The sequence below is a fragment of the Salvia splendens genome, chromosome 6 (assembly GCF_004379255.2).
Source record: "Salvia splendens isolate huo1 chromosome 6, SspV2, whole genome shotgun sequence".
NCBI lineage: Eukaryota > Viridiplantae > Streptophyta > Magnoliopsida > Lamiales > Lamiaceae > Salvia > Salvia splendens.
The window spans coordinates 7966831-8037963 of record NC_056037.1 but is presented as its reverse complement, the minus strand read 5'-3'; the positions used below and the strand labels follow the sequence as shown (position 1 = coordinate 8037963).

General features: G+C 38.0%; 5 protein-coding genes, 1 long non-coding RNA gene, 1 other non-coding gene and 3 pseudogenes across 10 annotated transcripts in view; 3 read left to right on the top strand and 7 right to left on the bottom strand.

Annotated features, from left to right (window-relative positions):
- Positions 1-636, bottom strand: part of LOC121808205 — a 3750-nt gene extending 3114 nt beyond the window's left edge. The window contains exon 1 of the mRNA XM_042208597.1: positions 252-636. The gene's annotated coding sequence lies outside the window, so the exon portion shown is untranslated. The remainder of the gene's footprint in view (positions 1-251) is intronic.
- A 6324-nt stretch (positions 637-6960) lies between these two features.
- LOC121808178 (tobamovirus multiplication protein 1-like) lies at positions 6961-14876 on the bottom strand. Of its 4 annotated transcripts, none has more exons than XM_042208560.1 (14): positions 14600-14876; positions 14326-14458; positions 11871-11921; positions 11624-11657; positions 11127-11213; positions 10980-11031; positions 9911-10079; positions 9722-9817; positions 9426-9486; positions 8616-8680; positions 8366-8440; positions 8201-8276; positions 7926-8089; positions 6961-7293 (listed from the first exon to the last, which is right to left on the bottom strand). In XM_042208560.1, the coding sequence occupies exons 2-14, from the start codon at positions 14428-14430 to the stop codon at positions 7285-7287; spliced, it is 1044 nt and encodes a 347-aa protein (XP_042064494.1). In that variant the 5' UTR covers positions 14431-14458; positions 14600-14876; the 3' UTR covers positions 6961-7284. The 4 variants fall into 4 exon arrangements, with proteins under 4 accessions (XP_042064494.1, XP_042064493.1, XP_042064497.1 ...); XM_042208559.1 differs by having other exon boundaries at positions 6961-7268; positions 14600-14872; XM_042208563.1 differs by lacking the exon at positions 14600-14876 and having other exon boundaries at positions 6961-7268; positions 11533-11657; positions 11871-12023; positions 14326-14441.
- A 5952-nt stretch (positions 14877-20828) lies between these two features.
- LOC121808720 lies at positions 20829-24304 on the bottom strand (annotated as a pseudogene).
- Positions 24305-25608: 1304 nt separating this feature from the next.
- Positions 25609-30338, top strand: LOC121808155 (3-oxoacyl-[acyl-carrier-protein] synthase I, chloroplastic-like). The gene is made up of 7 exons (XM_042208533.1): positions 25609-26158; positions 28356-28787; positions 28879-29052; positions 29384-29497; positions 29602-29703; positions 29809-29875; positions 29983-30338. Exons 1-7 carry the CDS (start codon positions 25721-25723, stop codon positions 30048-30050), a joined length of 1395 nt encoding a protein of 464 aa, XP_042064467.1. The 5' UTR covers positions 25609-25720; the 3' UTR covers positions 30051-30338.
- A 1428-nt stretch (positions 30339-31766) lies between these two features.
- On the top strand, positions 31767-37148 carry LOC121808137 (DNA replication licensing factor MCM3 homolog 2-like). The gene is made up of 16 exons (XM_042208505.1): positions 31767-31956; positions 32064-32182; positions 32271-32479; positions 32959-33089; positions 33170-33408; positions 33501-33737; positions 33855-34009; positions 34080-34288; positions 34371-34536; positions 34616-34815; positions 34946-35005; positions 35097-35186; positions 36130-36338; positions 36444-36506; positions 36634-36775; positions 36865-37148. Exons 1-16 carry the CDS (start codon positions 31891-31893, stop codon positions 36925-36927), a joined length of 2358 nt encoding a protein of 785 aa, XP_042064439.1. The 5' UTR covers positions 31767-31890; the 3' UTR covers positions 36928-37148.
- Positions 37149-37338: 190 nt separating this feature from the next.
- LOC121808190 (urease accessory protein G) lies at positions 37339-40855 on the bottom strand. The gene is made up of 7 exons (XM_042208577.1): positions 40663-40855; positions 40381-40557; positions 40172-40232; positions 38917-39118; positions 38167-38288; positions 37993-38097; positions 37339-37590 (listed from the first exon to the last, which is right to left on the bottom strand). The coding sequence occupies exons 1-7, from the start codon at positions 40719-40721 to the stop codon at positions 37507-37509; spliced, it is 810 nt and encodes a 269-aa protein (XP_042064511.1). The 5' UTR covers positions 40722-40855; the 3' UTR covers positions 37339-37506.
- A 3334-nt stretch (positions 40856-44189) lies between these two features.
- Positions 44190-45949, bottom strand: LOC121808719 (annotated as a pseudogene).
- A 9873-nt stretch (positions 45950-55822) lies between these two features.
- LOC121808212 lies at positions 55823-63304 on the bottom strand (annotated as a pseudogene).
- Positions 58586-58671, top strand: LOC121810096. Its single transcript, XR_006052361.1, has one exon. It is a non-coding gene; the product is annotated as a small nucleolar RNA R21 (small nucleolar RNA).
- Positions 58903-60718, bottom strand: LOC121808227. Its single transcript, XR_006052142.1, has 3 exons — positions 60567-60718; positions 59615-59791; positions 58903-59328 (listed from the first exon to the last, which is right to left on the bottom strand). It is a non-coding gene; the product is annotated as an uncharacterized LOC121808227 (long non-coding RNA).
- Positions 63305-71133: the final 7829 nt, after the last annotated feature.

Here is a 71133-nt window from a genome sequence, read left to right as displayed (position 1 = left end):
ATCTTTTCATGGTTTTGATATACAATCATGCTCAAAAGAGTCCTTAAACACATATTTTCATGAAATCGCACATCAATCACCGAGGATTCAATAAATCAACAAGCAATTGCAATCAAAACGCACTCACACATATGATTTCACATTCCCACCGATTAAACCCTTAGATCTTCATTCCCTACACTCTCTACATGCATGAGGGAGTCAAAGAAAGTCTAGATGGAGAGGATTGAAGAATATGGGTTTGAATTTACCTTTTCTTGGACGAAATAATCGGTAGGAAGCAATTAAAACCTTGGTTCTTCAACAATCTCTTGGAAAATTGATAGGATCTTGAGTGAAATGGATAACAAGTGGGAGAAGAGATGAAAAAGGGGGTGGGGCGTGTGGTTTGAAGAAGTGGGCGTGTGATTTGTGTGTTAGGTTTAGGGGTTGATCCTTTGTTTATAGGATTAAGAAATATCCCACAATTAATTGAAGATTTGGGAGAATAATTGAAATAAATGATTGAGATATTTGGGAAGATTTTGGGGGAGGAAATGGCGTGTCATTGATGGAGAAATAAGGAGGATATTTTGTAAATCATGGCTATTTAATTAGCCATTGATTTAATTTAGTATTTTCACGGAGCAGAATAAAATAATACGGAGCAAGAAAATCAATAAAAACCCTCCCAAATAATATGAAAATAGGCGTGTTATTCAATTCCTCCCACAAGGAATAATTTCCAAATATTGATAAATAAAGTAGGGAAAGATTTGCTAGGATATTCCAATTAAAACATGGAAGGAAATAATTAGGGATCAAAATAATTAGTGAATAATTTCTTCTTCCACAAGCTAGGAGATTTCGAAATCTCCCTAATCAAAACAATAGGGGCCGATTTTATCAAGAAATAAATAAGATAATTAGGCTTTAGGATTTAATTTGGATAATTATCCCAAAACAAATAATTAAATCCAAGAAAAATAAATTCCTCTCCAAATAATAATAGTGGTCGAAAATTCCCTTCATAAAAGGGCAAGGTAATTATTTATGATCCTAATTAAATCTCACTCCCCGAAATAATATAATTCACCATGATATATTTCATTCCACATTAATTAATTTAAGCCACTTCATAAAATCAACGAATTTGACTCGATCAAATCAAAATTAGGTCACCATTTCAATCACATAATAAATCCGTCATTTAATTCGGCAATCAAAGCAATAAGTACAACATCTTAGGGTTCGAAAAATTAGGGTTCGAAAAGTGGGGCGTTACAGTGTAATGCCATCTTCAGAGCCAACGAAGAAATCCAAAAGTTCCAGGGGTATTACCTCTAGGAAGAGCGGTCGGCGGGGAGCGGCAGGAGCGAGCTTATGGTGAAGCAAACTATATCCCACATCGGAGAATGAACAAGAGTTGCAAGCATATAAATGGGCTACTTGTAAGCATATAAATGAGCTACTCCAACTCCATTAGTATGAGGCCTTTTGGGGAATACCCCAAGAGCAAAACCGTGAGGGCTTGTCCCAAAGCGGACAATATCATACTAATGTGGAGTTCGGGTGTACACCACCGGGATCCCAACAGTGGTATCAGAGCCCTGGTTCAGGGGCTGGGCCTGTGTGGCTCGGGGTTCGGTGGATTGTGCTAGCAAGTTCTCCGATGTCTTTGTGTAAGCTCGACCAAGACCTGTGGTGACCTGGTGACCTGTAACATGGGGGCACAGACATATGGTCTTGGTCTGGTGGTCTTGGTTTGAGGGGAGGATTGTGGTGAAGCAAACCATATCCCACATCGAAGAATGAACAAGAGTTGCAAGCATATAAATGGGCTACTCCAACTCCATTAGTATGAGGCCTTTTGGGGAATACCCCAAGAGCAAAACCGTGAGGGCTTGTCCCAAAGCGGACAATATCATACTAATGTGGAGTTCGGGTGTGCACCACCGGGATCCCAACAGTGGTATCAGAGCCCTGGTTCAGGGGCTGGGCCTGTGTGGCTCGCGGTTCGGTGGGTTGTGCTTGCAAGTTCTCCGATGTCTTTGTGTAAGCTCGACCAAGACCTGTGGTGACCTGGTGACCTGTAACATGGGGGCACAGACATGTGGTCTTGGTCTGGTGGTCTTGGTTTGAGGGGAGGATTGTGGTGAAGCAAACCATATCCCACATCGGAGAATGAACAAGAGTTGCAAGCATATAAATGGGCTACTTGTAAGCATATAAACGGGCTACTCCAACTCCATTAGTATGAAGCCTTTTGGGGAATACCCCAAGAGCAAAACCGTGAGGGCTTGTCCCAAAGTGGACAATATCATACTAATGTGGAGTTCGGGTGTGCACCACCGGGACCCAACAGAGCTCGACATCATCAGTGCCGCGTTGGCGACCTACCAATCCCAACATTACAAACCGTTCAAGTACCTCGGCACTTGGCAAGAGGTGCGTGTGCATCCGAAGTATAAGGGAGGCGTATCATCCTCCTCCAGCTCCTCCAGCAAAAGGTCGAGGTCGGTATCCCTATCCGATGCCGGCGAGGATGAGGTGGCTAGCCAGCTTGCCGGAGCTAACTTGGGTAGCCCCGACGCCGGCCCGAGCAGTTCCCAACGCCGGCCGCAAGGAAGGAAGAAGGCGGCAACGACCAACCGCCATCGCGCCACGACTCCATCCGCTCCGCTCCCTTTGTGCCACCTCTACCCCCACCAACTCGTTGTACAGCCTTTTGGCTCAACTCAATTTGGCCGATAGGTCTCGGATGACTCCCGAGCAACTTGATTCACATTTGACAATGATACGGGGTCTCCGAAAAATATTGGGGACAAGGCCAGAGGACTAGTCTTCCACGGGGGCATTTTTTAGCCTTTAATTATGTAGTTTTTAATTTATAGGATTTTAATTATGTAATTTTTATTTTTTAGGATTTTAATTATATAATTTTTAATTTTTTTGTAATTTGTAATAGTATTCCGGGTATTTTTAATGCATTTTAATATTGTGAAAATGTTTTTATATAATTGAATAATAGAATGGTGAGATCCTTGAGCATGTCCTTGCAGAAGAACATGTACCTGGATGTTGTACTCTTGGTGAAGAACAGATAGTAAAAAAATAATAAAAGTGGATCCGGGACCACGTTCGTGCTTTCTTGAGGTGGATGCTGTGAAAAGTAGAGAAAAGCATGCTTTGATAGAATTGTAAATGATTTCGGTGAGTGGTGAATTGTTGAAAATTGTAAAACCAAAATATCACGCGGCTTCAACATTCAACCAATTCATTATTTATGGCTAGCTATAAAAGTCAATCAACAATCAAACTCGTCACTGTCAAATCCAGTTAAAATAGCCCAAATATTTAAAAAATAAATATTTAATCTAGTTTTTCCAACATAGTAATACCAGTATATAACTACGCATCTCTCTTTATTTTATGACTCCTATATGACGAGGAGACTGCATCGCTCTCTTATCTGTCTCTTATCTCGTCTCGGAGAGATGAAATGGCGTTGCAGCGTTCCGTCTCATCTCGTCAAGACGCTTGTCCCGGAGGGACGGCTCGCGGGACGTCTCGCCACGCGCGTTGGCAACGTGGCGAGCTCCGGTTCGTCCGTGACGCCCACTCGCCGGCCCGCGAGTGGGCGTCGTTTTTATCCGAAAAAATATTTTTTTTGCTTTTTTTAAATTCAGGAAAAATTCAAAAATTAAAAAAAATCCAAAAAATATACTAGCAGTTTATAACTGTTTATAGCCGTTTTTTGCAAATATTTTATTTTTTTTAAGCCTCCAATCACTTCTATAAATATCAAATCATTCCTACAAATTAATCCACCATAAAAAATTTGTATTTTTTATTTAAATTATGTATTTTTTTTTAGGATTTTGTTAATGAGATTTTTAATTTTTTTAGAATTTTAAGTTAGTAATTTTATTTTATTTAATGAAGTGTGTTTTTATTAATTGAATTTGTTGGAAATAAAAATAAAAAATGAAATTGAATGAATAGTTAAGGGATTAGATGGTTAAGAGACGGTTAAGAGATGGAGGGTTGCGGGTATTGTCTCGTAGTTAAGAGATGAGATGAAAAGTACAGTATGGCAAATGAATAGTTAAGAGATGAGACGGTTAAGAGACGGATGAGAGACATCGTTGCTGATGGCCTCACAATCACTAGAGAGGTGCTTAAGATCTCAACTTAAAAAGAAGTGGTGAAATTCATATTGTCACGAGGCTTCTATAATATTATGCCCATTACACCATTTATATATGTCGAGATAAAATAGGACTAAATTAAACTAGGGTCATAGTTTTTGTAAATAATTTTTTTGAATTATACTAGCACTCAACAATTTTAAATAATATTTGTCGAAAATGGTAAAATAAATCAAATTATCAATTTAAGTATTAACAAAAAGGGGCCAAATTGATATTATTGTCTAAGAAATTATATGCTACATACTTTATGTGGGCTTCTTGTGTGAGCATCACTCCCGTTTGACACACGTTTAGCGTTGTTCGTTGCGATTTATATATTTAGTTTGATTCTAATACGTTAAAAAGTGTTATTGAAATTTTTAATTTCACAAAAATTATAAAAATCAAAGCTCGATTTGCTCATTTTCTCTATAATTTCAAATAAATTAATTAGCAAATTAACCTTTGCTTTTTATGAATATTGTGAAATTAAAAATATCAATAACAGTTTTTAATGTATTAGAATCAAACTAAATATATAAATCGAAACAAACAATACTAAACGTGCGTCAAACGTGATCGATACTCACATAAGGAGCTCATATAAGATATATAGCATAGCATTCCTCATTATTGTCCATAGTTATAGTTTTCCGATTCATTAACTAATAATATTAGATCAATATAGACTATTTTGTGGAGATAATAACGATAATCCATGCACAGAATAAAAGAAATTTATTTCACATTTTTCTAGATTTTTGAGACATCACTGTCTAACGACCATTTATGTTATCTGATTGAAAAAAAAAAGAATATATATTGTGCTAATCTAATTAGTGAACCTAAATAGTAGTAGTAGTAGTATATAATTTGAAAATTAGGGAAATTTGGAGTGATATGAGTCGACGCGCATGCTAAGTGCACGCTTCTGTGGTGACAGCCCCAACCCAGTGTGATATGAACTTCTCCTCTTTCAAGGATCATTTTATTTTATCAAATACTATTATCTTACTTTTCTTTTTCTTGTTTTTATTCTTTCACGTGTGACAAGATTATACTAGCTAGTATATTAATTTCACTTTTTGCAGAAATACTTACTCATCCTAACTTTAGTCTGATGGTTGCTTTTGGCTTGATAACATTTTGTCAATTCTCATATTGATATATAGATGTGTGATGGCTTGATGGTCTTATGTTTTGCATCATATTTTTTTATTTAGGTTAATATCCGATGTATTATGAATTTTAGGAAAAAAATTCTTTTTAGTGTAGAAAAAGTTACAATAGCGGACAACAAAACCATAACTCTGCGTATGTAAATCTAAAAAAATTATAACAGCGTTAAATTTATATATTTATTCACAATGTTCAAAATTCAATTACAAGATTAAAATTCACCCAAATCTGATATTTTTTTCAGATTTTTAAAGTGGTCCAAAAAATCATTCTTTACATCATGTGTCAATTTCATACAGCGGGTTATTTAGGCAATTGCTAAAATAAACGTGACACATTTAATTTACGTGGCACAAGTAATTATATTTGACATTATATGGTGTCAAAATTTTATGTCATAAAAAGATATATTAGTTGGAAAATCATGAGCTTATGACCAAATTGGTATTCCACATGACATTACAAGTGATCAAAAACCCATTGAATTCAATTCATGTAGCGTGCCAAAAATATTTATAATAGCGGGTTATTCCGATAATCATTAAAACTTAAAACTGACGTGGTACGTTTAATTCTATACTGCAAAATTAATCATATCTAGATTGTGTGGTGACGTGTCTTGACAAGATAATATTAAAACATGAAACAAGGTCATCCCTCCCTCATCTATTATACTACTACTAGCATTTTCTGAAGTTAAGTTTTCCTAACTATGATAGTGCCTCCCAAAAAAGGATTATGTTCAATTCAAGACCAATATCCTATTTCAATAAAAGTCTAATGTTTACACGTAGATAAGATAATTGCCACATCTCATTCGATATGGCTGTAAAATAGTTGAGCTATAGGTCACTTTGGAAAATTCGCATAATCCTTCACACTAGGAGTATTTTTTCATTTAAAAAGTTTTAATGCACAATATTTAACTTTAGTTTTCCTTCCAATATCCTTTTTTCGTAATTTAAACTTACTAGATAGTTATAGACCAACATAATTTCTCTTTCTAAGCCTGGAGCCCTGATATTATTGATAAAATAAAATACTACTAGTACTGTCCAAATAAACCAAGTACAAAAAGAACAAGAAAAAAAAGGCACGTAGATACCAAAATATCATTATTTTATAAATAATTCTATCGGACTATAATACGACATACCAAAATATCATTATTTTGTAAATAATTCTAAATACAAACACAAATGAAAATAAAATTTCAAAATACTTAGAAAACATGAAATTTAATCAAACTTAAACATATTCAATAAAAAAAACTACAACAATTAAATTTCACACAATCACATAACGTTCAACGATATTTGTTTGGAACTAATTTAACTAAAATCTTATATATACCGTATTTTCAGTATACCCCGGTATACCTCGGTATATGAAAATTCATACCGTTACCGTACCAAAATAAATCGGTAAGGTATGATACCTTACCGAAAATTGCGGTATACCGAAAATCCGGTATTTTCGATATTTTTTCGATACGGTAAGGGCGGTATTTCGGTATTTCGATATTTTTACCCAACCCTACCTATTCCATCAAAACAGGCAGAAATTATAAACTGAACAAAATATAGTACAGAAAATTTAGAGAAGAAAATAACACCTAAAATGGTCTTCATTATGTAAGGAACTTTCTTTCATCAACATCTTCCATGTGTAGCTGCTATGTACAACACCCAAAGCTGTTTCAAACTTGAAGGCACAAAAGAGAGGTGAGTGTCATAACCCCGGTTGCCTTCTAGAGCTTGTGATGGAGCTGCATCATGCCCTGTCCCATTCGATTTCTTCCTCCCCTTAATTTACAACACTGTCTTCCCACAGTTCCGCAGCTGAGGGCTATTCAGGCATGACATGGAGGGTGATGGTGCACAATGCAGTCTTTCATACCGGGCTCGCTCGAGAAATCTGCAATCGCGAAACCTTAAACCAGCTGGTGGCAGAGGTGGGGCTAGAAATTTAGTAAATTTGGGAGGTTGAAATGAATTAAACAAGCGAACACAGCAAACAAAAATAGTATCGAAACTAAATCTACGGGGCTAAATACCCTTTTAGCCCAAAAATTGACATAGGTCAATTTCAGCTCGAACTTCAACTAATACATTATTCAATCATCATAAATTCTTTCAGAGATAATATTAGCTCGTTAATAATTCTTGGCATCAGAAAGTTCAGTTGAAAGGCCAGATTTTACGGGTGATATTTTGACCTGAATAAATTTAATGATATACTACTAGAAATTTAAGATTTTTCACGTCATATATGTGTCTTTTAAATATTATATAAAATAAAAATAAATGCATAAAACATCATTTTGGTGATTCGGAACATTTCAACTTTTCATTATTAAATTTTATACAGGAGGAAACGTCAATTGGATTTTCCGACGTTGGATATCACTTCGAGCTAAAACTGTCACCAGTTCAATTTATGAAAGCTTGAATAATGTTAACTGAAGTTCAAGTTAAAACTGTCAGCAAATCAAAATATAACAGGGGCAAAAACTATCATATAAAGTATCCGAATTTCTAAGGAAAAAAAAATTTTGAGGGAGGAGAGCCGAACCTGACTCCGTGCATTGGTTTCATTTGTCCGGCGCTGTGGATGGACAGCCACAGATCGGTCACTAATGAAGGCTATTGTGGTCGATTCTCGTCGTGAATTGATCAGGGCCAGAGGCGGTAACTCTCTCATGACAAATAGGACAAAGGCCGAAGGGACTGACGAACCTGGACATCAGACAAATAGGCATCAAGAAAATCCAACAGGATTTTCAAATGGAGCAGTTTCCATATTCCATATACAGGACTGTAACGGAATGGGGAAGTTGGAAACAGTACCTATGAAATAATATAAAACCAGTAGAAGAGATGTATAAATGTCGCCTATCTGTTGCTCGTGCCAGTGATAAACAAGCTGCAGCAAGAATAAATTTGCTTTGATGTGATTTCTCTGCTGAAATCAGAATCGGAGAAAATGTGTGACGAAGATCAGTGAAAACTTACAGGTATATTTGTTGCCATAGCAACAGCAGCACTTGATGTGAAACATATAACAGACACAATGGCCAAGCCAGCAACCTGTACATGATGCAGGGCACGATAGAGATATTTTAGACAACAAAAATATTATTTGGCCAAACTTTGATATTTCGGGCTAGATTGAAAACGGGTGATAATTTGGGAAATAATATTTGAGCATTTTGGCTAAGATTAAATGACAAGATATGACACAAAATAGTACGAAGTAGTTAACCTTCCACATTTCTGTTGAAGCTCGGTCAGATCTAACTTTTCTCATTTTTAGGAATAATATAAGTCCTGAAACCAAAGAGATTGGTAAAAGAAAGCATGGGTAAAGAAACATCAAGATATACTACACTGAGGAATTCACAGTAGTAACGGTAAGTTGAACTTCCGTGGACTAAATACAATGCATGCTCATGGTATTATTTTATTGGGCTAATAGTAATTTATGACCTCAATGTTAGCATGTGTTTTGTTTATTACCTCAATTTTATTTTATTTTTAAATATACCTAACTTTGCAAATTTCACCACACTCACCCGTAATTTTGTCCTGCTCCATATCCGATGCTGGAATATTAATGCGAGATAAATTAAAAACATTGCAAGGTTCAAGAGATTTTCAATGCAGATCATAGTTGAGGTCATTAATAAAAACGCCAAAACAGAGGTCATAAAATCCTATCAGGGAATGCTTACGGAACAAACTAGAGGTCATAAGCTACCATGAGGGATTGCTTATGGAACACCAAACAAATTGGAGGCCTATTAATTAATATGAAGGAATGCTTATGGAACAAAAGATCTTCAAGCCTACGAGACTAGACGCACATCTTAGAGCTCCCTTGTTGAAGTCGTGTGACTCCAAGGCTCAAGGAACTAGACGCATGAGCATCATAACCATTGCTTTAATATTTAGGACACTAATAAGGTAACCCGTACGAGTAGCGCACCGCATGAAATTCAACAATTTTGTCATGGCACTTAAAAGTTGCTGAAGGAAAAACTGAAAATTTACTAAGAGGGAAACAGGTATTCACCGTAGCAAGCCAAGGCTCCTCCGAGCAAAAGAACTGCTATGGCCATCAGATCTACATATACCTGCAAAAATGGTAACGAGCAGGCATAAAATTTTTGCTTGCTAGGCATAGGCATTACCGTATTAGCATTGTCTAAAGTTGATGCATCTTTTAACTCATAACAGTGATGGGTACCCATTTGTGAACAAAATAACTAGATGAGACTCGAGAAGTAAGTAGTTAGATCTAATTTGAGAATAATTCTTTCGATTCAAACACGCTAGAACCGAGGATAACAAAGACGCAAGTATTCGTGCCTGAGCAACGACTGCTGAGTCGATAGGATTCTTCCCCATTCCAATCCATATAAGCACAGAAGCAACAACCATTATTGCAAAGATTAAGATAGAAACCTGGTCAAACAGTTGTTATTAGATAAGAGACATGTATGATAATATTTTTAAGATAAAGACTGTTGCAGAAGGATTAAGAAGTTGATATTATACCAGAATCACAACTTTTTGACGGCTTCCTATACGAATTGACATGAAGGAGAAACATCTACACCGATTACTGGTGTTCGAGTCTGTTGTGTTTGTTTTCTCCAGCAAGGTATCTTGGGGGTTCCATCCATCATCTTCATCGTCATCATTTGAGTGATGGCAAAGGTCAACCCTGCAAGCCATCATATCAGCCCTTTAGCCTTGAACCATGATATTATTATTTTGAGTCAGCATTAAACACAAATGGGAATCTGAAAATCATTTGCCCGTGAATTACAGACATAACTAAGATAGTAGGGTACACAAACTAAAAAAAAAGTATACTGTCCTAATGTCTGATAGGAGTTTTATATTTAGGATAGTAGCCTGGCGCACAGCAAAAAGATTCTGTACCTTACTTCCTTTTTAATGGTTCTGATGTTGCAACTGAGATCTGTTTACCCCCAAATTAATGCTGACATGTCTGGAAACCATCTAAATACTTTGCCATAATATAGTAATCACTGAAAAATTATGTGTCTTGCTTGCATGAAATTTTGGGATTAAACTAATCTCAGTAAGTTCATAATCAATTTATAAATATAGTGTAGGTAGAACTTTTGTAGTGAGCAAAACTAGAATTTGGCTAGAAGTTCAGTAACTTACAAGCTACTACTATTTCTAGTGCATATAATCATCTAATCTTAGTTCGAAATGGTATATTCAGAAGTATTGCATATTCAGCCTAGCAACACTCTACTAGTGTACAAAGGATGGCATAAAGGACCTTCATCTATGAAGACTTTCTCCCTAGACATTTCAAATCGACTTTAAATATAAATATGGGTGCCTAACATATCAACAGATCATGATTGCTAGCATGTCTACAAGAAACCGTTTCATTATTCCTAATTTACAGAAAATAGAGATAAACACCATGGGTATTTATAGATAAAAATCTACAGTTATTTTGCACACCAGAAACCAAATATGTGGTGAGAAGTACAATATTGCAAAAGTGGGACGAATACTAAGGTCTGCATACAATGGAAAAATAAATTTTGATAGCTAATTTGATAAAAAGAAAACTTACCAAAATGACAATAGTAGAAGGAATGCTGCAACAAACAGAATTTTTGGGAAAGCTGTGGAAAAATCATATCGCTGAGGTGAGCAACTGTTGTAATATGATTATCAACATTGAATTTCTAAAATCGTAACATGCTTGTGATCAGCATACCCATGACAATGAACCCGCAGGACTGTGACCAACAAGTCCAACTCTTACAAGCAGCAACGAGAGTCAACACAAAATATAGGAAATTACCTGCCAGACAGCCAGAGAAATTTTATATTTTAAGAATCGTTCATAGGATGAAAGGGGAGCTTCCCAGTTATTAGATTTGAGAATCTAAAAGCCATTGTCAGGATCAGGAAGCACAAAAACAAGTTACAAAAGGGTTAATAGCAGTTTATGACCTTATATTTGGCTTTTATGATCTCATAGGAAACATGTCTAATAGGAGAGCCTAACTGGAATTTTTATGCATGACAAAATTAAACGAATTTGAAAAGTTTGGGATATTTTTATGAAAATAAAGTTTATAAGATAAGGAATTTGATTAAGAAAATAAAACAATACAAGCCTGTGTGCATGCTGTCGTGTGTGTAGCACAACTTTCATCAACTCAGGGGTTCTGTGTGATGACAGTACTCAAAAGCCATAATTTTTCTCACCCAGATTAGAAGACCCGATCAGAAGATGAAAGACCTGGAACAAGAGCAAAACTACATCAAATAAAAATTTAAATAAAAATGAATGCACGCTGAAGAGCCAGTTTGGAAAATCAACAACAAAACAACATAGTCTTGAGCACTTATTATTGATCATTAGGGCCAAAGGGTCGAAAAGAAATTATTCCAGAAGGTGGTTAAGAACTGGAACTACCATGGTATTAGTCTGAACAAGTAATCATAAAATTACCTTTTGACGGTTCCAGCCAAGCAGAGGATTCCTTGAGTGAATCCTTATTAACTGAAAAAATGCGGAGAGATCAAATGAGATATAAAAAGCTACACGTAGACTGCTACAAGGTTTTTATATTCTACTAATGTTGATTTCAGTGAGAGCTGTAGCCTGTAGATCATAAAAAAAATCAATGGCCACATTGGTTTCGGTTCACAGTTAACTCAGGGGAAAAGTATTTATTTGAACATAATATCCAAAATTCATGTCGATCCATTTGTTTCTCACATTACATATTTTTTTTAACTTAGCATTCGGCAATAAATCTACTCAACTGGTACAAACATTGATGAATTAACAATTTTACAAGAATTGACGAAAATCTGAAAACTAGAAAATGTTCATTTTCTTTTTTCTTTAGGTCTTTATCTATTAGGGTGTGTTATCTTTGATGGGAAAATGATTAAATGCCTATATTTCACTCTTTTTCACATGTTTTGTACAATGGAAAACTTTCCAGGACAACCCATTTTCTCTCATTTATACTCCAGTTCATGGTAACATTATCATGGGGTATTAATGTTGATTTATTTTCCCATATTTTCCACTCTAGAGAATATGTGATAGAAAAAATGGTGTTAGAAAATTTTCCAATCTTTTCTTATCCCTCATTTCTCATAATAAATTTACAACCAAAGAGAATGCTCCCGTGTAATTCTTCACCCTAGAGCCAAGATTAAGATAAGGTAATATGATGTCATCTAAAACAAACAAGTACCACTGTATCAGCCCATGCTTGAAAGGCTGCATTCCTAAGTCAATCTCAATGAGGCATATAAAATCTGAACTTAAGACTAGTGTTGATTAATAGAAACTCCATAGATATGTTCAAAGTTGCATTTAACATGATTCACTTTCTGCAGCTGCCAATAACCCTGACACTGTCTACTTATGCCTAACAATGTTATCAATCTCGTATGGCGGCTTATGGCGGTTCGCCTAAAAACCGCCACAGGGATATGGCGTATTACTGTATTAGTATGGCAGATATGGCGGTCAATAATTAAATTAATAAAATAATACTTATATATTTATATATAATTCAAAAATTAGAAAATAATAAAAAATATCATCTAAAACTCTTAAAACAATTAATAAAGCATAAAATACAACTCTAACATCCATGTTTCTTGCATAATGCTCCATTCCTAAATGCAGTACACACGCAATGTTGTCAAATGGCGGATATGGCGGTGCTATGGCAGTGCCATGGTCCTATGGCGTTTCCACCACCGAACGCCATGCCATAGCGCCATAGCGCCGCCATATCCGCTATTTGATAACATTGATGCCTAAATCACTCTCCAATTGCTTATCTCACCATGCAATTCTCATTTGTTAATGCCAAACTAAATCTCACTAAAGAGCAGAGCAATGATCCACAATTAAACACAGCAAAACGTCAATCCTCTACCAGAATAGTCCAAAACAAATAAAGAGAACTTCAAGAGGAAACCTCAAGAATGTCACATGCAGGCCCGTCCCTTGGCCAGTGCGGCCTGTGCGACCGCACAGGGCCCCCAATTTCAGGGGCCTCTGAAATATTTCAGCCCATATACATGTATTCCTATTTTTTCAGCCCAACAAAGCTATTTCTCTTGTATAGCAACGCCCAGGCCTTTTTCTAGCACCGTGACTCCAATTCTGATCGGTTTCTTTTCCCGATCGTAGACCTGGGAGCCGCCTGTTCGTGTTCGGTGTTCCTCATCGACAAACGCCGCAACAGGGACCAGCTAACCAGAGCCATCGTTGATCGCTTCTGCAGCGCCTGCCATCGTCGGTCATTGCGATTGGGAGCAGCGCAAACGCATCAATTTGTCTTTTTTTCTATAGTATATTCCTTTAAAATGCATTGTCTTTTTTTCTTTAATTATCATATAGCTTTAAAATGCATTGTCTTTTTTTCTATAGTGGTAGGCCTCATTTTAGATTTTTGCACAGGGCCTCTGATTTTGTCGGGACGGCCATGGTCACATGGCATTCACTCTAATAACCTACCTCCAATTGAACCAAATCTACACCTAAAACAACCAAAACCTAGCTAATCCAAACCAATTCCCTTCGAGAATACAATGTCACCTCGATACATCCATCAAATACTACACAGAACAACCAAAAGAAGGCCAAGAATCACCTAATACAAAGCAATAAATGCCTCAATCAATCCCCATTTGCTTAACCATTGTTGCAAATCCCCATCTAAAACCTGTTAATCTGAAGCAATCGAAAAACAGGACTAAGGAAAATCTAAAATTGCTGCTTAAATAACCTTTTTTCCAACTGAATCAAATTTCCCAACAAAAAATTGCCAAAAACCAACCCTCACCAAAAAATACAATGTCGCCTAATGCATAAATCATCAACTTCACAAAATTAAGTATACAAAAATTTAAAAAAAAAACAATAAAATTACCTGATAAAAAGCAATGAATGCAATAACGCCATCAACACAGGCAAGTCCCACATTCACTCCCACCACCGCCTCCGGATAGCAACTCCCATGTCTCACTTCCAACATTTTAATTTCCCCCCGTCTCTCTCACAATCTGCGCAAACACTCACTCACCTCAAGTGTGCGGTACAATCACTTAATTATAGATAATTCACACTGCAAAAGACAGCGTATGCATAGAAATAGTATATATAATATATATATATATATATATGTAGATATATAATGAACATACTCCACAAAACAGCGGCGATTATCAAGGAGTGTATCTTTTGATTCACAACTTTTTGGATGGTATCTTTGAATTCCTCTGCTCTACAGATCTGATTCGGAATCCCTTACCTCGGTCTCTATTTAATCAAGGGGTTTATAAAATAAATCTGAATTTAAATTAATCGCGTACGAATATATACTAATTAAATTGATAAATTTATGCTCCGAAAAGTATTGGCAATATATTAGTAGAATAGAGATTGACTTCAGATAATAAAGTAATCGTTGTAAGCTGAAAGTTATCGTTGTAGTACTAAGGTGTCTGATACGTGTCGTGATTATGTTTTTCAAATTAATTTATACCCCCTTCCTCCTCCCAACTAAATTGGGGAGTACTACAAAATTTCGGGTAAATACAAAATATATTACGTTACGAATTCGAGTTGATATAAATCATAAAATAAATTTCTTTCATGTTTTCAATTTAGTATATTCTATTATATATGTCTTTAAACGGTGTTAACTTTTTACTTATACGACGTATAAACCATGAAACAATGATAAAAAAAATTGTATCAATATGAAACAATCAAAAAAAATTTTGTACCAATGATGAAACATTTTGTACTTTATATAGACAGAGAGTTAACGTTGTTTAAGCACATATAACGGAATGTACTAAATTGAAACACAAAAGAAACTTTTTGTATGATTTACCCCACAAAACTTTTTGTTAATATTAAGAAATTCCCAACTAAATTGGGGAGTACTACAAACTTTTTGTTAATATTAAGAAACTAGGTTGAATAGATTAAATGAAAATAGAGATTTATTTTGTTTCAATTAAGTTGAGTAACAAATTTTGGATACGAAAATTAAAAATTTGTGTTGAAAAATTGGAGAAAAGACTAAAAGAGGAAAGGAAAAGAGAGAGTAAAGTATGTGATGGAATAAAGTAAGAGTGATTGGGTGTTTTATATTTTGTAAAAAAAAATGACTCAACTTAGTTGGAATATCTTAAAAAGAAATATGACTCAGCTTAATTGGGACGGAGGGAATATAAAATAAGAGTGAGAAAAAAAGTATGAGAGATAAGAGAAAGCAAAGTAGATGATGAAATAAAATAAAAATGATTGGATGTTATATCAAAAAAAATTACTCAACTTTATCGTGACATTCTAAAAAGGAATATCAATCAGATCAACAGACTTTTTTTAATTGTGAGTAATTTTTTCACCCGGATGGCGGGAACAAACGAGTAAAAGCATAATAAAAATTAAGTAAATAGTATTAAATATAAAATATACTGGAGAAGAGAAATATAAGATAAATATAAAGCTCCACATAAGAGGAGAAAAATGAATTTCAAACTATTTATCTCTCTCGCAGCTCCGTAATGTCTCTGAATTATTTTTAAATCGTCGACACTAAAAATATGCAATTATTATTAGTGCATAAAAATTCCTGCATTTAATTAAATTAGCAATATTCAATCTATTTAAAATACCTTAGATTATCGTTTCAAAAACTTGCCTTCAACTAAGATACGAAAGATGTATTGTTTTGAAATAAATTATTCCCTCATTCCGTGAAAGTTTGTCAAATTTTTCTATTTCCGTCCCTCCCATAAAGTTTATCACATTTCACTTTTTACCATTTTTTATAGTGGACCTCATATTCCACTAACTCATTCATACTCACATTTTATTATGAAGAGTGAAATACAAAAATGATCCCTGGACTATGGGTTTATTCCGCTCATAGTTCATGGACTTTAAAAATATTGTCAGACATCCCTGGACTAAGGGTTTATCTCGAAACTGGTCCTTTTGCCATTTTTTTATACGAAAATATCATTTTCAGGGTTTGGGCAATTTGATCTTTTTACAGTTTTAACATTTTAAATCTGATATTATTTTAGTGATGTATTAAATTTGATACTATTTCAAAATTATCATTCTTCTTCCCTTTGTCATCCTTCACTTTGTTTCTTTATTTCAATATTATATTTAATTTTATAAAATTAAATTTTAAATTTAGATTTTTAAATATCAATAAATTTTTATTAATTAAAATTATTAAATAACAGAAATTAATAGTTTTAATCAATATTTGATAGTGTCTAATATTTAATCAATAATGTATGTCGATGTCAACTTAGTTTTAATCAATATTTAATAATTTTAATAATAAATAGATCATGTAAAACGATTATTCTGAAATTTAATTTTGCATAGATTGAAACCATGCCAGCTGAGTTATTCTAAAAATCAAATTTATTATGTATATAATACGTTTCGATGATACCATTTAAATTAACTACTATAATTATGAATTTGTTGTGAAAAATTATAGAATTAATAAAATGTAATCTTTCCATATCCATGCTATACAAGCTTTGGATCAACAATTTATTTAGCTAAATTCATCATAAATATTTCAGTATCGATATGCTGAAAATTAAACGTATCTGAACTTATTTGAGCAGCTCACTATATAATATAGGAAAATGATAATTATATAAAGATCCAAATTAATAATCGATCTTCAATAGTTTTACACTATTTACTGATTCATCATTATCCAACAATGATAAAGTTGTATTGATTCATTAAAAACTACTAACATATTCAAGTTCCACGTCATCTAATGTCCACCAATTTCGATATATTCTGCAAATCTCAAGTAATAATAATAATATTAAAAAAGCTAACTTTAAGAAGAGTGCGTTGACTAAGAAAAACGCGGTAGCCTGCGCTCAAATCTTCCTAAACTACCCCTATCCAGCCTCTTCATTCCTAAAATTCAAACCCCAAACACCATAAAAACCCAATCACTCAACAGCAAATACAGCAAACACAAAATTCCACCAAACCCGAATCACGATGTTTTCAATGAGAGAAAGAGAGGAAAAGTTCGCCACGGAGAAGAAGAAGTCGCCGTCCGCTTTTTCGTCACTATTCTTCAAGAGGCTGAAAGCGACGGACAGCAACGGCGGTGGCCGCTCGTTGCGGCGGAAGTCCAAGAGCTCCACCGGATTCCGGTGGAAGAGGAAAATCAACTTCAATTTTCGCGTTTGGTTCGTGGACAATGTCCTCTTCAAAATCGTATCGATTTTCGAAGCCGCGGTGCTCGTCGCCAAGCTCTGTTTCTTCTACCTCTGCTGCGGCTGCCACTTCTGATTATTGTGAAATCGATCGCTGTGGATTCCGATTGATTGGTGAAGAATGAATTGAAGACGGAATTTGGGGGAAATTTTGGATTCGTTTTATGATATTGAGTTCTGGATTATTCCCATGGCCATAGGCATGGCTGATTTGGCGCTGGAAAAAAATTGCTTTTTTTGTGAATGAAAGTATTTCTTTAATTTGAATTGTTAATACTACTAATTAGTTGGTTTGCTCAAGATATTGATTTGGTTAATTGTGAAAGACTAATTCGATACCAACATTAACACAAAATATTTCTACTATATACGGATATGGATACTATGAAATTAAAGTAACATATGGTAATGTTTACAAGAACTTTAAGAACATCTAATTTGTAAAATGCATTACATAAATAATCATTGTTTATAATACGATCATATTTATACTTTCACTGTGTTTGTAAGTCTATGATGCTGATATAATGAAATTATAATATAAAAGACTCGTAATTAAAACTATCGTCATGAAACATTCAATTGTACTTAAAATGTATAGTAAGTATGAACTATTTGACAATGTCATTTTGCGCAAGTAGAGTACAAATAGTAAAATAGGAGTATGATCGATGTTGATCATTTTTTTGTATGAAAATATGGTTAATTAGACTTTATGTTAAAATAAGTATAATAGAAGAATGTAAACTTTTTTTTTTAAGTTACAATTGGGAAACAAAATTTTCAGCATCCAACAGATTATAAAATGTTGCAAATAGTAGTTTGGGTAGGGATTATCCAATGCTCCAACTCGACTGCTTGAAATAATTGATCCGGTCACATTTTTTAATTTATACTACTCCAGTAAAGATTAGTTGTTCTTTTCTCATGCTTTACTGTGGTGTTCGGTTTTCAAGATAAAATAATACCAAGATATAGTCTATGATTGAATTGTGAGATTATTTTAGTCATAGGGGGTTAGCTATGACTAATTATCCCATGACTATCTATCTAGGATTGAATATCATAAATCAAACACACTACAAATTTAATCCCGGATACAATCTTGCAAATCAAACACCTTCTACTTAAACATACAATAAATGAAACTAGACAGAGATACAAATCGTTTTCTCAATAAATATTCAAAGTAGCTAGAAAGTCCACGTCAAAACAAATGTTGCTCAAATTGACTCAGAAAAATAATGAAATCTCGAAGAAAATTTGAATAGTAGTAATGAAGCGTGTGTATCAAATTGTGACGCAGTCATAATGGAAAATGTCTACTCAATTTCCACGTCCCATTGAAAGTTAGTTGAATGACTGCAAACTAGAATATCATAAGAATTTCCAAGAAACAACCCATGAATGTATAAAAGTAGTGACAACTATGGGTTGGAATCTAAGCCCGATCAAAGTATTTTGATCTGGTCATAGAGGTAGACTGAATTAAATGATACAGAATCAATCTATATTCCACGTATATTTATTTTTCAAAAACGATTATTGATAAATGAGAAATAATGTATTAAAATTGGCCACAATAATGAAGCTATGAGATATATTAACATGCGTGTTGTTAATTAATCTCAAATTAATTTTAAAGCCTTCATTATACTTGTATTTAAAAGACAAGTTTTTAAAAATTAATAATTAATGTGCACAAAAATGAGTTATAAAGCCCACATTCGCGCGCCGCCCGTCTCGCTGCAGCTGAGGCCGCGAGACAAGGCCTTGGACCTGACAATCGGGGTTTTTATCCGAGCACGACTTAATTTTTAGAGCAATAAATGGACCAAATTAATCAGCTCAAGTCTGCCGATTGTCATGTCAAAGGCAGACTTAATGTCTATTAAGACTCCATCAGCCTCCAATGCAGTGGACTATGCCAATAAATAGGGCTATCACTCCATGCATTTCGGACATCAGCAGATTCTCTACATTGTTCTTTTGTTAAAACTCCGCCCTTGCTATAATCCAGTTCCCTTAAGCTTTTTTTGTTAGAAGTGTTACTAAACCAGTTTTGTTTTGTGAGTTGGGTAGAGATAAAGATATTTCTATTTGAAAAAAATGTTTCAAGAGTGAGACATTTGAAAAAAAAATGTCACTTAAAATAGGACAAAGGAAATAAAATTTAGATTTATTAATAAATCAACACAAATAAAGTTTGTTTTTAGGTATAATATACTCCCTCCGTCCCCTAATAGGAGTCGTTGTTTGACCGGGCACGAGTTTTAAGAAATGTTGAGAAAAGTTAGTTGAAAAAAATTAGTGGAATGTGGGACCCACTTTTTTATATTGGTTTTATAATAAAATGTGAGTGGAGTGAGTTAGTGGAATATGAGGCCTACTACCATTTATGGTAAAAATGAAGAGTGACTCTTAATGGGGGACGGCCAAAAATGAAAATTAACGACTCTTATTCGGGGACGGAGGGAGTACTTCTTCAGTGTCTTGTGAGGCGTGTCCTTCAACAATTGAAATGTTATGTTGATGTTGGGTTGTGTACACCATGTTGTGGGTTTAGTGTTTCATAGATAGTCTTGTTGAGTTTAATAAAATTTCATTCACATATATTATTATAATTGATTTTGGGGATCCACTAATACACAATCTAACACATCTGACATGAAAAATAAACACTAGTGAAATTTTATAAAATTGATCATCTTAATCATAAAATATTTGATAGCGAAAGTAAATGAAAAAACACTCTGGTGGACTTCACATTGCCTATGTTCACCAAAAGCATACACCTACATAATTTGATACTCCATCCATTATAAAATTGATCATCTTAATCATAAAATATTTGATAATGAAAGTAAATGAAAAAAACACTCTGGTGGACTTCACATTGCCTATGTTCACCAAAAGCATACACCTACATAATTTGATACTCCATCCGTCTCATAAAAGATGTCTCACTTTCCTTTTTAGTTTATCCCACTAAAGATGTCACATTTCCATTTATAGAAAAAGTTATCCCTCACTATAATAAATATTATAATTTCTCTTTCCACCTAACACACAACAAAACTTAATAAAATCTCGTGTCGTCCCACAAGTGTGACATCTTTTTGTGGGACGGAGTGAGTAGTAATTATCATGGAAATACTTGGATTACAGACCTCAATGGCTCAATCCTAATCCTAAGATATGAGTGATTCTATAATTTTGGAAGCCAGCCGAAGAAAAGAGGCGAGCCCACTCTTTCTCAGTTCTCTCTTTTCCAACCAACACAGTCATCATCAGCACATCAAAAAACAACTGAGTTTGAAAGGCATTATGCTCTTGTTTCTCACAATCCACAACCATATCCACAATTATCACCCCCCCACCATTCCCTATTGCTTCTTTGCATTTTTTTCAATATTCTAACACAATCTTCTTTGCCCCAGTTCTGTAGTATCTGTTAAAACTCTTAATTCTTGTTCTTATCCCACACCGACTTGATGATGATCCTAGCTCATCTATATAAGTGTGGATAACTCTCCCCCTTACGGGGCCTTTTAAGGGGTGAGTGACTCATTTCTAATATGGTATCAGAGCGGGCCCAAGTCAATGATGTATTTTATTTCTTTATCTCTTCTCTTGCCTACCCACGTGATGGAAGTCCGATGTGTCATTCCGGCCCACACGTGAGGGGCGTGTTAGATGATGGATTTTATTTCTTTATCTCTTCTATTGCCTACCCACGTGATGGAAGTCTGATGTGTCATTCCGGCCCACACGTGAGGGGGCGTGTTAAAACTCTTAATTCTTGTTCCACATCGACCCGATGTGTCATTCCGGCCCACACGTGAGAGGGCGTGTTAAAACTCTTAATTCTTGTCCCACATCGACTTGATGATGATCCTAGCTCCTCTATATAAGTGTGGATAATCCTCCCCCTTATGAGGCCTTTTAAGGGGTGAGTGACTCATTTCTAATAGTATCGACTACAAAAAAACAATGCACCACTTCAAAATTCACACACAATAAAACCAACACCAATATTCCATACATACCTTGAGTATAACAACATCACCAGGAGGAATGAACTCAAACATATCGCCACCCACAAATGTCATATTCTCAGATCCCTCAAGCCCATCAACCACTTGTGGAAGGTCGAGCACGACACATTTCAAGCCCAGAAACGCGCCAACCACCGCCTTCGCCACCACCCCTGTGCCCCCACCAACATCCACCACACTCTCCAAACTCTCAAAAACATGCTTGCATTCTTTCACAAGTATGCAGCGAATCACTAGCCATTCCCTCATTATACACTTTATTCCAGCCCTCACCTCTCCCTCCAAACTCCCATTGATTTACACTGTTTCTAGTGAAGAATGGAGTTGGGGATTCGTCGCTAAACCACTCGGCCATATGATGGAACGGATCCACCGTGATCGCGAGAGGGGCAAAGCTCAAGGGCTCGTCTCTCAGCAAGAGGCGCGAAGCCCTTGTTAGCGAGTAGGCCTCTTCCTCTTCGTCGTCATCGATCTTAACCTTGTTGAAATGGACTAGAGGGCGTGGGATTTGGCTTTGATGGAGAGGGCGTTGGCCAGCTCACAAAGTGTGATAGGCTTGTTGTGTTTGTGGATGGCTAATTGAATCGCGGATTTAAGGGACATTGAGCTTATGTAGTTGTATACGAGATTCCAAACATGGGATTGAGCATCCGGAAGCTCTTGCCTGGAATCTACTACTGCCCTACTTATATTTGTAGTGTAGATGAATCGAGTCGAGATGTAATGCCCGCCTTTTTCCTTTCTTTTTGGGCTATTTTTTTATCGTCCTTGTTTTGTTTCGACAATCTATGGGTATGTTTTATCGAAGGATCGACGAATATTTTAGATCGTGTTGTTGGGATCTCGATGAATGTTATGGGTTATGTCGTAGAGAAATTATAAGTTACTTTCGCGAGTACTTGGAATAACACCAAAGTACTAAAAACAAAATAATACGAATTAATTAATTTCCATCTTCGACAAGGTAAAAGAAAAAGAAACTCAATGTTTGGGCCTATCACTTTTACTTTTTGTCTATCTTGTTATATCCATTTTATTTCTTTTAGTTGGGACCAATTTTGAGAACCCAAAAAATCAATTATTTGTTCCAAATTTGCAGTCACTACTTAGTCAAATATATTTCTCCAAACCTTATCACCAAACGATTTCCCCATATCTCCACTCCCTAAAATATCTCCAACAAACCAAATTTCGAAGAATTTATTATATATCTTTTCCCACAATCTCAGCCAATTTTTCAACGGCATTCCATTGCAGCATTTCTTCTCTTCCAATCAAAGTTGAAACCGAGAAAGAGAGGTGATCTCAAATTCCCCTATTTGCTAGTAAGCTTCTTCTTTCCAAATGTATACCCTCTAAATCTCTGAAATCCACCACATTGTAGTTGCATAATTTTTTCAGTAATTCACAGCCTTGAAATTCTTGAAAACTTGTTGAATGATCCATTCTTGTTCAAAGACTCAACCTTTAAGTTTAGCCTTTTTACCAATTACAAAATGTAATACTCTGAATAACAATTAGAAGAAAACTTAATTAAAGGGGAAAGGGGAAAACATAATCGGACATTGTGACTTCGGTTGTGAATGGAGCTCGGCGACGACGGAGACGCTGATGCCGACGGACGCCGGTGAATTGCAGAAGTGGCGGTGAGCGAGAACTTGGATAAGGAAGAGAGGAATAAGAGATGGAAGTTGGGATTTTTCTGTTTTGTGAATTGTAGAAGATGACAGAGAGTGGTGAAGTTTGATAACTAGATAGTGAGAGAGTTGTTTTGGGTTGATGAAGAAGACGTGTGGCGATGGCTGGGAGTATATAGGAGTATTATTTACTCCTTTTCCTTGATATACATATACATGTGTTGGGTAAGGGAGTATAGACGTGTAGAGTGCGGGAGTTGGATACTCTGTTCACGTCTTTGGATGAAAAATTGAGGGAGAGAGAGACGTGAGCTGTAGAGAGAGAGAAATGTTTTGGAGATGAGTAAAAAAAATTGAGAGAGACGTTAGGGAGTATATACGTGTAGTGATGTGAGAATATCAAAGTATTTGTTGATTTGACTTTTCTTTTGGACTTAATCTAGCTAGTTAATTAGTACTACTAATAATGTTTGGTCCATGGGTTGACATAGTTTATTAAGTAATTGGACTGATTTGTTTGGAAATTTACATACTGCCTTTTTTCAGTGACGACCGAGAGATTAACTACGTCGGGAACTTTGGTGTTTAATTGATGAATCTGTTTTATTATATGAGAACGAAGAATAATTTGAGCACGCACGTAGGATGCATGCATCGTTTTAAATTAAGTTATTTTGCAAAGTCTAATTTTAGCATATCATATTATTTTAAAAAGGGTGAACTTTGGACGTCGTTTGTGGTTGAAGCAGAAAGTGATTGAGGAGTTAAGCATTTAAGGTGGACTTTTCTATCCTACATTATTTGTGAGCTTTCTTTTTAAATAAGGGCTATGCCCTAAGTATATTTTTATGTGAAAATGATATGAATATTTGTCATGCCGTTTTTTGTTTTATTCTATGGAACCTATATGATGTGGCTTTCGCCATCTATGGATAATCGAATTCGGGTCTGACTAGGGAGTGAGTCCCTACTCATACTAGTGTACACCAATGGGGATCGTGAGCCGTCTTTTGGGTACCCCAGTTTAGTGACTTGGAATGTGGCCACATTCCTTGTCATCAATGGATCAGATATGATAGACAGCTATGGGAAAATGGTTGATCAACCGAATTTTTACAATGGAAATTATTTTAGTGTCTCGGGAATTTCTAAAGTTTAAACCCCGAGGTCACTCAATGGTGGCATGATAAATACTTTTTATAAAATGTTTTCGGCATGAGTCCACTGAGTGCATCAAGTACTCAGCCCTGCATTTCTTTTTAAAAATGTACAGGTTGAGTGTGATGGGTGTTGAGCAAGACCGTTGAAGAAATTTAAGTGTTTAGAATGTGTCATGTCTTAACACGTGGCATATTCCTTCTCTCAAATGCTTCCGCTGAGTAGTTGTCATTCTTTTGAGTTCTTGTATCGCTGAGATAATATTCATTTTTGAGTTGTTGATTGTTGAGATACTCTGATTTTATTCGAGTTATGATCAAGTTGGGTTGTTTTCCCCTTTCTTCCCCGCTTCTTTAATCCTCCCCTAGTCGCGATTAATTATGTTTTCTATCCTTAGAAAATGCGGGCGTGACAAACTTATTCCGGCTGGATTAATCTTGACTCATTTAGTAGTGAATCGAATTTAAGATTTTGTTGAATATTCTAAAAATTGACATTTTGATAGTACAAAACAGTCTAAAAGTGCTTTTACTATTATTACATGTTCATAAATCATAAGATATGTAGTGGTACTAATATTTTTAAGGAATAAAAAATTTAAATGATAGTGTTATAGTAAAATTAATGGATTATTCACTCTTTCCCTAAAGTTGAACCGAGCTAACTTATAATTTTGTCAAAAAAAGTTATTCTAATCTAATCGAATTAACAATTTTAGCATCAAAAGTCAAAACAATTATCTAAAACTGCTCAAAATTTCTGTTATTATCTTTTAAAATAGAATTAAACGTTTTAAATAAAACCAAATATTATAAACACAACTCTATTCCAATTTTATTTGATTTTATAAATGCCAAAGCATACGAATTGAATAGTTCGGAAAAATGAAATTTGTTGAATATTGTTTTAAAAAAGGAAGTAAATTCAATACGATTAATCTAAAATATTAAATCTCAATACTCCTATTTTTCTGATCGATAAAATAGAAATTACAATGTGAGACTACACAAAGGAAAAGGAGTCATAGAAAAACCAACTAAAAAAGTGAGACAAAAAAACGTAAACCCCTCAAAAACGCACACCAACCTTAACCCCCCTTATTCATTTTTACACCTCATCTCACTTCACTCCACTCACATCGTTCGCATCGAATTGAATCCAAAATTTCCGCCGTTGCTGCCGCCATGCAATCCCTCAACTCCACCGCGCTCCGCCCCTCCCCTATCGAGCCTCTCCGCTCCGCCTCCCTCACCGGAGGTGCCAGGTTCCCCGCCAAAAAGAAGCTCCAATTCAAAGTTTCCGCCTCCGCGGCGCCGAAGCGGGAGACGGACCCGAAGAAGCGTGTTGTGATCACTGGAATGGGGCTGGTGTCGGTGTTCGGGAACGAGGTTGACGCCTATTATGAGAAGCTGCTGAGCGGCGAGAGCGGAATTTCGCTGATTGACAGATTCGATGCGTCAAAGTTCCCCACGCGCTTCGGCGGCCAGATTCGGGGCTTCAATTCGGAGGGATACATTGACGGGAAGAATGACCGGAGATTGGACGATTGCTTGAGGTACTGCATTGTCGCTGGGAAGAAGGCGCTCGAGGGTGCAGATCTCGGCGGGGAGAAGATCAATAAGGTACTGTGTTGTGCCTTTTTCGAGCTGGATTCTTTTATTGAGCTGATCTTTAGGTTTTAGGATTTCGGTAAAATCGATGTGTTTCTATTGAATTAGGTTTGGTTAATGTTATGCTGATGTTGTTTTTATTAGTGAGCAGCAATGCTGAGTGTTTCGGACTTTCCGATGTTTAGTGTGTGTGGAACTGTGAATCACCATTGGCTATTTGCATTTGAGCTAGGATTCGTATTGTTCAGAAGCAACTAATCAATTAATTTGTATATTTTTTTATATGAAATTGAATTATCTATGTTGGTTATTTTAGTGTAATTGGATTAACTTGATTGATCAATATTGTCATAATGAGACATCATATAAGTTGGAAGTGCGGAGTGCACGCTTGTTTGAATTCATTATGATTAGACGGGGGTTCGGGGGCAGCGCTCCCGAGTAGCGGGGTCCAAGGGGCGGTAGCCCCTGGCCGGGGTCGAGCTGTACAGAAAATTCATCCGGAAATATAATTTCCGATAATTGAAGGACTAATTTGCAATTTTTGAAACCTGCCAAAAACTGTTAAAAACAGTTGTGAAAACGAAGAGACACGACGTTTCATTTTCAGCCTCTTCTTATTGATCATTTTCTGGTTCAAAGGATGATCGAAAAATCAACATACGAATCTTCTGAAAACCTGAATTGTATCCGATCAAATATTGGTAGAACCACCAAATTGATTTGATCTGAAAGTGTTTCACGCCTTTCAAGACATCCGATTTGTTCACGTTTCAGTAAATTCCCTAAAAATCTATGTGTTTAACTTAAACCGATAAGTTTTTATTCAGGTGACTTTGAGCTGATTTATTAGTTATAGGATTTCGGAAAAATCTATATATGTTTATGTTGAATTTGGTTTGAAAATGGGATGATGATTTTGTATTTAGTAGCGATGAGTATTGCTGAGTGTTTCGGGGTTTCTCATGTTTAGTATGTGTGTCGATGTATCTGTATTTTTATTTGAGCTTTGATTCGTGCTGTCAAGAAGCAACTAATTGTTTAGTTTGTATGATTTTTATTTGAAATTTATTTTAAAATTTTGCCTTTTTCGAGCTTGGTTTCTTGCTGATTTTTGGAGGTTTTAAGATTTCTATAAAATTGATATGTTTTTAATTGAATTTGGTTTGACAATGTGATGATGGTGATGTTTTTATTAGTGATTTGTAATGCTGAGTGTTTTGGAATTCCCAATGTGGCGATATTATAGGTGTGTGTGGATTCATTAGCTATTTGCATTTGAGCATTGATTAGCTTTGTTAACTATCAAATAGTTTGTATGTTATTTTAAAACAAAATTGGATAATTAGTGTGTTAAACTTAAAATTCAGGTTTCACAGTTCATTTTTTTTCATTTATATTGATTTAATACTTGATTGCTGTCTTTGTTTGTGATGTTTGTTCTTTTTCTGAATTTGGTTTGATAATGTGATGATGATGATGATGATGATGATGTAGGTGGTTATGATGCATAGTTTTGGAGCTCCCGATTTTAGTTTGCAGAGCCATCGGCTGTTTGCACTGAGGCTTGGTTCGTGTTGTTTAGAAAAAACTAACTGCATGGTTTCTATGAAAATTTTCGATGCCTAATTTCTTCAAGTCAGTTTGCAGTGTGCAAATATCTCCAAAAAAGGGGGATTTGAAAATTCATTTTAACCTTTTTTTTATCGATTCTCAAAATTATTGGGATTGAGAAACTTCTGATTTGCCCCAACACTGTGTGTGAATGTCCTCTCACATCGCTGTGGCCGAGGCCGGTAGATTTGGAATACATTGTTGGCCTCTTCGAGCTTTCCAGTTTATTGTGTGTGGATTTTCCTGCTCTCGTATTGGACATGGATTGGTTTTGAATAGGTTTTTGAGAAACAACTGCTCGACTGTATAACGTTTTCCTCCCCTTTTGAATTGGTTTGTATGATTTTCATCTAGTTCATTTTGCCTCCGTTTGTAGCATGCAAATCTTCCCAAAATGAAGTTTTCGCAATTCATTTTACCTCCGTTTATTAGGATTAGGTACTAGAGTCTTGATTGCAGGCTTCTTTGTCATTAATTTGGCATATGCTTTGTTATTACTATTGTTTGTGTCGTCAAACTCGTCATTGTTTCTGTGAATATCTTTTGGAGCTGTGGGGACTGGCCTTTGAGCTGATTGGGTATGTTGTCTTTGCAGATTGATAAGATCCGAGGTGGTGTTCTGGTCGGGACGGGAATGGGTGGTCTTCAAGTATTCTCTGATGGTGTCCAGGCTCTAATAGAGAAAGGCCACAGGAAAATAACTCCGTTTTTCATACCTTATGCTATAACAAACATGGCCTCTGCTTTGCTTGCTATTGATCTTGGCTTGATGGGACCCAACTATTCGATTTCCACTGCTTGTGCCACCTCGAATTATTGTTTCTATGCGGCAGCCAACCACATCCGTCGGGGGGAAGCTGATTTGATGATTGCTGGTGGAACTGAAGCTGCAATTATTCCTATTGGATTGGGTGGTTTTGTTGCTTGCAGAGCATTGTCACAGAGAAATGACGACCCACAAACTGCTTCGAGGCCCTGGGACCAAGAACGGGATGGTTTTGTTATGGGTGAAGGCGCTGGAGTTTTGGTATGGATCCGATTTCTTTGTTTCTCGTCTCTACAAACATGATTAGATAAGATAACCTTAAATTAGCATTTTCTTCGATCTTTTTAAACAGGTGATGGAAAGTTTGGAGCACGCGATGAAACGAGGGGCACCAATCATTGCTGAATATTTGGGAGGTGCAGTGAATTGTGATGCGTATCATATGACAGATCCTAGAGCTGATGGACTTGGAGTCTCGTCGTGTATTCAGAAGGCACTTGAAGACTCGGGCGTTTCACCCGAAGAGGTACTTTTAGATTGTTATATCTTCTTATGATGCTCCGAGCTGCCTCACCTGCACGTAGGAAAGAGTAAAATGATCTACCTTAATGTAATTGGATTCTCTAGAACTGTAGAGTGTGTTCATAGATTCGTGATCATCTGTTTCCTAGTTAATGGAGTAGTAATTTTCGAGACAGGAAACCCATTTCTTGCCTTTGCTATTACACATACTAAATTCGAACTCGATATTAAAATATCATTTAGGGACCATTTCTCTTTATTAATTTGAACTTTGAGGGTGCTAAGGTTGCTGTAAGCCTGTAAGGCTGTAACCAGTCTAACACTAGCCTTTGCAGGTTAACTACATAAATGCACATGCTACTTCCACGATCGTGGGTGATCTTGCCGAACTAAATGCAATTAAGAAGGTGTTCAAGAACACTTCTGGGATCAAAATCAATGCAACTAAGGTTAATATTCTCTGTCTCTCTCTCTCTCTCGCTCACACACACACACACACGCACACGCACAAATGCTCTCTTATACTGATTTCTGCATATTTATCTTCATACAGTCGATGATAGGGCACTGTCTTGGTGCTGCTGGTGGTTTGGAAGCTATTGCAACTGTAAAAGCAATTACAACGGGGTGGCTTCATCCGACCATAAACCAATTTGTAAGTTACCACAATATGTAAACAAATAATTGAAATGTAGTCTGTGCTTGAAAGAAAGGTCTCTCTCAGCTAACATTTCTCTCTTTCAAAATGCTTCTTCTGCAGAACAAAGAGCCCTCTGTAGATTTTGACACCGTTGCAAATGAAAAACAGCAGCATGACATCAATGTTGGTAAGATCTTGTATACTACCATCTAATTCATCATGGAATTAGATTTTACACTTCATGGTCTATGGTTTAGTGTTTAAGATCTGGTTTCTCACTTGTATTCTTTGCAGCAATCTCGAATTCCTTTGGATTTGGAGGTCACAACTCTGTTGTCGCGTTTTCTGCATTCAAACAATGATCTGGATCGAGTTGCTTGCAGTCCGTCAGTGGCTTCCTCGTCTCATTGTACTACAGCATTTCAGGCCGGGCTTATACTAACCTTAATGGGCGGTAAGCTCTGAGTTTTCGAGAATTAGTATTCCATCCACCGTGCGTTTAGTTTAACCTCTTCTTGATCTTGTAGCAACACTTCTCTTTTTTAATTGTATGTACCTTTTTTCTTCAACTACTTTTCAAACTTTCTCATGTTTCGGAGACCATTTTCACCCTTGTTTCCATTAAATTGCATTTCTTTCCTTTTCCAATATGAATTCTGCAAACTCTCTATATTTTGTACACGTAATGCATTAACTCGTAAAATTCAGGGCACAAAATTTAATTTTCTCTTCCTCCAACTCGGAAAAAAAAACTACTGGAATTCTAAAATAATAATGTTAAAAATCAAAAAGCTTGGAATAAGATTTCCAAATAAGCTTATCAATTAGGAAACAGTGTATACGAAACATATGTGTGCAACCTTTCTCCGAAGGAACTCTTATGAAATAATTTATTTTTACCTACAACTTCTAATTCTTTGAGACTGACTTATCTACGATTATTCAATAATATTTATACAAAATTATTTGAATTAATTCATTATCGTAATAGGAGGAGATTTACGTAAGACAAGGTTAATCTTATGAGGTATTGCCCTAAAACAGAAAACAAAATTAAATCATGCAATCGAACAACATATTAATAGTGACTTCATTACATATTTTAAAACCATGCTCACGCAAGACAATTTTTACATTTTCTTTTACTTTTACTTTCTACTCCTTTCTCCTTATCACATATTTTAAAACCATGTTCACGCAAGACAATTTTTACATTTTCTTTTACTTTCTACTCCTTATCCTCATTCTTCCTCTCTTGAACCCCATCTATGGCAACCATCTCCCTTTATTTCTTTAAATTTCTGCCCTTTCTAATCCTCGAACTACCGACGATTAGTCTTCGTCGATGTTAGATTTGTAAAAATTAAAGATAATTTTGGACATTTCTGACAAACCGATGATGAAAAAATGGGGATATTGGTCCCTAAAACCATGAACTTTGGCCAAAATTTGATATTTCACACGAACTTTAAAATTGATCTAGAATATCACAAACTTTGCACTTTGTTTGGTATTTCCCAAGTTGACCAGAATAAGATATTTTCATTAAAATCTTATTTTACGTAGACGTAGGCAACCATGATACGTTTTATAAATATTTTAAACCACTTTTTAAGTTCATAACAAGTAGGATGAAAAGTCACGTAAAAAATCATATTGATTTAATTGTGTAAAGTATAATAAAAAAAAACCTCGTAAGTTAGTCAAATATAGTGATTGACATATCGTGAAAAATACCAAACAAAGTATAAAATTTGATATTCTAGACCAATTTTAAAGTTCGTGCAAATGGCAAAAATTTATGGTTTTGGGACAGTATCCCTAAAAATGACATGGGGTTTAGTTTAACCATGTCCCCTCTCACTATAGATGATTGACACGTCACTTACTATTATTTCTAAGTAACAAACCATAATAACAAGCTAAAATTCAGATCCAATTCCGGCCCAAGAGAGGATAAAGAAATAGTACTCGATATGAACCAGCAATTAGTGGGCCCAAGCCCAACCTAATGTAGATCCCTTTCTATTTACCCGCCAAAATGCTGACCTCTTTCCCGCCAAATCCCTCCCCCAAAATGGAAGTTAGCAGCAATATTTCTATTAAAAATTTCTCAACTCTTCTCTATCTCACTCTGTAAATCATCGCCTGATCAAATTGGGGGCATTTTTCGACCGAACAAGGAGCTGAAGAAGATTCGCGATGGATCTCAGCGACGATATCAGGATGGCGCACAAGCGCACATTCCTCAAATTTTTCGAGCAAACCGTGAGTTTCCAAACAGCGTGCTTCAATTTACTGGATTTTTAATCATTTTCTGTTTTGGTAATTTGTATTGCTGAATTTAAACATCTCCTGAACTGCTCGCTTCGCAGGATTACAACATTGAGCTGAAGAAATCTCTCGACTCGATGTTCAACCAAAACGGCCGCCGTTGCGTAATTAATCTCGCCCATTTCTACCACAACAGAGAAGGCACCGATCTGGCGCGCAGGTTGACAGCGTTCTCTGCTAATTTACTTTGTTGTTTGGAATTTTGGATAAATTTGTTGAATCCTAAGTGATTTTTTTAAATATTTCAGGCTTTTGCAAACTCCGAGTGAGTACATACAGCCGCTCTGTGATGCGGTGACGGATATGACCAGGAGCATGAATACCAAGTATCTCAAGGAAGGAGAGCAGGTTTTGGTTGGTCTGGAGGGTCCTTTTGTTTCGAGAAGGGTGACGCCTAGAGATCTCTTGTCTGCCTTTATCGGCTCTATGGTTTGTGTTGAAGGCATTATTACTAAATGTAAGTGGGTAAATCTATTTCATAATTGTATGAAGTGGCATAATATGCATCAGTATCTTCTTAAAGTTACAAGGTTTAGACTTTCAGAAATTTGGGTTGGTTTTTATTGTAAAGGGGGTATTAGCAGATGTTAGTTCTTTCTGTCGTATAGACTTCTGTGTGATTGAACTGATATAGAACTATTTTCTAAATTTTGAGTTTTGAGGTTTTATGGAAGACTATTTTCTTACGATTTGATTTGGTCATAGAGGGTATTGCACAGTGATTCATGCAAAATACTGCTAATTTGATGAGTTTGAAAGAACGACAAAAGAAATAGGTATTTTGTTTCGTGTGGGCTTAATCTTCACTTAGCTCTATTGGGTCCGCAACTGCTAGTGAAATGTGTTTTTACTATGTAGTGGCTGCAGTGTTATGTCTCCTAGTTCATATTTGTAATAGAGAATCTAATAATTGGAGTTTTTTTGTTTTATATTTAGGTTCTCTTGTTAGGCCAAAGGTTGTAAAGAGTGTCCACTTTTGCCCTGCTACTGATAAATTCACAGTTCGGGAATACAGGGACATTACATCAAATATCGGCTTGCCCACTGGATCAGTGTATCCAACACGTGTATAATTTCTCTTGTTTCCTTCTCTATCTTCTAATCGTATTATGTTGAGGTAATTCTGATAAGTTCCAACTTGTTGCAGGATGACAATGGCAACTTGTTGGTGACTGAGTTTGGTTTGTCCACCTATAAGGACCATCAGACACTATCAATGCAAGAGGTCCCAGAAAACTCAGCTCCTGGCCAACTTCCTCGAACAGTGGATATCATTGTAGAAGATGATTTGGTGGATTCGTGTAAGCCTGGGGATCGAGTGGCAATTGTTGGGATTTACAAGGCTCTTCCTGGGAAAAGCAAAGGCAGTGTGAATGGAGTATTCAGGTTATTTTATATCTGCAGCAGAACAATTTATAATAATCTGTTTCATCTTTGTAATCAATTTGTATTTACATTGTTTGTTATTGATAATGCAGGACTGTCCTTATAGCCAACAATGTCTCTCTTCTTAACAAAATGTCGCAGAATTTGCAGTATTCAAGTGATGATATGAAAAATATTAGAAAGATATCTGAAAGAGATGACACATTTGATCTACTTGCTAATTCTCTAGCACCTTCAATATATGGGCATTCATGGATAAAGAAAGCTGTCATTTTGTTGATGCTTGGAGGAAGTGAGAAAAACTTGAAAAATGGAACCCACTTGAGGGGGTAAGGATGCTATTAGCTTTTCCTGTTTTTTTATGCTCCATTCTTTGAACATGGCTTCTTGTTCTTGTTACCTGCTCTAGATTCTTTTGAACTTATATGCTCTTTTCTTATTTCTAGTGATATAAATATGATGATGGTTGGAGACCCTTCTGTTGCTAAGTCTCAGTTGTTGAGGGCCATCATGAATATTGCTCCTCTAGCCATATCTACCACCGGTCGAGGTTCTTCTGGGGTTGGATTGACAGCTGCGGTTACTTCTGATCAAGAAACAGGTAAATTATGGTATTGGTTGTGGTTTAGTTATTAGATTTATGATTTTACTCATTTGATCACGGAATTCAGGGGAGCGAAGACTAGAAGCTGGTGCCATGGTTCTTGCTGATAGAGGAGTCGTTTGTATTGATGAATTTGACAAGATGAATGACCAAGATCGTGTAGCTATACATGAAGTGATGGAGCAGCAGACAGTAACAATTGCAAAAGCTGGTATTCATGCATCTTTAAATGCTAGGTGTAGTGTCGTGGCAGCTGCCAATCCAATATACGGAACTGTAAGTCAAAGATTTTGGTAGTTCAAGGTTTGCTAATCCCTTTTATGTTACGTTATTAATGCCATATTGACTATATGCGCAGTATGATCGTTCGCTAACTCCAACAAAGAATATTGGACTTCCGGATTCTCTGCTTTCTCGTTTTGATCTGCTGTTCATTGTTTTGGATCAAATGGATCCTGGGATTGATCGCCAGATTTCAGAACACGTGCTAAGAATGCATCGTTACCGATCAGTAGCTGATGGAGGTCTGTAAAGTCCACTTTTCTAAATACAGGGGCCTAATGCGCAAATGAAATGTAGATGTATAACTATGTAAACAAGCAGGTACAAGACTAGACGAGAGCTCAAGAAATGAGGTGGAGGATGATCCTGAGGCTGGTTCTACTGTTTTTGTCAAATACAACAGAATGTTACATGGGAGAAAATCTGACAGGAGTCGTAAACGTGATACACTAACCATCAATTTTCTCAAGAAGTATATTCATTATGCCAAAAACAGGATTCAGCCTGAGCTTACTGATGAGGTGAGCTTTCTTGGGAACATGTAGATATTTGATAATCGATTCTATGCCATATCATGAAATTTATCACACCTCGATACTCAATTCCTGCGGCGTTCTGATTTTTCAATCAACAAATGATTCATTCCTCCAGGCATCTGAACACATAGCAACTACCTATGCGGAGCTCAGAAATGCAAGTTCAAATACAAAGGTTGGTAAATTATTACACTTGTCGGATTTAACTTTTGGAATTTAAGATGTGCCTGCAGTCGTCTAAATGAAATATCTGATATATTCTCTAGACGGGAGGGACACTTCCAATCACTGCAAGAACCTTGGAAACAATAATTCGTCTATCAACTGCCCATGCTAAACTGATGCTGCGAAGACAGGTACTGCAGTTGAATGTTGTTTCATTTCGTTCATTATCTTGATTTAAGTTAGACACTTCTTTACATACTATTATCTGCAAATTAGAAACCTTTTGATGATTTTGTGCGTTTCATCCCTATAGAATTGCTATAAGAGCATTCGCATCGGTGCTCTATGCGGAGGACGGCGTCCGTGCCGCTGGCACGGCACTCACCTGTCCGCCGCTGTGCTCTTGTCGTTGGCACGGTTCTGCCCGATACATCGAGCACGTCCGTGCTGCTGAGCAGGTTGACGTGGTGTGACAGGATTGGCCAACGGCAAAGCCGTTGGCATTTTCAATATTTAAAAAAAAAAATCAAATTTAATTAAAAAATCTTAAAAAAAAATATTTTCCCATTTCCCAATAAATTATATCCGGAGCTAGCCAGCTTGTCGGAGCTAACTTGGGTAGCCCTGATGCCGGCCCGAGCAGTTTCCAACGCCGGCCGCAAAGAAGGAAGAAGGCGACGGCCAACCGTCGTCGCGCCGCGACTCCATTTGTCCTCGCTCCCGCTCCCTTTGTGCAACCTCAACCCCCACCAACTCGTTGTGGACCCTTTTGGCTCAACTCAATTTGGCCGATAGGTCTCGGATGACACACGAGCAAACTTGATTCACATTTGGCAATGATACTGGGTATCCGAAGAATATTGGGGGATAGGGCCAGATGACTAGTCTTTCGCGGGGGTATTTTTTAGCCTTTAATTATTTATTTTTTATTTTTTAGGATTTTAATTAAGTAATTTTTATTTTTTAGGATTTTAAGTTTGTAAATTTTATTTTTTAGGATTTAATTATGTAATTTTTATATTTTAATGTATTTTTAGTAATTGAAGTATTTAAATTAAATAATGGAATGGTGGGTGCTCTTGCCAAATAGTATGGATATGGATGTGGATGCTCTAATGTTTGATCTTGAAACAGGTGCTGAAGTCAGATGCTGAAGCTGCTCTTCAAGTTCTAAATTTTGCCATTTATCATCAAGAGCTGAGTGACATGGAGGCCCGTGAGAATGAAAGGCAGAGAGAAATGGAAAGAGACAGCGCCATGGACACGGAGGCTGTTAATAGCGATGGAGCTCGTAGAACTCGAAGGAAAAAGAGCAACAATGCTGGCTCTACTGCCACAACAGAGTATGTGAAAAATTTAACTCCCTATCCCACTTTTATTTTTCTCTAATTAATTTTCCATATATTATAATTTCATCAACTTAATTTCTTCTTCCTATTTTTTTGAAGTGATACAGAAGCAATGGATGTTGATCCACCTCCGACAAATGAAGTCAACTTATCATCCGAGAGGTCTGTATCTCATCTATATATTCATGCATAGATCCAAACATCATTTTAACTACTGTTTTGTTTCCTAGCATATGTATTTCTAAAACTCGCTAGACTGACTCGCCCCAAATATTCTCCCTGCAAGCAGATTGGATGCATTTAGCGCTGCATTGGGGCGGTATAGACACGCCCAGCACGTGGAACAAATGTCGATTGCTGATATTGAGGGCGTAGTAAACACTGGTGCAGGGGCCCCTTACTCTGCAGCTGAGGTCATGGCTCTTTTGGAGGTAACATTTTCGCATTCAGTACAATATACTTCGATTCGTCATTTCAACTTTGAATGTTTATAACAGCAAAGAATCAATCCCTTCTGCAGATAATGCACGACAAGGGCAGCTTGATGATCGTCAGGGACACGAACGTTGTTTACTTCATGTGAAAACATCATCATCTCCCAACACCCCCATCCACCAGCTCAACTCCGAATATCGCTGTCCGGGAAGGATGATGTTGTATTAGTCGCGGCTTACCTGAGATGTCACTGACATTAATAGTTGAATTATAATGTTGTATTTCCAATTCAAAACTTCTAATGTTATATTTCAATTCAAAACTTGTATTGGTGTACTAGAATGCGTAATCCATCACTTTTTCCACATACATTTACTGTTGCATTCTAATGTTATATTTCCAGTTCAAAACTTGTATTGTTGCCTAAAACATTATAATTTTAAAATTAGTTCCATCTATTAAGGGCAAAGAAACCTAAACAGTAGCTATTTTAATCTTTATAATATGAATATAGCTACTTTGATATAGTATTGAACTATCTTATGTTCCTGAAATCATATCCAATGAAACCACATCTCTTTCTCTATTCCAAAATGGATTCCCATGTTTTATTCCAGCCGGAGTTCAAAACAGAGATACATTACAAGCTACATCGTTTTCAATCCACATCAACGTCTCAAAGTTTCCAAACCTAAAGAAGCAGAAATCACACAACGCGACGATGAAACTAAAGACGTTTCTTGCTCGTTGCTGTTTCCCAAGCACCTAAAACATGTTCCACAATTTCCTTCACTCCAACACCATGTTTCACCTGCTTATACACAAATTTTTCATCATTATAAAATATAAAACAACCAAAATATGTATATCCAAGTCCCAACTCAAAATTAAGTATAAGGTTGTGTGTTACTATAGGTGATACTAACTTGGATGGATAAAATCATAATAATAGTGATATTCTTAAATTATCGTCCAGACTTTGAACTTATGATGACATTTTACTCGCGTTTACAGATATTACTAATATGCTTAGTAAGTTTATCTCCTTCGTTCACTTAATAACGCAAGTCAAAATATCGCCAAAAGCTAATAAATCCTCAATTTTCTCTCGATGCGATCAAGCATTTGTAATGGGTAACCAAACTATGAAGATATGAGTAATAAAGCTCGTCTACAACAACAACTGCTATGGGAGACGGGATATGAAGAAAACCTGAGCGAAAACAAATGGACCACCATCCCTCATTCGGAGTGAATCACGTTCCATGACTGATAAATCAGCTCCCACTGCAGCTGCAATGTCAGTTTTGTTGATCACCTGCAGCAAAACAGCAAATTAACCATAATATAGTCAGGTGAGAGAAGCTAGAAGGAGTGAGAAACCTACTAGGAGGTCGGCTTGAGTGATGCCCGGCCCTCCTTTTCGAGGAATTTTATCTCCGGCAGATACATCTATTATGTAGATTATGTAATCAGCCAGTTCTCGGCTGAAATTGGCAGCCAGATTATCTGATAACCAAAACAAAGGAAAAATAAAAAATCAAAACCATTTCTCAACAGTATATATCAAGTAGAAACCACCTATGTTCTAACAGATTAAGAGAGGGGTATTTAATGGATTTGAACATGTAAAATGGAGTCTGGACACAATTTTTACTACCATGCCCTCGTTTATTCACCAGAAGATCAAGAGAAATAAATATTGCCCATTTGATCAAGAAGGTGGATTATAATTTTGGGATGGACAAAAAAAAGGAACAAAGAAGTATATTTGGTACTATTGAAGGAGTAATTGTCTCAAAATACATGACCTTTGGATTATTTCTGGTTTAGCACGTAATTTTTTAACGTGTCCTGAAATACATGAACTTCACCTTTCAATGTATTTCTCACAAATTAAATCCCAAATCGGAACTTACATGACAGCCGAAATCAAGATTGTTGTTTGCATACAGAGTTAGTTAGGAAAATCAAAAATAAAAAGTGGAGTTTATGGCCAATATATTTTGTAACAAGTAATGTTCGCAAATTCTGTGCTAAACCAGAAACAGTCCAAAGTTCATGTGTTTTGAGACAATTAACCCTATTATGGAAAAAAACTCAGCAAGCAATGTTATGATATTGAGTCGAGAATTACCTCCACCAGATTCACAAAGGAGTATATCTGCTTTGTACAAATTGGAGAGCTCCTCAAGAGGCCCCAAATTTATGCTGATGTCTTCTCTTATAGCTGCATGCGGGCACCCGCCTGTTTCTACAGCACGGATCCTTTCCTCAGGAAGAGCTCCATGCTTTATCAAGAACTCTCCGTCCTCTTTTGTGAATATATCGTTTGTTACCTGCAAGGATTCACACTCACTTCCTATAAAGACTTCCATGAAGAACAGAAATGGCAACGACAAACATAAAATCAAGCAGGAGTCAGCCAAGAGTAATGCTGGTCTCAACATTTTTTATGCACATTTGGATCATTTCACACACAAACAACATTTGTTCTTAGTTTATATCAAACAAACACACATCTTACAAATTGGACCTTTGGCGGAAACTAGGTGGAACAACGAAGAATAATCTTTGTATATATTCACTTTTCATGAATAATAAGTACATGATTGCGTTTTTATATCCTTGTTACTAAAAAATAAAGTTCAATTATTATGTTCAAGGCTCAATCCTAAGGGTGCAATACAAGTGAGTCAAGCCGGCCCAAAAATAATCTCAGTCTCCAGCTTGATCTCAAACTCACCATTATCAGGTTCACAAGCTTTATCGAGCTTGAATGTATTAATAATTCAAATTTCAAATATATATGTGATCCAGATATTGGCCTTTTCGTAAGTGCAAAAAGTTCAAATTTTATTACTCCCTCCATCATCCACCAAGAGTGTGAACAATTGTGACTACTACTCTTAGTGGATGTTGGTAGGTAGAGAGTACTTTCTTCGGATTCGGATAATATCCTGTTTAACTGACTGAAAATAGGTATTGAAGTTTAGATTAGTTCAATATTAAGAAGTACTAGTAGTTTATTCGAACTGAGATGGCTTTGTTTTGAGATCAAGGTTGGCACTATCTGGACTAGTTTCGACTCGATTCGATTACAGCCCTTTCAGTGCTCTAGTGAAGGCATTGACACAGTAATACCATGACCTTTCAACTGAGGCATCTCTACTTTGCGCCAACTCCTTCATTATTTATTTACTTTGTTTGTTTTTAGGAAGCCTTAATTTTCTAAACAACAAAACAAATATCATCAAATAATTCCCTCAAAATAATTCAACTAATCCTGCATCCTACAATAACTATTGGTGGCAAAAATATCTTTCCCATTAACAAAACTCACCAATTATTCGGAAAAAAGGCAGAAAAAAAACCCACAAAATTATACTTACAGCTGCAAGACTGTATTTTTCCCTCAGAAATTCACACAAAGCTAACATCAACGCCGTCTTCCTGCATTAATAAAAAAAAGTATTTATTTTGAAAAAAGTACTCCTATCACTCTTTATTTTCTTTAAAAAGGCAACATTTATCTAAAAGAAAATGACATAAAGCGTAAAAAATATAAATAAAAAAGAGAAGAGAAAGAAAAAAGAGAGACCCAGTGCCGACGGGGCCGCCAATTCCGACGGTGAAGGCTCTCTCGTTGAAATCGCGATTAAGGAGCGGCGGTGCTCGTCTAGTGAAGTAGCCAGGGGATTCGATTGGGTCGTGTGAGTGCGGCGCCAGTCCATCGTGGCTGTGGTACACCTTCCCGTCCGGACCAACCCACGATTCTCTGTTGAAATTGCGCCAACTTAATCAAATCATAGCTTCAAAGTGAAGACCCAAAAATTGGGGAAAATTGATGAAATAGGTGAAAAATTGTATTGAGGCGCATTACTCCTTGTGATGGTGGTCGTGGTCTTCCTCGCCGTGCATATGATGATCGGTAGACGCCATTGAAATGAAATGTGTGGGTGTGAGCGCAGTCGGTTACTCGAAGTGATAATTATGGGAGAGGATCCCCTGCTGTGGTTGAGAGCACAGCAGGGTGTGCGGTGCATCAAAACGGCGCCGTCCAATGACTCTAATTACATTTTCCCTTGTTTCAATAATACTTATTTCATTTTCCTTAAGTTAATCCACCGCTTTTAACTTTTCTATATTCTAAATTTATTTGTCATCTATACTGTACAATTATTCTATACTTTATGATAAATTATGAACTAAATAAATTTGATAATTTAAATTAGCTTTCCCTGCACAATTATTCTAGGAGATTCTTTTAATACTGTTCAATGTTTAATTCTCTCTCTATGTTTAGCAAGGTTGATTAAAATCCAAAATTTTTATTATGTTTTTATTTACTTCTAGAATAAAATATTATAGGAACTTCTTTATGTGGGAAAATTAAAATTATAAGTGTATAATTAAGAAGAAAATGGCTAAATCTAATTAATTAATCACTTCAGATATTCACTTAAAATTTTAAGTGAATTATATTTAAAATAAAATATTTTATGTTGTAAAACTAAAAAAAGACACAAATCTTGGAGTAGAATTTTGAATTTTCCACACAAAAAATTACTGAAATTACAGTATAATTTATTAAAAATGCAATACAAATATAATACAGATACATTGTACTAATCAATTATTGGAAATATCTGCTCAAAATTTAGTTTTATAATGATAATGGGAACATAGGGAAATAGAATTGTTTAAAAGATATACACACAATGAAGAAATGTTAATAGAAAAAAAAGGAAAGAGAGGTGATGGAATCGGTGGATTAACTTAAGGAAAATGAGATAAGTATTATTGAAATAAGGGAAAATGGAATTAGAGTCATTGGACGGCGCCGTTTTTGATGCACCGCACACCCTGCTGTGCTCTCAACCACATCAGGGGATCCTCTCCCGATAATTATTAGCACAGGAATGTGAATAATTTTACTTTCTTGAAATAAGTGTCAACAAATATTATGTATCTTTTTTTTTTCGTTCTAGGCAATTCCCATCCTTCAATTTCATTTTTTATTTTTATTTCCAAAAAAATCATTTAATAAAAACACACTTCATAAAATAAAAAAAATTACAATTTAAAATCCTAAAAAAACAAAAAAGACATAATTAAAATCATAAGAAAAAAAACACTTACTTAAAACCCTAAAAAAATAAAAAGACATAATTTAAAATACTAGAAATTAAAAATTGCACCATTAAATTATAAAAACTACTCCTCCGGCGAATCACCCCCGAAGGCGGTGGCGGTGCCCTCAAGCTAGGTGGAGGCGGAATACCAGGTTGATTTGTCAGATACTCAATGGCGGCAATAAGAGCTTGATATTGGGGAGGCGTCATGCGGGAAGTGTCAGCCATCGTGGCGGTGAAGTACATGGACATTAGGGAGGACGGCGGCCCTAGGGAGCTCGTCTGGCTTGATTCGCCTTGCCCCCCTCCCCATCCCTTTAGCCGCCTTCGTCGCCTTGTTCCCTTGCGGTCGACGTCGTGTACCGGAGGAGCCCCCTGCATCGGATGTCGGGAACTCAACCTCTTGTGAGGCGCTGCCTTCCTCGCCCTCACTAGACGAGTATTGGCCACCCGCCGTATGCTTCGTGCGTTTCGAGCTCGAGCCTGTGCTGGAATCAACACCGCTAGCCCACCTATCAAGATGTTTGACCGCCTCCCAAACATCGGGAAATTTGAAATCTTTGCTGGTTTCGGATTTGAAGATTCAGCCGCTCTCAGAATGTCGGATCCACTGGCTCCGCTTTGGTATTGCTCCGCTTCCCACTTGTAGATCCCACAAAATCTTTTGACATCTCTATCGGCTCGCTCAAAATGAGCGCGAAACATCTTCAGGTTGCGGCGGAAGGCCCCCCTCGGCTTATTTGCGCTGTATACGAAGATGACCTTATCCCAAAAAACCTTGCGGTTATATTGATTCCCGAGGATGGGATCATTCGACGTACTGATCCAAGCGTCGAACAGAGCCATCGTCTCCGCTTGTGTGTATGGATGTCGGTCGCCGTCCTCTCTGTCCGGCACCGCCTCCCGAGTGGGTTCCTCCGGAATATCCTCCCTAATTTGGGATAATCCCTGCGTTTGCGAGCTCCTCATTCCCAAGGGAAGAGGACGATAGTATGCATCAAATGGAAAAGATGGTGTTAGGTACGCCGGTGTCGCCGAGCCTTGGGTGCTCGGCGATGAACCGGAACCGGAAGCACCCAAAACATTGTACATGCCCCCCCAGTCAACAAACGCGTTCAAGTCGTAGCCGCCGCCCTCGCCGCCGGAGTTTCCTTCATCGGACATTTTTGCAGAAATTGGAGAGGAAAGAGAGATGATATAGTGTTTGTGAGAATGTAGTGTTTGTGTGGAAAAAATGGTGGGAGAATTGTGTGTGTAGTGTTATTTATAGATGAATGTAGAAAAAAAAGAAAAATAATTAAAAAAACAAAAAAAAACGATAAAGGCCGAAAAAAACAGTCGTTTTTTTAGTTCAGAATTTTTTTTAAAAAAAAATAAAAAATAGCATAAATCGACGCCCACTCGCACAGCCGGTGAGTGGGCGTCACGCACCAACCGCTGCTCGCCACGTGGCTGACGCACGTGGCGAGACAGCCCGCGTCCCGCCCCTCCCCCACGAGCTACGCGACGAGACGGCGCATCCGCATCGGCGTCTCGCTACGGTCTCGTCTCGCCGGGACGAGACCGGGACCGCAGCGAGACGCCGCTTCGGATGTCCTAAATATTCACATGAGAGATAATAAATCGGGGGATATGGTTTCAATGTTTGAATGATATGTGTTCTTTTCCTTACATCAACAATTTAAAATGAATATTATCATTATCCACAACGCCATGTTTCTAAATTTTTGTGTGAAAGTGAACTCACGGGATATGGCCATATAATGTGATCAATTGACAATGAAATAATACTTGAATTTATTAATGATTGAATCTGAGTTTGTAGTCAAATATTATTAATGAAATATTTGATATTTTTTGTAAAATTTATTCACAAAGATGAGCATCAAGTGGTCTTGTATCTCAAAAAATGTAACTCCATATTTGTATCCCTTCAACATATGGTAAGTTCCTTAAAACTCGATAAAAAGCTAACAATGTGTTTGATCGACATAGGGTCCATTATATATGTACAATGGTACTATCATATTAAATTGCAAAACTTACATATCAATTAAGAATTGCAATATTTTACAGAGGAGAGAGACTACTAAGCAGTTAATTGCACAAAAAAGGATTATAATGAACAAAAAAAAATTGTACTCCATGATCATCAGTTTTGTACGTGCATGTCTAGTAAATATTGTCCACATGGTAAAGAAATTATACTAGGAGTATTAATTATTTTCTTGTCACCGACAAAAATTGGGGAATCGAACATGCAACAAACCTAAAGTTGGTCCAAAAATCATGTCAATATTAAAACTTGATGGAAATGTTATGCATTATTTGACAATTAAACCTAAAAGAGGCAGGCTAGAATAAGTTCAAGCCAGTTGAAATAGTTTATTGAGCACATTGGTTCTTGAAAAATCATTGCTCTTCATGGATGGTTCATTGAAGGAATCCTTGATTCGATCATCTTCCACTTGTTGAGATAATGTTATTGGCAATGGTATATCATTGTTTCCATAACTACCAACAACGCCAGGTGGCATCCCCTGTCTTAAAATGTAATCCCATTTGTCTTGGAAAAGATAGAGAATTACCATGAAAGATAATTGAGCTGTGAAGATTATGGTGTAAAATCTTGTGTTTGTTGAAGTTATTATGTGGTAGGCTTGTAATCCAGTGTAGATATTCAAGACTCCAACCAAACAATGTAACAAGTACCATGCACTTCTAGCTCTACTCCCCCTGCACAAATATTGGAAAAGAAAAAAATTAGCAAAATTAAATGGTTTGCTTTTCTTTTCTTAGGTTAATTGTGATGAGCTATAAGCAATGCTGATTCATCTTAGTGGTTACAAAATAACTTCAACTAAATTTGGATTAAGGGTATAAATATTTTGCTACTTACCTTTTACGCCTTTTAAATCCGAGGATAAGTTGCATATAAATAGCAGCATATGCCCTAGTCTTTTGTTGAATGCATTCTCGAAGTTTCTGATTGATAAAATTGCTCCAACGGTTACAAGTAAAATCGAAATTACCTGTCAATTATATAACTTTAATTAGCAATTGAAAAGTGAAACTGAAGAAAAAAACAAGACATTAATTCATACAAGCAACATACAATGATATAAAATAGTAATAGTAACTATTAATTTTTTAAATTGAAATTGCAAGTAGTATTTGAAATCAAGCTGCATACAATGATATAAAAATAAGACATTAATTCATACAAGCAACATACAATGATATAAATCGAATCACACAATTTGACCTTCAAAATGCATAAAAAAGGTAATTATGTGTACCAAAATACTAGCCCTAGTGTATGTAATACTCCACTACTCATGGACTTTCAAGACACAATGGCCATGCTATATAGTATTAAAAGAAAATCATGATTATGCTTTATGAAAATGCAGAAAAACCATAGACTATAAAGTAACACAATGATTTTGATCACAACCATAAAAAAAACTCATTATACTAGTATATTGATTTTTTTTCATTTCTTTAATGCATTTAATTTTTTCTACTTTTCCTATACCTGCAAAAGTGCATGAACATAGAACACTTTTTTGTGCCTAGAAGGTTGAAATTCACTTCTGCAACTGGAAACTCTCATCACCAATATTCCCAAAGGAATCAAGAATCCCATTGATAACCACAGCAAGATTCCATGAACTACATTTTTTAGAACCAGTTGAGCTACTCCGGCCACACCAAAAATAGAATACTTACATCGTGTTCGTTGAGGCTGCTGGAATCTTGATTTTTGTATGGTGAAGATTCACATAAATGTGCAAGAAGTAGAGGAGCTATGGCAACACTAAAAAAGCTTAAAGGAGACATCTTTTGTTTTCCTCCTTCAAGATTTTGAAAGGAGGTTTTGAGGTGTTTGGTGAATTTAATGCTGTCTTTTTGGATGATCTAAGGTTGTAGCAATAGATGGGACTAGATTGATTCTTTTTATATTTGGTGAAAATGTTTTATTTCCAAGCTTGCAATGATGGTGTGTTTCTTTGATTACCTCTCTTTATTCATTGAAAATGTTTGTTTTGCTTTTGAACATGGCTGCCTTTTTGTAAAGAAGTAATCAAATGGACTATATTTATCTTCATGGTAATGATAGTCTTAATCTTTATTAGAGTGAATTAGGTTTAGACAAGTTAATGTTCGCTGATGAGAAACGTGTGGCAATGTTGCATTTCGATAAATTTCTATATTGATCTGTTTTTCGTTTATATGTAAGTATCCTGATGGAGTACGTACTAAACAAGCCCAACAGCAGTAAAGCCCAAGAAAGAGTATCAGTTCGGCATGACTAAAGAGTATCAGTCCGGCACAATCAAAGAGTTCGGCCCCAGCCTACAGCTCGGTAAAAGCCAACCAATCAAACTCTGCTCTCAGGTCGGCATCAAGCTCTACTCTCAGATCGGCAAAAGCTGCTCGGCCATAATTCAGCAGTTCGGTCTCAGTATTCGACCGAACTAGGAGATAGTGGACTCATGCAGGATTTCCACCTCCACTACACCCACGATCTATTTAGTGGTGTCAAGCAGTCATTAACTCATGCAGGATAGTGGACCCATGCAAGATCGCCACGATCTCCACGACATCCACTACCTAGTAAATAGCTGCATGCCACGATCTTGGTCCTTTGTATAAATAGAACCTAGATCAGATAGATAGGGTTACATTCTCTCGATCTCTAGAGATAAAATACAAAATAGTAAGTCTGTATTGTAAGCTGTAGAAAACAGATCAAGCAATACAACTTTGCCCTCTTTTCATCCCGTGGACGTAGATTTACCTCAGTAAATCGAACCACGTAAATTCATTGTGTCGTGATCTGCGTTTTTCCAGCATTCATCACCATCGAAAATTCGCCGATTCATCACTGGCGCCGTCTGTGGGAAACAGAGAACCAAATTTGTGATAAAGCGAATTTTTGACCCTTTTTCCACCCCAAAAAAATGCATACCAGATCACATAACACCCATAATACCGTTCGTGATAACCGTGAGGAAGCTAGTCCAGCTCGCAGGTCTGAAAAACGGCCTCGGGAGACATCTACCTCCGGTTCTCACGAAGAAGGAACAAGCCATTCCAGGAGTCATCGCACCGAGTCTTCCCAGCAGCCCGATTTAAATGAAGCTGTCAAGCTGTTCTTGGCCGAGAAGCAGGAGGAGTTCTTAACCTTCCTGCAGAAGAGCCAACAGCCGGAGAAGACAACAGCGGATTCTCCCTCCTCATCCAGACATGAAAGTCACTACCGCAGTAGTGACGTGTCTTCCAGGAGAAAGAATCCTCAACCCCGACATGTTCCTGTTCCTCCTCGGTACCGGAACCACAGGAGAACTCCATCTCCTCCGTACCGAAGAGATGTCGGGTTCGCCATGTACGGAGCATTAAAGACTCCGTTCTCGGACGATATCACCCGAACTCCCTTGCCGCGGAACTACCGGACACCGTCAATGACTTATGACGGGCTAGAGGATCCTCATGACTTCTTGGGACGCTATCAATATAATATGGCGAACCAGGGTCTCAATGAGGTCCATATGTGCAAGCTGTTCCCCGAGCTGCTCATCGGGAACGCCAGAAGGTGGTTCGACAGCCTTCCTCAAGGCAGCATTAGATCCTACCGAGATCTAATGGATGCTTTCCACAGGAGGTTCTTTCAGAAAGCGGAAGCCCGGATCACTTCGGCTCAGCTGCTTTCTATACGTCAAGGTCGCGACGAAAAGATCAGCGACTTCCTGACTAGATTCCATAAGGAATGCCTACAAGTAGATAATCTCAATGATCTACTTGTCATTTCGGCATTCCAAAATGGAATCCTGCCCGGAGCTCTCTACAGAAAGCTCGTGGAATGCAGTCCGCAAACAGCTCAAGAGATGTGGGACATTGCGGACCAGTTCTCCCGTGCCGATGAGGCAGACCGTCGAAAACGGTCTTTAGACAGCTCATCTAGAGGAGACGAAAAGAAGCCCGATCATAGCGATCAGAGGCTTTCTCGCCGAACTCCTTTTGAAAGAATTCAAAGGGCACCGGTACAAGGCAGATTGGGACCACGTCTCAATCCTGAGAAGCCGCCCGCTCAGTTCATACCCTTAAACAAGTCAAGAACGGAAATTTTCGAACTACATTCCGATATATTCGAAAAACCAAGGCGGATGACGAAATCGGCCGCGCGCCGACCTCAGGATCAATATTGCTCCTTCCATCAAACCCACGGTCACGATACCGAGGAGTGCCGAAATTTGGCTGCAGGTATTGATGTTCTTGTGAAAACAGGAACGTTAAAAAAATACCAAAGCAAGCAGCCGAAAAAGAACAAAAGACAGAGAGGTGCGAACTGCAATCCTCAGGATCCGAAAAGGCATGAGGATCCCGAAGACGACGACGAGCCGCAATATGATGGAGTAATCCTGACTATTGATGCTCTCCCTGCCGGGAAGACTAAGTCGTCCCTAAAAGCAGAACGCAGAGGTTCCAATCAAGAGGAGCCAACACATAAAAGGCTGAAGAAAGACGAAGTGATTACATTTTCAGATGCCGATCCCGTCCCAGCCATCTCTCCTCATCAAGACGCTATTGTCATTCAAGCCGGAGTGGCAAACAAACTGATCCACAGAGTATTTGTGGATACAGGAGCGTCAGTCAGCATTCTTTTTAAAGAATGTTTCGATAAAATGGAAGTGGATCCAGCTCGGCTCAGTCCGGCTCCACTTCCTCTGAAAAGTTTCGCCCAGGAGGACACCCGCCCTGAAGGTATTATCAGCCTTCCGATCACGGTGGGAAAAGCGCCTACAAGCTCCAATACGATGATCGAGTTCTTTGTGGTGAAAGCTCGGTCCCCGTACAACATCATCCTGGGGAGAGACTGGCTCAACACAGTTCGGGCCGTTTGCTCTACTTATCACCTCACCATCAAGATCCCCACTAAAGGTGGGATAGCGGTCATCCGAGGTGATCAAAAGAGAGCAAAAGAATGTCTGCAGATTGCGCTTAAAAGTGCCGAGCAATCAGTTCGGCACCATCAAGCATATCAATCACAGCAACCGGAGTCAAAGGCAAGCGAGATGACCGAAGTCACTTCAGAGCCGAACTCAATGACCGTTCAGTTATACGAAGATGATCCATCCAGAACGGTCAAGATCGGCTTCGCAGGAACACCTCTACTCCGGGAAAAGACCATTCAGCTCCTCAAGGAGTACAAAGATGTCTTTGCATGGTCTCCGTTGGACATGACCGGAGTGCCCCCCGAGGTAATCACTCATCGGTTAAATATTGATCCTTCAATCCGACCAGTAAAACAGAAGCAAAGACTCTTTGCGGCAGAAAGAAGCCAAGTCATCCATGACGAAGTCCGCCAATTACTAAAAGCGGATGTACTATTCGAGGTGAAATATCCTTCCTGGGTGGCCAATCCTGTGATGATCAAGAAAAAAGAAGGAGGATGGCGGATGTGCATAGATTTTACCGATCTAAACAAGCACTGTCCTAAAGATTGCTATCCCCTTCCGAATATAGATAAAAAAGTAGAAGCTTTGATCGGCTTCGAAATTTTCTGTTTTCTTGATTTATACAAAGGATATCACCAAGTGTTGATGGATGAGAGTGACGCTCCGAAAACAGCTTTCATTACCGATTTCGGCATTTTCGCTTATAAAAAGATGCCATTCGGTTTAAAGAATGCCGGAGCCACTTATCAAAGGATGGTAGACAAGCTTTTTCGGCACCTAATCGGAAAGCAGGTTGAAGTGTATGTTGACGATATAGTCGTCAAAAGCAAAAGCACTTCGGAGTACGAGCTCAACCTCAAGTCCACTCTCAACGTGCTCAAGAAAGCCAACCTCAAACTTAATCCCCAAAAGTGTACCTTTTTGGTAGATTCGGGAAAGTTTCTGGGTTGTTGGGTTTCAAAGGACGGACTCAAGGCAAACCCCTCAAAAGTTCAAGTCGTTCAGAACATGGCAATGCCGAAGTCCATACATGACGTGCAAAGGCTAACCGGATGTCTAGCCGCACTGAATCGATTCCTTTCCCAAGCAGCCGAAAAGCAACTGCCGTTCTTCAAGGTGTTGAAAAAGGCACCAAAGTTCGAGTGGGGAGCCGAGCAGAAAAAGGCCTTTGACGAGCTCAAAAGTTATCTAGCCGAGCTTCCTATTCTCTCTGCTCCAACCGAAGCCGAAGTAATATTCTTATACTTAGCGGCATCGGATCAAACCATCAGCGCGGTGCTTGTACGAGAAGAAGGTCTAAAGCAGTTTCCCATCTACTTTACAAGCCGAGCATTAAGAGGTCCAGAAACAAGGTATCAACCTCTGGAAAAAATTGCTCTGGCGTTAGTAAATGCAGCAAGGAGACTACGGCCATACTTCTATGCTCACAAGGTATGCGTCTTAACCGATCTGCCTCTTCGGCAAGTTTTGACCAAGCCAGAAGCATCAGGCAGAATCGCCAAATGGGCCATAGAGCTGGGAGAACACTCAATCGAGTACCTACCTCGGAAAGCCATCAAGGGACAAGCCTTGGCAGATTTTCTTGCAGAGGCCAAGTTCGATCAAGCAATCCCTGTCATTGCCGAACAGAAAAATTCTACCAATGCCGAACTAGCACAGCCCTTGGAATCCGAAGTAGAGCCGCCAGACTGCTGGAGCGGATTCGTAGATGGAGCTTCAAACAAGATGGGAAGTGGAGCTGGTATTTTACTCGTCGCTCCCGACGAACACGAGGTAACCTACTCACTTCGGTTCCTATTCCCCACTACTAATAATGAAGCCGAGTACGAAGCCCTCCTGGCCGGACTCCAGTTAGCGCAAAGTCTGCTCGTCAAATCTCTCAAAGTCCATTGTGATTCACAAGTCATAGTAAATCACATGTTGGGTACAAGTGAAGCTCGTGACGAGAGAATGAAGAAGTATTTGGACAAAGCGCAAAGCATTAGCCGAAGTTTCTCCTATTTTCGGATAATCCGCGTTCCCAGAGCGGAAAATAGCCGAGCAGATACCTTAAGTAAGTTGGCCTCAGATCCGAGCTCAAAGGCGGAAGAATTAATGCATCGAAGCATTGATGAAGCCGAGGTACATTCAGTGTCCAGCTCGCCGAACTGGATGACGCCGATCTTGCAGTATCTGGATCAAGGACAATTGCCCGAGGATAAGAGAGAAGCTCGGAAGATCACGTGCCGAGCACTTCTGTACGAACTCCATGAAGGAGTCCTCTTTAGAAAGTCTTACCTCCAGCCGTTATTGCGGTGCGTAGGACCAGAAGAGACGGACTACATCCTCAGAGAAGTTCATGAAGGATCGTGCGGCAGCCACATCGGAGCTAGAGCTTTAGCTAAAAAAGTTCTAAGATGGGGATATTATTGGCCAACCTTGGTACAAGAAGCAGTGCAGCTCGTCAAGACATGCCCGAAGTGCCAAATCCATGCAAATATCCCAAGGATGCCGCAGACCGATCTATTCACTATGCAAAGCCCTTGGCCTTTCATGCAATGGGGCATAGACATAGTGGGACCACTTCCTCAAGCTCCTCGGCAAATGAAATTCCTAATCGTTGCCGTGGACCACTTTACGAAGTGGGTGGAAGCTGAACCATTAGCTACGATAACGAGCTCGAAGGCATTGGATTTCGTCTGGAAGAACATAGTGTGCCGATTTGGCATACCCCACATCCTCATCTCGGATAACGGGACTCAGTTCACCGACAAGACGTTCAAGAATTGGTGCCAAGAGCTGAATATTCAACAGCGGTTCACTTCGGTCTCTCATCCACAAGCAAACGGACAAACGGAGGTAACAAATCGTATCCTGGTGAAAGGGTTAAAAGCTCGGTTAGAACAAGCCAAAGGACAATGGGTAGAAAATCTCCCTCAAGTCCTATGGTCCTACCGAACTACACCCACAACCTCCAACGGTGAAACTCCGTACAGTCTTGTGTACGGCACTGAAGCCGTGATTCCGGTGGAGATCGGCATACCCAGTCCCCGAACTCTAAATTTCTCAGCAGAAATGAATGACGACGGACTGAGAGCCGAGCTAGATCTTGCCGAAGAAAGAAGAGAATTGGCATGCATAAAAGCAGCCAAGTACAAGGAGCAAGTAGCCCGGTATTATAACCAAAGGGTGAAGAAGCTGCAATTTCAAGTGGGAGATCTCGTCTTGAGAAACAACGAAGTAAGCCGAGCAGAAAAGCTGGGCAAGCTTGAACCCACATGGGAAGGTCCGTATCGGGTGTCAGAAGTCCTCGGCAAAGGGTCTTACAAATTGGCTCACATGTCAGGAGAACAGGTACCCCGAACATGGCACATTTCCAACCTCAAAAAGTTCCATTTGTAAGAGACAGTCCGGTCAGTCAGTCTTGAGTCCTGTTCAGTCAATGTGCTTTATTTGGTTTACTTGGTCTTTATTTGTCTCTGTGCGTTTTGTCTGTGTGTTTTGTCTGTCTCTGTGCGTGTCGTCTCTTACAAATGTTACTGAGGTATCTTGTTCTTCGAAGGCTGATCCCCTTCTTAGAACATATACAAGCCAACGATTGTGAGTCAAAGCTTCTAAAGAGGATACAAGACCACAATTCAGCTTAACAAGCAGTCCGTCTGAAACGAGCTGCAACAAGCCAACGATTGTGAGTCAAAGCTTCTACAGAAGATACCAGACCACAATTCAGCTTAACAAGCAGTCCGTCTGAAACGAGCTGCAACAAGCCAACGATTGTGAGTCAAAGCTTCTACAGAAGATACCAGACCACAATTCAGCTTAAACAAGCGGTTCGTCTGAAACGAGCTGCAATAAGCCAACGATTGTGAAGTCCAAGCTTCTAAAGAGGATACAAGACCACAATTCAGCTTAAGAATCAAGCACTTCGTCTGAAACGAACTGCAACAAAAGTCCGGTTCTCGCGATAAAACTTGCCTGAATTAGGACAAGGGAAAGTCCGATCCACGCGATAAAACTCGCCGAATTAGGACAAGGGAAATTCCGATCCCCAAATTAGGACAACGGAAAGTCCGATCCGAGCGATAAAACTCGCCAAATTAGGACACAAGCTTAGTCCGGTCAAAGATGTTTATTTCATCAGACCAAAGACGAGTCCGGTCAAAGAGGAGTTCACTTCATAAGACCGAGGACAAACATCAACTTACCCCGTACCTTTATTCAGAATGCCGAACTAATTCACTTCGCTTTCCGGGGGGGGTAGTGATGGAGTACGTACTAAACAAGCCCAACAGCAGTAAAGCCCAAGAAAGAGTATCAGTTCGGCATGACTAAAGAGTATCAGTCCGGCACAATCAAAGAGTTCGGCCCCAGCCTACAGCTCGGTAAAAGCCAACCAATCAAACTCTGCTCTCAGGTCGGCATCAAGCTCTACTCTCAGATCGGCAAAAGCTGCTCGGCCATAATTCAGCAGTTCGGTCTCAGTATTCGACCGAACTAGGAGATAGTGGACTCATGCAGGATTTCCACCTCCACTACACCCACGATCTATTTAGTGGTGTCAAGCAGTCATTAACTCATGCAGGATAGTGGACCCATGCAAGATCGCCACGATCTCCACGACATCCACTACCTAGTAAATAGCTGCATGCCACGATCTTGGTCCTTTGTATAAATAGAACCTAGATCAGATAGATAGGGTTACATTCTCTCGATCTCTAGAGATAAAATACAAAATAGCAAGTCTGTATTGTAAGCTGTAGAAAACAGATCAAGCAATACAACTCTGCCCTCTTTTCATCCCGTGGACGTAGATTTACCTCAGTAAATCGAACCACGTAAATTCATTGTGTCGTGATCTGCGTTTTTCCAGCATTCATCACCATCGAAAATTCGCCGATTCATCACATCCCCAAGTCTATTTTTTATTCTTATGATCTACTGTCCTAATAATTATGTATCTGAAATCTGCATTGCTTTAATTTGAAGCTAGATTTGGAAACCAAGCTCACAAGGAGTATCATTAAATGGACTTCCAAGTTCCAATTACTAGCGCTTACATCTAATCATTTGTATAATGTGGGTGGAAAAGATTACTAGTAGAATATGAATTTTACTTTGATATAAAACGAGAATAAAATTAGCTAATGAAATTATATTAATTTTATAATAAAATAGGAGTGAAATACATGGAATGTGGGGTCTATTTATAAAAAATTAAAAGCAAAAGGAGATATTTAATGATGAAAATGTCAAAATGATAATATAATAAATTTAATGGGACACAAATAATAATAATAATAATTATTATTATTAGTAGTAGTAGTAATAGTAGTAGTTGTTGTTGTTGTAGTTCTACATTTTTAACATATTAATAAATTTCAACGATTATTTAAACTATATCAATTTTGTCATCACAGCTTCAATTAGGTGACTGAATCCTACCATGGTGCATTACCAAACAATAACTTGTAATTTCTTATAAAATCAATTTTATGTGTTTATTATGTTTCCATAAGGACCTTAGACGATAGTAATAATTATTAAAACCAATATTGTTCTCCACATCTAGATTATCTTGATGATCATGATGCGACTCTACTTAAAACTCCATTTTACACCTTTCGCCCAACTCATAAATAGCGATTGTGGTTAGTTTGTTTAGAAAAAAAAGTGAATAAAATGAAAACGTTAGATGTTAAACGGGAAAGCTTGTTTCAGAGGTTGGAATATAATTGATAATATAATTAAAAGACAAGAGTATAGATTTGATTATCAAACCTTTAACTATGTACAACTCATGAGTCAGTAGGATTTTCTTTGGTTAGAATGAAGATCCAAGGACTTATTTGGTTTGATTGATTAAAATATTACTCCTATATAAGTATGTTTTGAGTTTATAAAATCTTTTTCATGACAATTAGAAAACAAAGCACGAATATTTCAACATAAGACTGACATCCAACTTCAAGTGCATCTTCAAACATACTCCGCAGTAACTAGTATTCTTGAATTCATCCTCGAAAATACATAAGAAACACTTTGTAGATTTCCTGAAGCCCCACATAAAAAAACCAAAAAATAACATAGACTAGAAAACAAGACGAACGGAGTTCTGAAATTAACAACATTCAATCCTATTGGGTCGTTTGGTTCCCATGTTATCTCAAGTTCCAGCCGTTAATCACACTTTAACCAAGTGTTTGGTTTCCATGTTAGTTTTTATTGGGCCCGTAGCCGGCCCGGCAGGCCCGCACTGTAGATACTCTTCACATAAGATATCTAACTCAGTGTTGGGGGTCCGTTTATAAACATGTGTTGCTATTTGTGTGTGATAAGTCCCCTCTTGTCCTTTTTGCCCTTGTTACAATCCCAATTTTTCGGGACATGAACCATTCTCGGAAGTAATGGGCGAGGTCGGATTGCTGCGGCTCCGCGACGGATCGATTTGTGCTGGAAAAGGAGGGAATATGAATGGGAGGGTCTGCGGCGGATGTTAGAGCCGCCGTGGCTGTGGCGGGTGAGGGAGGAGGGTGAATTAGGGATCTGGGTTAAATTAATCGAGCAATTAGTGGTGAAATTGACGGGGTAGTGAAATTGGGAGAGGGAATGGATGATAAGCTTTGCCTCGTCGGAGAATGGAGGTGGCGGCAGATTTTGTAGGAGTAAACGGAGAAGAGGTGTGGAGGTTTAAGGAGAAACGTTATTATCTTTTCTTTCCTCCTCTTTTTTTCCATGAAAGTGATGACTCTCCTGAAATTGAGATCGGAGACGCGGAGGTCGTGGGAGAGGTAATTGAAGACGGGAGCGAGGTCGGATTTGATGTCGGAGGTGAAGACGGTGGGGCACATGCCGAAGATTCTGCCGAGATCCTTGAGGTGGATGCCCTTGGACTGGAGGAAGGTGACGATATCGTGGATGGCGTGGAGGGAGGCGGTGTGGAGGGCGGGGTTGATGGCGAGGGTTATAATAGTCAACTCCAATTTACAATCTCTATTTAACAAGGCTACCAAATAATGGGCCCATGATGAGCCGTAAAAGTCTTTGAAGCAACCAAACAACTAGGTTGTGTAATAAACATAACCTCTGCCAACAGTGAAGCCCGAACATGGATATAACCCATGTTGGGAAACAAGGTATAAGTCCACAAAACTCAAAACTGATAACTTGCATAAATATGTCAATCTCACCCTCCAACACTCGTCGAAGCTCCTTACACAAATAAGTTGGGCCGGGTTGCCTTGTACGTACGTGGTCTTGAGCGTCCTCGTTGGTGGCCTCACCTTCCTGTACATCAGGGGGAATTTGATCTTAGAGTTGTGAAACTGCTTTGTGCACTCCCTCTTGCAAAGCTTGGCTGGGACAGTGACTGCCTTGATGATCTGAATGCAGTGATGGCGGGAAGCCATCTCGGTGTACATCTGCTCGACACCACCCTCAACGGTGGTGTCACGGTACTCCTTGTACATGTTGTGGTACCCAGTTCTTGATTGTGGTTGGGTTCTTCTCAAAAATCTATGATGAAAGAAATGGCAAAGGATGCAAATTCAATGCAAGGGTTTTGAGGTGCAAGAAACACGAACATGTCCTATGACAAGCACACAGCATAGTGTTCTATACATAATGAACCATAACTAAGGTAAAGGCAATCACATAATATAAGAAAGTCTACTCAAGCAAGGGAGAAATTTATGATTGCTAATTGCATACTGCATTATACTACTGTTTGATGCAAATTGAATGCAAAACCAACTTAAACTGCGAGATGGTAAATCTATTTCTAATCATATTGTGCATGTTGCCAAGTCTGAAGAAGAAAACTAGTTCTCACTAGAATTTTTTAGCTAAAATAAGCTCAAGCCTAAATGCCCAAACATAAACATATGCATAGTACTGAAAAACAATTCAAAGATGAAAAACAAATAACCAAACGAACAAAGCACATTATCACAATCAATTTTCTGCTTAAAAATTAAGCAAGTGACAATTTAATTCAATAAAAACAACATCATTATTCAGATATAATAACCAAAAGGATGAGGTTTTGAGATAATATACATACCTCATTGATAGCAAGAACCTGACCATTACTCTTCTTCACCTTCTTAAGCTTCCTCAGAAAGTACCTTCATAGATAAACACACACATTGGATCAAAATTCAAAACAAATTTCTTAGTAGTAACCTATAATTACCAAATCAATACTCTAAAATAAAAAATCTAAGGGCACCCGCAACGCATCTCGCGGGTGTCCCTTATCTCGTCCCTCCGAAACGAAACGGGAGTGGGACGAGTTGCAGCGTCCCGTCTCGTCCCCATCCCGAGACGCCCGTCCCGCCGAACCAGCTCACCACGCGCCCTCGCGACGTGGCGCGCTGGCGCCACGCGTGACGCCCACTCGCCGGCCCGCGAGTGGGCGTCGTCACGCTGACGCAATAAATCATTTTTTAAAAAAAAAATCGAATTTAATAAAAAAATTTAAAAATTAAAAAACGGTAATGTTAGGGAGTTTTAGAAGTTTCTCATGAATTTTCTACACAACAACTTTAATGGAAATAAAAAATTTCCAAACTGACCCTAGGTCAGCTCGACCCCAGCCAGGGGCTTCCGCCCCTTGGAGAATGCTATAAATATATCGTATGACAAATGTATATAAAAATGTAAATTTATAAAATAAAAGATCCAACTTCTGCAAGCAATACCAAACTTTAAAATGAAGAAGAATGCTATGAACTTTATAAAAGCAAGCAACACTAATTAATGAGTGGAGCATTGGGGAACTTTACAAATCGACGTATCCATTATTGCATGAATGAACTATATTCAAATAAGAAAATTATTCCTTTCTTGGTATATATTCAATGTTTTACGTCTTCGTCTTTGCTTTGTTAATAGGGAAAAGTAACATGGAATTGAATACAAATCATTTGTAGAAAGATTTAAAGTTACATTTGCTTTCACTAACAAACAAATTAAGAAAGTGCAATATATCAATAATTCTCTTGTTTCTTGGAATGTTCTTCCCTTCTTTCAAGGTAAAAAAGGTCTTAACCCCTCATTTATGTTCTTTCGGCTCTAAAGCAAGGTTTATTTATTGTTTTTATTAGTTAAAGCTAGAAACTACCAATTGTACTGTAGCGGCTAACAATGTGGAGTAGTATGATATATATTGGGTTTAGTGAAGAATTTCTTCATATACTTGTTTGAGTATAATCAATCTATGCTGCCAGGAAACTGAATTTGTTGGGTCGAACAACTCCAATCCAATGAAAGGTTAATAATATATATACTATTATTTAAATATTCCAATAATTATTTGAAAAAACATGATGATTTAAGTATCAATACATTTTGTAATGTATGATGGTTCAATACTACAAGTGTCCATATCTTGAAAGTACATAAGAAACACAAATTCATGACTATAATTTGTCAATACTTGAGTATTTTTATATAATCTCAAATAAACTTAGAAGTACAACCTAAATGAGCTAATGGGCTGAATAAACTTAAACCCAAATAACCAAATTGGGCCTTTTACTTCAAATAACCTAATCCTCGTCTTCGCAATCGCCGCCTCCCTTTCCCTTTCCCTAATAATAGTGGTATATAACTGAATCTACTCGCTATTGATTCTTCTTCACACAAAATTCCCCTGCAAATATTCATCTTCTGCTTTCTGTGTGTGTTTTACATTTTCATCTTCATTTTCAACTCTTTAGCTACTAGCCATCATCCCCATGATGAATATTTTCCAGAATTCTAACGTTAAAAGTAGACTGAAAATTCTTGATGTGAAAGAAATTTTTCTGAGGGATGTTCCACATTTGTGCAGTGCAAACTGCCATGCGTGTACAAATTTTTGTTCACTTCCATTTCTTTGAAGTATACTCTGGTTTAGTTTGTCTACCTTATTTATATTAGTATTCTCGCGAATGCGGATGAAACTAACAATTTTGGAGTATATTAATCTGATTCTTATTTTTTTTCTTGTCTAATCCGATTTTTTTTGGTTGCCCTTCTCTGAAGATCGCCATCATATGCTCTAAATTAAATTAAATTAAATTAAATAGAATTAAATAGAGTTGTTACCGTATCAATAAAGGTTCCACAACAAGAAACACAGGATCAAGTAAGAAAATATGCCTAGTAAGCTTTGCAGCATTTCCATGCTTGATGCAGCTCAGGTATGAATTGTAATACCCACCGTTGTGTATACACACAGCCAATGCTAATTTCAATCTTCACAATCAACCTTTGGGTCTTTCTTGTACCATGGGAGCTCGATATCCACAGAGAAACACAGTGGAGATTGATTATGTGCACGACAGCGGCAGATGGTCTTACTGAATTGTTGCTGAGTGAAGTCGGTAGTTGTAAGATTAGGCATGCTTGAACAACTTCATGCTCAGCCAATGAAAATACACCGCAACAAAAAGGATTGGAAGTGTCATGGGAATCAAGAAGCAATAATACCTGGACAACCAGGTAACTTGTTGAGGTTAGCAGTATGAATATTAGAGTCACGATGTGATTGGAGCTAAATTTTACTGTTTCAATAAGATGGAGATAATTTGCACCCAAAAAACACATTCAAATTTCCCATTCAATGAAGCATGCCTATGCATACAACAGGATTAATTCTAACTGAATTTAAATCAATAGACTAAGAAAGTGTAGAAAGTGGCCACCACTTCTAGGAGTGTTACAAGTAACAATTATGAACAATGAAATACAGGAATTTTGATTAAAAGAGAAATACCAGTCATTTTGTATGGCACGGATGATAACATTATGAGATGGAGGCTGAAGCTTAGATATAACAGCAGCATAGAGGAAACTTGTGAAAGAAAAGGCTCCAACGATAAGGAACAACCAACCCCAGATGATTCTCCCATTAGAAGCTACAAACTTCTCCAGTGCTAACATTTTTTGCAAGCTGCATAAGAGAAACATATGAAACTTGCAAAGCTGACATTATTTAAGACTTAATCAGTGGTTTAACTGCACAGCTTATATACCACCATTGAACAGTTCAAGAGAGTAATTTTCTAAGAGGTTCTTTGTCTTTGGGGGAAAACAAGTCAGCAACTGAAATTAATATCTGAAACATGAAACTCCCAAACACCAAAAAGCATCCTTATTGACTAACACATTTGCTTAATGCGGAGATTCAAACATGAAACTGAACAATACAAAATTACTACTACTAATAATTATTGTATGATTCCTTTGCTGGCGGAAATTATAGTTGCAAGTGGATATCACAGCAAATATGCACAGATTAGGAAGCTGGTTTAAATCAAAACCAGAGACCTCTGCTCTAAAAATCCTCAAATCTATTCAATTGATCTGAAATGTTTGATTAAGTATTCACATAAAAAAATTGGAGTGTTCCCAACCTAACCATATAATAACATTTTCAATCATTCACAGAAATATCTAAAATTTGAGCTGTCATCTATACTCACAACAGTAACTTAGTTCATATTCGACGACCAGATAAGGATCAATAGTCGATACAATTTTTTTTGAGAATGGCATCAGAACTTTAGCTATAAGAACCTCTGAAACATAAATGGTAAAACTAATTCAAATCCACTCTCACAATTCAACTCCAGAGTTGCAGGATGGAATAAAAAAAATCGAAACAGAATTGCGGATTGAGACGTGGAAATATATAAAATACTAATACAAATTAGGGAAAATTATACCTTCAACCTGAATGTGAACTCGAACGACACAAGAAGGAAAGCGAGTTAATAGAGAGAGAGTGAGAGATCCGACGGCGGAGTATCAGGGATGGTGGCAGCGGCCGCAGAACATAGAAGCTACCGGCGGAAACGATGGAGCGCAAAGAACTCGAGATTGCTTGAGTTGAATTAATTGCTTTCAAATGATTCGGGTCTGGTTTTCGGGTCTGGTTCCGAAATTTCTTAGACCTTCCGCAATGGGCGGACGATGGCACGCCCGATGGCGCGCATCGTCCGCGCCATTCATCGTCCGCCCCCACTGTGGGTGTGTGGCATAGGCCGCGGACAATAGTCGCTGCCTATGCTTCGGGCGCGACTTAAACCGCGGACGATGGTCATTGTCCGCGCCATCGTCCGCTCCATTGCAGACGTCGCGGACGATGGTCGCGGACGATAGCCATCGTCCGCCCCATTGTGAAGGTGGCACGCGGTTTCGTTTTTTTATATAAATCTCGTTTCTCATTCAGTTGTGCCTACGAACATATCGATTATCTCTCAACATATTCTCTCTCAACATCCAACGAAAATGAATCCCGGCGAAGACACCAATAGTTCTAGTTCGTCTGATTCCGGTCGTTCGATTGACGAAGCATTAGATGCAGCCGTTGAAGAGTCCATGGCGGCATGCTATTCGCAAATGCAGCGCGAGAAGGCGGCGGCTGCAGCGGCGGCTGAGCAAGTCCATCGTCCTATTCGACATAGGACGTATGTCCGACGCAACCACGCGGTTGAAGACTATTTTGCCGATCAACCACGTTGGGGCCCGACTGTGTTCCGCCGCCGGTTTCGAATGTTGAGGTACATTTTTCTCAGCATTGTTCGTACATTGTCTTCACGTGAAGAATACTTCACGTTTCAGGAGGACGGCATCGGGAAACCCGGCCTTACACCATTGCAAAAGTGCACGACTGCTATTCGTCAGTTGGCATACGGCACCACGGCGGACCTTTTTGACGAGTACCTCCACTGTGGGGAGACTACAGGCCGCGAGTGTCTGAAGTACTTTTGTCGGGGGATAGTAGAGGCCTATGGCGACACATATTTGCGCAAGCCGACAGCCACTGATTGCCAGGGTCTGATGCAGATGCACGAGAGGGCGCATGGGTTTCCTGGGATGCTCGGGAGCATCGACTGTATGCACTGGCAGTGGAAGAACTGTCCGACGGCGTGGAGAGGCCAATTCACAAGTGGATACAAGGGCAGCCACCCGACGATGATCCTCGAAGCCGTCGCTGACTATCGGCGTTGGATCTGGCATGCTTACTTCGGCGTAGCCGGGTCGAACAACGACATCAACGTCCTCAACTCGTCCACCCTCTTCACCGACCAATGTAACGGCAACGGCCCGGCCATAGAGTTCACTGCCAACAGACGCCAATACCATATGGGGTACTACTTGGCCGACGGCATCTACCCACGGTGGCCAGTTTTCCTAAAGACGGTCAGCTGCCCGATTGGTGAGAAGAGGGTTTTATTTGCGCAAAAGCAAGAGGCGGCGCGGAAGGATGTAGAGCGGGCATTTGGGGTGCTCCAATCACGGTGGGCAATTGTGAAAGGGCCGGCTCGTTTCTGGTACAAGGAAGTCATCGCCGATGTCATATATGCGTGCATAATCATGCACAACATGATAGTCGAGAGTGAAGTCGGAAGCATCACCGATTGGAATGACGACGACCGTGCATCTAGCTCTGTCGGCACATCAACCGAGACACCCGATAGAGGGTTACCGTTAGGTTTCGATGAGGTTTTATCTAGGCAGACCTCAATGCGCAACCAACAGGAGCATGCGCAGCTCATGGGCGACATGATTGAAGAAGTGTGGGCTCGTAACCGCCGTCGCTGAGTTTGCGTTTTTTATTATTTCGCATTGTAATGTATTAATTTTTATTAAATGAATGAAGTTTTTAAAATTCGTATTTTAAATGTATTTTAGTTTTTTTTTTAATTCGTATGTATTTTGTAAATATTACAAAATTGATGATGTGGCGCGCCATAGGGCGCCTTAGGGCGCCCCACTGCAGGTGGTGAAGGAGGAGGATAAAAATGCTGACGTGCCGCGCCTTAGGGCGCCCCACTGCGGATGGCCTAAGTCGGCTGAAATTGGGCCTTATCTTCACTTTATTAGGCTACAATAAATTGGGCCTTATCTTCACTTTATTAGGCTAAAATGATTAATACTACTAAATCAAAAGTCAATGCGATTTTATCTGTGCTTATTTGTGTCCTTCACAACTCGTATTTTTGAATTTGTTTTTGCTTATTGTGTTTGGCAGTTGCAAATACATGTTCAATTCAATAGAATCACATAACAAAATTAGTTGCGACTCAAATATAGAGCGAAATTATAACTAACAATTCATTTCTTCAATAACAAAGAGGAACGAATATAGGTCATCTAGCTCCACACACAGAAACTTTATGTAATCGAAGCTCAAAATTACCAGAATTTGGACTTGGCGCGGACCTCGTTGGTCGCCCATAGCTTCATTCGGTAGATCTTGGGGTGCTCATCCGTCTCCGTCGGCAGAGCTCTTCCGACCACCTGGTACTGGTGGAACTGCAAAAACCGCCAGTCAAAAAATCAAATCAGTACTATCATTTCAGCAAACAAATCGAAAACAAAAACAACTGCATCAGCGATCAAATTTAGATAGAGCGAGAGCATGCTTTGTATGCCACCATTTTTCCCGGTAGCTCAAATTTTCTCTCTCCTCCAAGCCTGCGGGCGGGGGCAGTATCTAGGGTTAGAGCATCCACTACGCGTCCCGCACGCGGCTCGCGTTCCGTCACGGAGGGACGGTTCCGCCGCGGGACGCGTTGCAACGTTTGTCCCGTCCCGTAGCCCGTCCCCAGCCCGTCCCGTAGCCCGTATCCGCGAGACAAGGGACGCCCCGGCCCGTCACGCGCGCGGGTGACGTGGCGCCCCCGATGCATGCGTGACGCTCACTCGCGGGCCCGTCACGGATGACGCAATAATTCATTTTTAAAAAAAAAATCGAATTTAAAAAAAAATTCAAACGGTAATGTTACCATTAATTTTTTATTTTTAATTTTTTTTTTCTCTATAAATAATCCTATTTCATACTCATTTCACACACAAACACACATCTATTCCTCTCAAATCCTCTCTATTACTCCAATTTCCATCTTAAATCAACTCAAACAAATGGATCCTTTTGAGCAAATGCGTCAATTAATGGAACAATCACTTGAAGAAGATCGATTGCATGCACTGGCAATGGACGATTGTCAGTTCCTCCTCAACCTGCACGAACAAGTGCACGGATTCCCCGGGATGCTTGGCAGTGTCGATTGCATGCACTGACAATGGAAGAATTGTCCGGTGGCTTGGAGGGGGTCCTACACGAGCGGCCACAAAGGCACTCACCCAACCGTTGTACTCGAGGCCGTTGCCGACTACCGGCTTTGGATCTGGCACGCGTACTTCGGGGTCCCTGGCTCGAACAACGACATAAACGTACTCCACCAGTCCGACCTCTTTACCGAAGTTTTGGATGGTAAAGCGTCGGCCATCAACTTCGTCGCCAACAACCGGTTGTATAAAATGGGGTACTATCTCGCCTACGGCATCTACCCGAAGTGGCCGACCTTCGTGAAGACGTGCAGCAGGCCTGCGAACCCAAAGCAGGCTCTTTTTGCGCAGAAGCAGGAGGCTGCGCGCAAGGATGTGGAGAGGGCGTTCGGGGTTTTTCAAGTGCGCTTCAACATCATCAAAGCCCCGACACGTTCGCGGTTCATGGAGAGCATGGTCGACATCATGTATACGTGCATAATCTTGCACAACATGATTGTCCGAGACGAAGGACCCGATGTGGGAAATTGGTTCGACCCCGAATCCCCCGGAAGCTCAACCGCAATTAGTCCGCCGCGAAGTGGAGCGCATCCGTCTATACAAGAACGATTGGCTATTCGGGCAAGGACACGCGACTCTAGCACCCACACCCAACTCCAAGAGGATCTAATTGAGCACATTTGGGAAAACTTTGGCGGAGAAGATTAAATTATGTCATTTTTATTTTTTTAGAATTTTAATTATGTCTTTTTTTCTTTCTTTTTTTTTAAGTTTAAGTTGTAATGTTGTTTTAATTTTAATGAATTGTGTTTGTTTAAATTGAATTGGGTTGTAAAAAAAATAAAAAATGAAATTGAATGAATAATAATTAAGGTACGGAATAAGGGACGGTTAAGGGACGGAGCGTTGCAGGTTCCGTCCCTTAGTTAAGGGGTGGAGGAAAAAAGGACAGTGGGGCTCTCAAATAGTGGTTAAATAGTAGTTAAGGGATGGTTTAAGGGACGGTATAGAGACAGCGTAGTGGATGGTCTTATACTGTTTGAGATAGTAAAGAAGAGAATTAAAACCCTAACTTCATTTGGGTCTGTCTTCCAACGTGGGCTTCATTTCTTTTTGGATTTGGGCTCTTAGTTTTCAACTTTTCCATTATTTTTGTGACATGTGATAAAAAAAATTGGCCTGCCCTTTAATTTGTAGTATTTTCACATTGTTTGACACGTTATCTCCACACGGAATCGATCTCACCCGTTGAGGTACCTACAAATCAATATGGGAATAGTTACTGAGTCTGCCGATGGATGATACCTTTGGTCTAATAACCAAAAAAAATGACCACAATTTATGTAGTATTATCATTTTATAGGAAAAAATATCATATAAAAGCAACACTGTTTTCTTGAAGCTTAGTCCCATTTAATTTGCAGGCAGCAGGTATTCTTGTATCATGGTTTTTTCTTCTTTTGCTAGTAAGTGCTACGATTTTTAATTGACCTATTATGTATCGTATCAATGGTGACAATTGGGATGGCTTAACGAGACCAATTAACTCAATCTAACTATTTTTTTCTTTGTTATATTGTAATTACTTTTTTTCTTTTTATTTTAATACACTAAACAACATCCTAAACTCTCGTGCCATTCAAAACATGTAACAAGTTCATTGAGACCAAGTAATATCAGTTAATTATAAAATAATGAATAATACAGTTAGTTTTCTTTTCTATTGATTCATTATCATTTTCCATCTTGTTACCTTTGAGTACGAATTTTGTTATCTTGGTAAGATTGTGGATTCCGCTAATCTGAAGTGGAGTACCAATTAAACAAGCAATGAACAAAACAAATTACTTTTTTCATTTATATTGGTTTATTATGTTTTTCTATCTCGTACACTTCGATTCTAGAGAGCAGAATTTATTTATTTTGGTAAGACGATGGATTCCGTTAAAAATTAAGTTAGTTGTCAATTGTAGATTCGTTATGCTTTGGTTATCCTGTAAACTTGGATAACGATTTTTTCTTTTGCTAATATGATGAATTCCGCTTAATTGCTATCAATTAAACATATAATGATCAAAACATGTTAGTTTTCACTCTATTGATACGCTTTTTCATGTTATAAACTTTGAGACGGGGACTTTTTTGGGGCAAGATGATGGATATCACTAAATTTATCAATTAGAATGATGACGACGTTGATTAAGTTTTTTTGTTTATTTCTTTTAGTATGACTTGGAATAGGAATATGTATAAGTATTGATTGAACATAGTTGACACTTCATAGTTGTAATAACTTTGAATATATTTGACTATTTAGCTTTTTCACAGCCACGTATTCACTATGCATATATACTATATGTAATTGTTAATATTTCGAATTGCTTTCATCAATCAAATCATATCATATCATATCATAAGATCCCACAAATTAATAAAATATTAAGCTTTAGATTAAGAATATGTTGGTAGAAAAATGGATATTGAATTTCCCTTTGAAATTTCTGATGGTTGATTCTCAAGTCTCCATTTTTCGCTGTTGGTCAAGCATAATCAAATGGAATACAAACAGCAAAAAAATTAGAAAATTAAGTTCAAAGATGGAATTTGACTTGAACGAAACTTAAAGCATTCAAACTTTTACGCCATCGTTACCTCTTTATGTCTGGAGTATTATCATCTCTAATCATGATACAATTCAATTATTCAACATATATATGTTTAATCAAATCAAATTGTATAATTTTTTTAGTTTTCTAAATTAGGCTACAACTATATTTTATTCTAACAATGTTTCTAAAAAACGACCATACACTAGTTATGTACATTTCGTCGTTCTCATTTGGCATATTCGTGTTTAAAGCAAATGCAATTTGTTTTGACTTCGAATGTCGGTTTCTTTTCTCTCTTATAATTATATTGATTAACCAATAAAAATGAACGTGGATCAAAGTCATTGTCTAACAACAAAGCTGAAATTTTACTACTAAAAAAATGCAGAAAATTCATGGGAAGGAAACAAATCAGTTGTGCACAATCAAAATTTTACTACTAAAAAATTCATTGCATTTTCAGACAAATGCAGAAAAAGTGAAATTTTGCAATTCGGCCAACGTCATGTAGCCAATATGCAATAATCTTGATTTTCCCAAATCATCACAAGCCAGTAAAAGGGACTGTTTTTAGCAACTGAGATAAGAATTATATTTAAATTAATTATATTTATACAGATCACACTTGTATATATTGATTTGTCATAAAGTTGGTCCAATTGAAATTGTACGTATCTAATTGGTTTACTTAACTTAATTACTAGAGTTGGGGCCAAGCTACTTTGTAGCCCTCTTAAATATACTAAGCTAGATAGGTATAAGAGCACCCGCAACGCGGGCCGTGGGCATTCCGCGTTTCGTTCCTTCGAAACGAAACCGTAGCGGAACGCGTTGCGGCGCTGCGTTTCGTCGCGGTTCCGTTCCCATGCCGTCCCGGGTGCCGTTGGCACGAGACGCGGCACGGTCCGTGCCGCCACGCGCTTCGGCGACGTGGCTCGCCCTGCGTCGTGCGTGACGCCCACTCGCCGGCCCGCAAGTGGGCGTCGTCACGCTGACGCAATAAATTCATTTTTTTAAAAAAAAATGAATTTTAAAAAAAATATTTTTATTTATAAAAATTGTTTTTTATATTTAAAAACAATTTTTACAAATAAATGAATACTAGAAATTCGTATTAGCCCATATATATTTGATGGGCTTGCGAATTTATGAAACTCATTCTTGGTTATCTCTATTTTATAGAGACATCCTTGAATGTTTTATGTTCCACTTTCGATGTGGGACAAACTCATTCTTGGTTATCTCTATTTTATAGAGACATCCTTGAATGTTTTATGTTCCACTTTCGATGTGGGACAAACTCATTCTTGGTTATCTCTATTTTATAGAGACATCCTTGAATGTTTTATGTTCCACTTTCGATGTGGGACAAACTCATTCTTGGTTGTCTCTATTTTATAGAGACATCCTTGAATGTTTTATGTTCCACTTTCGATGTGGGACAAACTCATTCTTGGTTGTCTCTATAAAATAGAGACATCCTTGAATGTTTTATGTTCCACTTTCGATGTGGGACAAACTCATTCTTGATTGTCTCTATAAAATTGTATTTTAAATTATGTCATTTTTTATTTTTTTAGGATTTTAATTATGTCTTTTTCTATTTTTTTGAATGTTAAGTTGTAATGTTATTTTAATTTTAATGAAGTGTGTTTGTTTTAATTGAATTGGGTTGGAAATAAAAATAAAATATGAAATTGAATGAATAGTAATTTAAGGAACGGTTAAGGAACGGTTAAGGAACGGAGGGTTGCAGGTTTCGTTCCTTAGTTAAGGAATGGAGTAAAAAAGTACAGTGGGGCCCTCAAATAGTGGTTTAAGGAACGGTATAGAAAAGGTATAGAAACAGCGTTGTGGATGGCCTAAGTGAGGCGAGTAAAATAATCAGTTACTACAAATGTAGAATATTTGAGCTCAACAAAAGTTTTAAAATCCAACTACTTCAAATTAAGTAACTTATTAATCAAGTTGTGCTCAAAAGACTTGCCTTAACAATAGAGATTATTAATTTGACTCCAAGTAAGGTTTCGACCACAATCAAAATGATTCGGATCATGCATCAAGTTTGTGAAAGTTAGAAACTATGAGTTGTCAATTCTATAAAATTATTGTACTATCATAGCTTTTAATTTGAAATGGTAGAATCTAAAAAAAAAAGTCAATCAAACTTATCACTAACTTAATTATCACAGCGCACGTACTAGTACAAGTCTAACCTTCGTCATTAACTGGTGATAGTCTATACATAAATTAACCTTATATCATAGTATTAACAGTGAAAGTTCTAGAAAGAAAAAAATAAATGCACAATTTAATCTCTAAAATTATAAAATCTAGTGTCAAAGTAAGAAAAATATAGTGTCATTTCAAAGTAATTTTCCCCGTATCAAAATAAAATTTGTATTGTAAAACTTGAGGAATGTATTTTGCTGCAGTCAACAAATGACTTTTCAATTGCGAAGAATCAAAGAATAAGAAGGTTCATTTATCACAAACAAAAAATTGTCAACATTCAACACTGAAATCACATTAGTTTATGCATTTGGCATACAAATTGAATATCATCATAATCATCATCATATAATAAAAATGGTTGACAGATCAGACGACATTAACTTTGCACCCTTAACAATAACTATGGGTTGGATTTATCCAAATTTAATTAATTTAGTAATGATAAAACCAATTAACCACACACCCCCTTCCTTCAACTATTAATGATGTATAGCATGAATATTAGGCCATCTGCAATGGGGCGGACGATTGCACGCCCGATGGCGCGCATCGTCCGCGCCCGCCATCGTTCGCCCCATTGCAGGTGCGTGACATAGACCGCGGACGATCGTCGCGCCCTATACTAAGGGCGCAGAGTATAGCGCGGACGATGTCCATCGTCCGCCCCATTGCGGCCTACGCGGACGATAGGCCATCGGCCGCGCCATCGTCTGCCCTACTGTGGGCTACGCGGACGATGGTCGCGGACGATGGCACGCATTTTTTATTTTCTATTTTTATATCCGGAAGGTTACCATACAAATAGGCACTAAAATAGTTTAAGTCAGTTTGATTTGATTACACCCTCTAATCTATATGCAAATTACAACCGCAACTTACGTAAGCATGAAGCATCGCTTTTAAATTTATCAAATTGGATTTGATATAGCTGTACTGAATCGAATATTCGAGGTCCGAAAAATTTGATGATAGGATAGCTGATAGCAGACCTCCATCGGTCAAAGGACTATCCACATTTCAAAAAAATAGAGAATATTATAGTATTCCCTCACTCCCTTATCATTTATCACTACCAAAAATAATTAAAAAAAAAAGTGAACGATGATAAACTTTTAGGAACAAACGAAAATAAAAATAAATGACAAACTTTTAGTAAGGGCATCCACAATAGGAATAGCCCTGCAATAGCTCAGTCATAGCCTAGCCACAAACTCCTCCTGCCACATCATCAACACTAAAAATCCTTCTGCCACATCATAAATAGCCCAGCCATAGCCTAGCCACATCACTCAAAATTATATAAAACAAATAATTAACAATCACACAAAATACGCAATTTAATTTACGATACATATACGAGAAAATTCAATAATATTATTAATATTTAAAAAGTACATTAATTAAAAAAAATTACATAATTAACAAAAAAAACTACTGCCGTGCAGTCCTCCGCGCCCATAACTCTTCAATTAAATCATTTTGGAGTCGAATATGAGCCTCCGTTTGGCGCATGTCGGGCAAGTCGCGTATATATAGTGTTTCGAAAACAAAAAAAAATAAAAATTCGCGCTAGGCGATCCGGACGCTGCAATAGCGCCTAGCGGATCGCCTAGCGCACCGCCTAGTGCCACGGAATCGCCGAGCGCTAGGCGGTTTTTTTTCGCGAAAATCGCTGGGCGGCTGCAATAGACCGCCTAGCGCCGGCGCTCGGCTAGGCGGTGCGCTAGGCTATTGTGGATGCTCTAAAAAAGGGAGTATTAACAAATACTAACACGTACTGTGTACGCATTAATTTATTACTCCCGATTTAGCCAGCAATAGCAAGTTAAGTACTTGACCCCAAAATTCTCCTTATTTTACATTGTTCTTATTTTATCACCACCTTGCAATAGCATGCGCTTTATATTTAGCTAGCAATAATTGAAATATTATTGTTATAATTTAACTTTTTTACTTTTTAAATTTGTATTAAAATTCATATCATTTAATAAAATTATTTTTTATGGTCTGATATAGTATGGAACTACCCAAAAAGCATTACATACTATACTCCTTACATCCATCCTACTCCAAGTAGAGCATTTTATATTCAGTGCGAGAACTTAGGTAAATTATTTAATAAATTAAATAAAAAAAATAAAATAAGAGTATTAATAGAATAGAAATAATGATATTGTAATTTTAGAAAATGTATCAAAATAAAACACTCCTGCCAATCCAAAGTCCGCGTCATCAGCCTTAAGCCGAAGGGGTCCCGCAACCGTACATATAAGATGCTCCGCACTCACTTTGACCGAGTCGATAGAGAGGTCAAACGATTCTGCGTCATCCACAAGAATGAAGCGGCTCATTACCAAAGCGGAGCCACGGG

Excerpts from the sequence above, each read along its gene's own strand:
- LOC121808178 (XM_042208559.1), bottom strand. The coding sequence starts at position 14,430 with ATGTTGGAAGTGAGACATGGGAGTTGCTATCCGGAGGCGGTGGTGGGA. Across the intron at positions 11,214-11,623 it reads GATCGGGTCTTCTAATCTGG|GTAATTTCCTATATTTTGTG; the intron begins GTGAGAAAAATT and ends GCTGTCTGGCAG. Across the intron at positions 8,090-8,200 it reads GGTTTTATATTATTTCATAG|GTTCGTCAGTCCCTTCGGCC; the intron begins GTACTGTTTCCA and ends TCTGATGTCCAG.
- LOC121808155 (XM_042208533.1), top strand. The coding sequence starts at position 25,721 with ATGCAATCCCTCAACTCCACCGCGCTCCGCCCCTCCCCTATCGAGCCT. Across the intron at positions 26,159-28,355 it reads GCGGGGAGAAGATCAATAAG|ATTGATAAGATCCGAGGTGG; the intron begins GTACTGTGTTGT and ends TTGTCTTTGCAG. Across the intron at positions 29,704-29,808 it reads ATCCGACCATAAACCAATTT|AACAAAGAGCCCTCTGTAGA; the intron begins GTAAGTTACCAC and ends CTTCTTCTGCAG.
- LOC121808137 (XM_042208505.1), top strand. The coding sequence starts at position 31,891 with ATGGATCTCAGCGACGATATCAGGATGGCGCACAAGCGCACATTCCTC. Across the intron at positions 34,010-34,079 it reads TACTTCTGATCAAGAAACAG|GGGAGCGAAGACTAGAAGCT; the intron begins GTAAATTATGGT and ends CACGGAATTCAG. Across the intron at positions 34,537-34,615 it reads CCGATCAGTAGCTGATGGAG|GTACAAGACTAGACGAGAGC; the intron begins GTCTGTAAAGTC and ends GTAAACAAGCAG.
- LOC121808190 (XM_042208577.1), bottom strand. The coding sequence starts at position 40,721 with ATGGCGTCTACCGATCATCATATGCACGGCGAGGAAGACCACGACCAC. Across the intron at positions 40,233-40,380 it reads GGCGGCCCCGTCGGCACTGG|GAAGACGGCGTTGATGTTAG; the intron begins GTCTCTCTTTTT and ends TTATTAATGCAG. Across the intron at positions 38,098-38,166 it reads TCACTCAAGCCGACCTCCTA|GTGATCAACAAAACTGACAT; the intron begins GTAGGTTTCTCA and ends GTTTTGCTGCAG.